Source organism: Vicia villosa, linkage group LG7, assembly GCF_029867415.1.
Source record: "Vicia villosa cultivar HV-30 ecotype Madison, WI linkage group LG7, Vvil1.0, whole genome shotgun sequence".
NCBI lineage: Eukaryota > Viridiplantae > Streptophyta > Magnoliopsida > Fabales > Fabaceae > Vicia > Vicia villosa.
This window is the reverse complement of record NC_081186.1, coordinates 114,448,774-114,512,251: the sequence shown is the minus strand read 5'-3', so window position 1 is coordinate 114,512,251 and position 63,478 is coordinate 114,448,774. Positions and strand designations below refer to the sequence as shown.

The following is a 63,478-nucleotide window of genomic DNA, read 5'->3' as shown; positions in this document are numbered from 1 at the left end:
ATATTTTTCTATTTTGTTTGTTTTATTATCGAGTTTTTTGTTAAGAAATTTGTTATGTAGTATGAGATTTAAATTTGATATTAATTGGTGTTCTAATATATATATATATATATATATATATATATATATATATATATATATATATATATATATATATTTGTGTCATATACGAGGCATTTACAAGTTTAAAAATATATGTATGTCATATATGTGTCACATACAGGTTTTTGAGAGCCATTTTTAATTTTCCATAAACTCGTACGAGTTTACGAGTCGAGTCTGCGAGTCGAGTCTATAGACCCTTTGCGAGTCTGAGTAGACTCGCGAGTTTGACAACCTTGGTCGGAAGGCCTTGCATAGTTGATGCATTAAGGATCCATGAAATTCGTCAGATCGTCATATTCGAAAGATCCTCTTTCAAACAGTTGGTTACCCATGCCCTCAAAGTTTGGTCGTATTGGTTGGGGATGGGGTTCTATGGGTGGTCGATAACACTGGTCGTATGAAAACAGGGGTCTAAAGGAAATGAATCTTGTGGAGTTTGGTACTATGATTGTTGGGTGTATTGAAATTGAGGTTGTTGATCGTAACTTGGGTTGGTTGGTGAATATTCTTCAGGTAGGCTAATGTTTGGGCTAGGGTGAGATGATGAGGGGCCCACATCAGGATGATAGATGTATTCTTGGTACTGTGATTGGGTGTGAGGCATATGGGTGTATTGGTATTGAGGTTGTGATTGGGGTTGGTTGTGGGTCATACGTGTGTATTGGTATTGAGGTTGTGATTCGGGCTGGGTGTTTGTGTACTTATGCTTATGCTCTTTTCTTTTTGTCCACTTGGACCATACTTTAATTTATGCCTAAAACACTAATAATCAAACTTGAATCCTTAAAAGACTTAATGTGGACTTGGACTTTGGTTACCATACCCTAAGCTTGGAGGATGAACCTATGGACTTAGAATTAGGATCTTGAACTTAGCACTTTGGAGATTCATCCGAGTTCTTGTTATTGTGATTATATTTTGTTTGTCTGGAAGTCCTTGGAGTTTACTCCAAGGCATTAGGTTATTTATCTTTGTGTATGCAGGTGATTCTTTGAAAGTCCTTGATGGTTAATTCCAAGGTATTGTGCAAGTTGTATATGAATATATCAAGTTCATCTGGATCCCTGATTGGTATTGTGCTTGTTGGGTTATGGTTTAAATCCAAAGGATGGGAAATCTACATTGACTCTTAATGTCAAGTGTTGACTTCTTGTTTGGTTAGATCGTTCTTTTCCTTAGCTTTTACTTTATGCTATAGGATACTCCCTTCATCTCCTCCCCCTTCTTAGATTTTCAAAATCTTCTCCCTTTTTCCAAGATGTAACTGAGGAGGTATGTAAGCACAAGATGTAATGTCTTGTCGAGCATATTTTAAAATCAAACAAACTCTTTCTTTCGCACACAACTCTTTTTTAACACAGATTTTCAAAAAGGTTTCTGTGGAGTACCACAAATATGAGGGGTGCTAACACCTTTCCCTTGTATAATCAACACCCGTACCTAAGATCTCTCTTTTTGTTGTTTTTGTTTTAAAAACTTTTTTTTTGGGTTTATTTCGCTCTTTTTCCATTTTCTTTGGAAACAATAAAGCGTGGTGGCGACTTTCACTGAAATAATGAGTCATGTCAATCCAATGGTTTTGATCTCAATTTTTCCCCGTTACATACGTATGCTCATCAAGATGCATTACTACTTCTATCTCCCATTTACAAGGTAGGGAATTTGATCAACATATACAACAATGATTTTCCAGTGGTAGCAAAACTGAATTATTGGCCTGCGTATGAAGGGGAAATAGTTTGACACAACGATCAAATGCGAAGGAATAAAACGGGTCGTCCCAAAAGCAAGTGTATCACAACTCAAATGGACTCCCTTGACAAGCTAGAAAGAAAGTGAGGTTTATGCCGTCAGGTAGGACACAACCGAAAAAAATTTCCCACTCGTGCTACTAGCTCGACAACATAAAAATTGTAGTTACAATATCTGCACTTTTTTGTTATCTCAACAAAATGTTTTTCATTACGAACATTTATTACAACTTACCAAACGCAAACAAGACATTAAATGTCATAAAGACTAAAACTAGAACACAAACACCAGATAAACGAACAACACATACGCCACATAAAAATAACATCAACAACAGAGCTAAGAAATTACAACCGTGAAAACAATTTCATCGGATTTGTGCATCATCGAGATTATGTCTCTGTCTGTTTTGACTTCCTCCAACCAACAAAGAGGTTTTCTAGTTGCAAGTGAAGTGGTTGTTCTTCTTCTCTGGATCCGTCTAATTTGTTCATCATCTTCGATGTCTCTGTCTAACCATCACATCAATTCTCTCTTTAGACGGTCCATGGAATGAATGTGTCAAAATTTCATTTTCATCGGAGGTTTGGTGGTCGAGAAAATAACGTATCCATCTCTCGTAAAAATTATGGGAGATTTCATGACGCAAAATAAGAAGAGAATGAGAAGAGAATGTGAGAAAGTGTGAACAATGTTGGAGAAATAGGTGTTTTATTTATAGAAAACACGATTGCACCTAGGAGTCATCTCAATTGGCGCTTCCTCCCAAAACTATATAGTAGGCGCCATCTTACATGGCTAATTCAAAATCACATGCACTTAGGAGCCATTTCATTTGGCGCCTCCTTTAAAAAATTAAAAGGTGTTGTCATCTCATTTGACTTCTCCATATCAACGTTTTCTATAACATGATTATTTGCATAACTTTTTCCGAAACGTGATAATTTGTGTATTTTTTTTAATACTTGGTTATTAAAAAAAAAATTTACCGAAGATTTACATATTTAAATAGTTATTGTCGTATTAATTAATATTTAATTTATTTTATTCTAATTTTAAACTCATAATAATAATTAAATAAAAAAAACTAAAATTGTCGTCTCTCCCTCAAAAGCCCTAATTGCCTCCTTCACAACAAACTGAATTGAGAACTCGAGCAGAAAACAACTCGATTCATCAAATTCACCATCTTCCTGATCTCAACCGGCGCATCTCCTTCCTCTGTTAGGTAACTTAGGGTTGTTATTCTTAGCTTGTTTCTCTGATTTTATTTTGAAATTTGTTATTCTTGAACGTTAATTATTCAATCTTCATTTTAGGTTAGATTGATTTTCCCTCTTCACTCCAATAACTTCCTCAGGATTAGAAACACTCTCTGACACATAAGCTGTTTTTCAGCTTATTTACACAATAGCGTTTGAAAACAGATTTTAGCTTATACAGAAAACAAGTTTAACAGTATTTCATCTTTTGTTATCGAAATAGCTTATACATAAGTGCTTATGCTATTTAAGTTGCAATTAAGCTGTTTATGCTTACAATTACATTGTTATGTTTTGATGTATTGCAGGTAGTATTCTTGAAGAGATATAATTTTATTAATTGAGAATAAATGGCACTGGTTGTAATCTGTGGTCAACCATGCAGTGGAAAATCAAAAGCTGCATTAAGTCTAGCTGAATCCCTTAAACAATCACCAGAATTGAAGCATCAAGTGAGAATCATCGATGAAGCTTGTTTTCATCTTGATCGGAATCAGAGTTACGCGAATATGCCATCGGAGAAGAATTTAAGAGGGGTTCTTAGGTCAGAAGTGGATAGGTCTCTGTCGAAAGATACTGTTATTATTGTTGATTCTTTGAATAGCATTAAGGGTTATCGATATGAGCTATGGTGTTTGGCTCGTGCTGCAGGGATTAGATACTGTGTTGTTTATTGTGATGTTGAAGATAGTGATTGTAGAAAATGGAATCAAGAGCGTAGGGAGAATGGTGAGGATGGTTACGATGATGTAATATTTGAAGATTTGGTGAGGAGGTTTGAGAAACCGGAGAGAAGAAACCGGTGGGATTCGCCTTTGTTTGAGTTGAGATCTTCTGATTTTGGTTCTATTGTAGATGAGGTTGTTTCCTATATTACCAAAAAAGTGGACTCGAAAACACGTGATGTGAAGATATTGCAACCAACAATTGCTACTCAAACCGCACGTTCTTCTGATGCTAATTCTCTCTATGAGCTGGATAAAGCAACACAAGAGGTTACTAATGCTATAGCAGAAGCGCAATCGCGTGATCTTGGTATGTTACCGGCTAATGGTATTTCTATAGGGAAAGATTTGCCTCCGATCAATCTTTCGAGATCGGTTGGGTTGCCGGAGCTTCGTAGGTTGCGACGTACATTCATGAAGTTAACAGGGCAAACGAGTTTGAGTGGGAGAGCTCCTCCTTCTGATTCTGATAGTGCTAAAAGGATGTTTATTGATTACTTGAATAGGGAGCTTGGAACTTCATGAAGAAAAGTATGTTGTAGTAATCTTATAACTGAGTTTATATGTGTGCTTGTTTTACCAAATATGAGATGTTTCATATTTAATTGGAGCATTGTTGTTGAATAAACTGATTTTTCTCCCTATAGTTTTCATATTGTACTATCGATTGTTGAAAAAACCGAAGTACTATCTATTGTTTTCATATTGTTCTACCAATTGTCTCATTTTTTGCATAGAGTGTGTTGTTTGCCAAGACCAAGTACTCTCAAGCTAGGGTGATCTTTAAGGTCCTTCATTAGTTTTGTGGATCTTGTGGATGGGCATCAACAAGGAGTCACAACCCTTTAATTCCAGTTCCAGGGGTGTAACTTGCAGGGAAGAGGCCAATACTCTATACATATAGAAGGGATTTGCTTCACAGATAAGCTGGAAAAGTATTTATTGCTTCACATTGATATATGAGAGCATAAGAATGATGAATTTAATGAGATTTTTTTGTTGTTTTTCTTGCAACTTGGCATAGAAGGGTAGGTTTCTTAACAAGGCATGATCACAATAGTGAGCTAGTTCCCTCAGTAAGCTTGTGACTCAATTGACAAGAGTGTTAGAAGGTTTATCTAGAAAGGTAGCTCCCTCAATGTACTGGCGGGGGAATTGTTTACAAATTTTTAACTAGAAATTGTTTGGTGAGACTAATATGTTGATTTGTGGTAATATGAAAAGAAATTGTTCTTTGTGTCACAATATGATTTGTCTGCAACCCTGGGAATTGATCAGACAAGAATAGTCAAATGACATGGACTTGACGGAGATCCAATAATATGAAGTAGCTTCAAATTAGTACATTAGAGCATCTCCAATGGTAGTATTTTTCAATGAGTTCTCCAACTAGACATCAATATAATAATTAAATATTGAATCAATTTGTCATGTCATAGTAGAGTTGCATTGCAATGCAACTATTAAAAAATTGTGGTACCCAATCAAATTACTTTATGAGGTAAAGTTGTGGGACCCATTTGAATTACACCAATAAAATAAATATTAAATAAATTATTTTGAGATGATATGGCTGATGGGACTCATAAAGAACTCAAAAATGGGTTGCACCATTGGAGATGGCCTTATGCTAAAACAGACAGAGAATGCTCCTTACAAAGTTAAAAAAGAAAAACAACAAATAAGTAATCAATTTAGAGTTTGGACATTTATTCCTTAATAAAATCATAAATTATTATTTTATCAACTTCTAATCTTTTTCTCCCCGAGGCAAATGAAACAAATGGAAATAAATCTTGGTTTGAAAGGATGAAATAAGATTATATTTATATAAGTGGAAATTTCATTTCTTACTAATAAAGAGAAAAAATATTATTGGATTGTACTCCTCATCCAATTTTCATTCTAAGTAAAAAAATTTAATAAAAAACCATAGTCTTTTGCTCAACAATTTTATCTTGCTTAGAAGTGATGGAAAAAGAAAATACATAACTGATATTTTAAGAATCAGAAAATTCAAAGAATTTTGCATTCTCAAACTCTTTGTCATGGTCACTCTTAACTTTGACAATCACACTATTTTGCTCCTTTTGAATACTTTGACAGAGATCTTTGAAGACTTAAAAGGTGTCTGATTTTTCTCTAAGAAAGTTCACCCATGCAAATTTAAAAAATCATCTATAACCACATAGACATACCTCTTTCCACCCAAGCTCTCTATCTGCATTGGTCCCATTAAATTCATATGAAGAAGTTTCAGCACTTTGGAAGTGGTCTGATGTTGTAATATTTGATGTGACATCTCGGTTTGCTTCCTAAACTCACATTCACTACAAACTTTCCTTTTCTCAATCTTGAGTTCTGGCATTCCTCTAGTAGCTCGTTCAGATATGGCTTCCTTCATTCTTCTGGGATGAAGGTGTCCAAGCTTCTAGTACCATAACTTCATTTCATCCTCCTTGGTTATTAAACATGTTAAAGATTAAGCATTTATTTGAGGTTTCCACAAATAACAATTGTCTTTAGACCTTATACCCTTCATCAGAATAGCCTCCTTATCATCTTTGACTAAACATTCTGACTTTGAGAAATTTATTAATAGTCCTTGGTCACACAACTAACTAATGTTGATAAGATTAGCAGTTAATCCTTTCACAAGAAGAACATCTTTTAGACTAGAAGAGCCAGCACACACCAATTTTCCCACTCCTTTAATTTCACATTTAGATCCATCACCAAATCTAACAGAACCTGTGGGTTGAGATGTGATATCCACCAACAACTTTTAAGCCCCTATCATATGTCTAGAGCATTCATTGTCAAAGTATCAATCTTCTCTAGTTGAAGCTCTCAAAGACGTATGAGCTATAAGGTTAACATCCCTATCTTTAACACTTCTCTTTTTACTCACTTGATTAGCCTTGGAATGGTCTGAAGATTTTGAATTCCATACAATTTGTAACAAAAAGGCTTTATATGGTCATACTTACCATAGTAATGATATCTCCAAGTTGAGGATTGAAATTTGGTAGAAGCTACATCATGTCTGCCAGGATGTTGTAACATGTGGTTGGACATGGTGATCATTTTCTTCTTTTCAGAAGGAAAGAACTTCTCTATAGACATTTTCCTTTGTTTATTATCAAATTGATAATTAACTCTTGTATCTCTAGCCTCTTTCATCAAATCAACTTCATCTTTCATCCTTTTCAAAGAATTTGTCATGTTATTAAGCTTGGAATTTAAAAGATTTATCTAATTTTGTTGATGAGAAACAGTACATAGAAGTTCCTTCTTCTCATTCTCTAATTTAGCTATGATCTTTCTCTGATTTTCCTCTATCTTAAGACTTTCTTCACACCTGTCACAAGTTTTCTTGTAGGACACATCCAGATTTTCCTAGAGGACATTTTCATCATAGGATTCTACTTCATCTACCCATCTACCAGTGAGAGCAGTCACAAGTTTGACAGTCTCAGTGTTATGCTCCTTTTCTAACTCATCACCATCAGACCAAGACATAGAAAAACCCTTATTTTGTTTCTTGAAGAAGGTGGGACATTCAGACTTAATGTGACAAAAGCCTTCACATTCAAAACACTGAATACCTCTATCTTGATATGACTTCTCTTCAGTTCTGTTTCTTTCCTGAAAGTCATAGGTCTTATTGATGTTAGGTGAGATATTCTTGACATCAGGTCTTGCCCTTCTGTTTATTCTCTTCAGCACCTTGTTAAATTGCCTCCCAAGTAACACAATGGAATTTGACATATCTTCCTCAGTATTAAGGTCAGTCTGACTCTCTTCATCTTCAGTATCGGATACAAAATTTATGCTTTTGTTCTTTTTGTCAGACTTGTCACTAATATCCAATTCAAAGTTTGAAGTGATCCAACAAGTTCATCAACTCTTATGCTACTGATGTCTTGAGCTTCTTCAGTAGTTGTTACCTTCATGTCAAATTTTCTAGGTAGGAACCTAAGAATCTTCCTAACAAGCTTCTCTTCTGACGTCTTCTCCCCCAAGGCACTGGATGCATTTTCTATTTCCAGAACATTCATATGAAAGTCCTGAATTCTCTCATCATCTTTCATTTTTATATTCTAAAATTTGATAGTGGGAAGCTGAAGTCTTGACATCTTCACTTTAGATGTACCTTCATGAGTTGCTCTAATGATTTCCCAAGCATCTTTAGCAACAGTATAAGTATTAATTGACCTGAAAAACATTTTTTTCCACTCCATTGAATAGACCATTCAAGACTTTGTAATTTCCAAGAGCTAATTCATCATCCTCTTTGGATCAGACTTCTTTTGGCTTCAAAGACTCGTTATCATCTTTGTCCTTCACAACAGAAGGATTCCATCCTTTCAAAACAGCCTTCCAAGATTTGTTGTCCATGGATTTCAAAAAGGCTATCATTCTAACCTTCCAATAGTCATAGTTTTCACCATCGAACAGAGGTCGTTTGTTATTGTATCGCCCTTCCTTATCCATAGTACTAGGAAGTATTTTCCCTGTAGCTCACCCAAAAACAGAACAGGGTGTCTGCTCTGATGCCAATTGAAATTCTGGAACTTTCGAATAGATGTCAACACTGATGTTCCAACACCAAAAACACAATGTCAAGGCAGATGTTAACACATCATCTCCTGACATAATACTTTTACCAAACCAATAAATTATGCAAAAGTAAATAGCAGAAGGTAAAAGACACATTCAATTGTTAACCTAGTTCGGTGCAACGTCACCTACTTTGGAGGCATCCAAGCCAGGGAGACAATCTACTATGATAGTATTAGTTCAAATCTAAACAACCCTAGTTTACAATTTATCACCTAATCACTACCTTGTGTAACTTCTACCTAGGACACTCCTAGATATGAGATCCCCCTCTCACTTCCCACAATCACACACGTGTGATTGTTAACAATAATAACAATTGACAGAAGAACACACTTCCAATAAAATAGATTGCACTATTGCTTAAAAGCTCATGAGTAAATTACAATGAATAATGAACAATCAATTAAAATCTATGTATCAACATGATACATGAGTGACATACACAAACACAGTACTCTAAAAAGACTCCCAAATCCCTAAGACTTTTGCAGCAATAACTTCTTATTTTTCAAGCTTTGTTATCTTCTTAGATTTAAATTTCTCCTTTTATAAGCTAGTGCAGCGCTTGAGCTTGGATATTCAATCTGGCTATAACCTTCTGCAAATCAAATCATATCTAATCAAATATTCAAATGCAGGGCAAAAGGTTTTGACATCCAATCAAGCAAATCAAATATTTTTGTTATCTCTTCAGCTTTGAAACAAATCTTCAGAGAATCCAATCTTCAGTGCGATGCTTGATCCACAAAACAAATCTTTTTGAATAGTAGAAACAGACCTTCCAGAAATAGAAACAACACAAGTTGTAATGTCGTAGCAACAAGTCACGATATCTTGTCCAACATCTTGTTGAACTTATTGTTTTATAAAAATGCAGACAACAAACCAAAACCTAACAGATGTGATATATGATAGATTTTTGAAAGTCGATGACAATATCAAACTCCACATCAAAGAGAAATTGAGGAAGATTGTATATCCTAAAACCACAAAATTGAAACCACCATATCAATCGATAAACAAATGTGCTCCTAATAAGGTCTAACCTACACCAAGTGACAATTCAGCAATGCGGTCTCCCTCATATTTTGAACATGCTGACAAACTTTTTTTGGATTCACTAACTCCAAAATCTCAAAAACGTGTTTTCAAAGGAGCTCGCATTAGAAAACCACCTTATTCACTGCCTCCACCCAAAAATCTCATTCATTGAAAAGATGTCGATTTTTATGCACAAATACATTGAATGGGTCGTAAATGTAGAGGGAGATGGTAAATGTGAATTTCGATAAAGGAGAAGAGGATCACATACTTGTTCGCCATCAACTTATCCAAAAGTTAAGGGGAAACAAAGAATCATACACATGGATATATGGCAAAAAATATATTTTTGAAGCAATTTATCACTTTCTTGTTCCTTGCATAAGTGAACCTACACCGGAGAATAAATGGATGTGCTTCTCTAAAAAAGGTCATCTCATTGCAAGTGCATTAGATATAGTGTGTATTGATCTTACAAGATACGACTTATCGGGAAAAAATTTCCACTGCGCATTACACTATCTCAAAATCCAAATGATCGTATTATGTGTGTTCGTAGATTTCAAATCTACGACATTTTGTTCAAGTTTATTTGAAAATGGGATGCCTTATACCACTTACATCATCAGAGTGGACAACTTATTCAACAACCAAAGTCGAGACGTACCCGGACTATTTTGTTGAAAGGATACAAGAATTCACCAAATTGAGCGAGATTGAAATAGAATTTAATAAACAAAAATTAAAAGGGGTGTCACTCATAGTTATAGATTTAGTCGTCGACAAGTATTTTGGTTCATTTTAGTTTTTCTTTATCAATTTATTGTATGTAACATTTTATTAATGTTTATGGTGTCTAATATATACATTTTGAAGTTTACTAAAAAAATTGCATTTATTACATGTTTCGTTTTTGTCTGAAACAAAATTTTACTTTGTTCTGAGTAGTACAGGAAATACATCTCTGAGTTTAGATAACATGGAGATACCATAGATGCATTTTTGGAACATCCCCTAGTATAAGATAGAATTTATAAAGTCCATATGGGGTCCTTGTCTCATTGTTTCATAACAAAAATAAATATCATAATGAACATCATTTGGTATTTACAAATGTCTACTTTAACTATGTGACACCCTAAATTGAATTTAAGATCAATGAGTACACACCCTATTGAAGATCTTGAATACATACTGCAGAATCTCCTACCATACAACGACAATAAAAAAATTAGGAAAATTGAATATCGTTCATCGTTCGTTGACAACGAAGGGAAGATCAAGCTCAGCAACTTTGAGCTGAAGATGGGTGCAGTTTTAAGGGCTATGAGGAATAATTTTTCCATTTAGAATCAAAAGTTTTGATCGAGCTGGATGCGACGATTTCGAGATCGATTGAAGATATTATAAAGATGTTGCAATGTCCAACTGGATATTGAAATATAATGTTTGATCTATGTTAACATCACCTATGTAATTCTTTTTATATGTTATTAATGGAATTTTTATTTTGTTAACTTACACCTTTCTGGTTTTTCTGCTTTACTGCTTCTAGTATAATACGGAAATGCAACTTTGTATTGTTTATGGAGATGCATTTCCGGATTCAACATAACTACAAACCAAGGGCATTTTTCAAACTTAGCTTGGATAGTATGTTTTTGTGTTCGTCCAGAGATGCATCTCTAAAAATTGGGGGCATTATTGTATTTTCACATGGTGTGCCAGTAATGCATAAGATACATTAAAAAATTCCCTAAGTTTTTGAAGTGCTCTTCCTATCCTTAGTGGTGAAGATCCATCTTTTTAAAACCCAAAATTATTCTTTATGAATTCGGAAGTATACTTTCATATGCACCCTAAATACACCACAACTATTCCTAAGTGAGTCACCCACCTCATTTTGCAAAAAATTAATCTGAAAGTGTATCTTCGTAATGGGGGAAGGGTGGGTATCTATTTGCACTTCTGTAATAATCCTTAGACACATTTTAAACTCATGGTAGTGTGTTTATTTCACAACTCAGAATAATTCATAAGTATACTTTTGTAATAACCCTAAGACAATAGGTTTGTTATAAATTTGACATATTTTAAGAAACCTTATATTTTAGGTCATTTATACTAAGTATACATAGTTGTTATTCAATTAAACCATGCATTGATGTAATTCAATTAAAATTCCATAAAATTCATAATCAAAATCAATGTTGACAAATTACAAACCATAATGTAAATATTATCAAAATACAAGGAAAAGTGAACTATGGGGTATACTTGACCTCTCGATTCCTTCTATGCCTCCTGTACTACAAGATATTATGTGTCAAAATTAGAAGGACCTCTATAGTGGCCCTCATAGGAGTGCCTTCGCTGACATGCAGGTAACATATCAACAGAATGATCTGCCCTAACTTGTTCCTCCTCTAACATCTATTGATAAGCTGGTCTAGTCGATTCTCCTTGAGCATCTGATATTAAGTAAGAATATGACACTCTAAAATACTATTGAATGTAGGAGAATGCACTACTCTGAGGTTAAGGAGATGGCACACTCTGTGCTTCCTATGGTACTAGGTGATTATAGAAACATCAAACATCATATCAACATCTCTGCGAATGACAGTGGGAGGAGCAGACACAACGGGGTCTCTTGGAATACCCTAAAAACCTGAACTATCACATGACTCACTCAGAAAAATGTGGATAAATCAGGTGTCTGACAGTGGTCGTTGTACGGTGTATATTGTATATCGTCTATTGCAATGCAATTAATAAAAACTCAAAACAGTTTGATCTCCTGATTCCCTCTGAGCGGGATGAATGCGCAAGCATGTATTCTAACCTCATTGTATTCCTCCTCATAGAACTGGTCAGAGATGCGTAAAAAGTGAGATAAGATCCATGTTTCAAAATGGTTCAAATAAAATATCAGTAACGATGTAGCATAAGTGTTATGAAGTATTAGTAACAGTAAAGGTGAAAATATATTACTGTAAATAGTGTGTTACTTTATGTCATCTATTTAGTCTTCCAAAATCAAGTGTCGCATAACTTCAAGTACAGTTAAACCAGACAAACAGTCTGTAAGTTTTACTCATGAATTTGCTCGAAGTGAATGAAGTATCTAAGGTAAATCGCATCGATATAATAATAATTTTTGTCCACAAATATGGGTGTGCCAACCAAATACATGAGGTATGAACTCACTACACATGTTCTATGATGCAAAACATATGCATCATTTCCATCGGCCTCCACTCTGCAGTCAGGTGGTATCTGTACAGATTTTCCAAAAATGAAAATCTAACATGACGCCCTATTGTCTCATCCATCTCCTTTTAGGCATCACTTGGGTCAGCATCCAAATATCATCATCTTTAGTGCTTCTGGTCTACTGCATTTGGAGCGTTTCAATAATCTCCCCCTAATCGAGAGATGTAGCAAGGATGAGACATCATCAAGTGTGATGGACATCTCACCAATCAAAAGATGAAAAGATAATGTCTTTGAGTGTCATCTCTCTCTAAAAGCTGACAACATACCATGGTTAATAAAGTATAATTAGTCATGCATAAATCTTGCACGCTAGATAGATGTGTGACATCTAAAACCATTGCTCTTCAAGCTGATGCAGCTTTGCGATCTTCCTATCGTGGTTGATGCATTTTAAAGCATCACGGTACTATAAAAAAATACATCATTGTTATAAATTTCAAATATTATAGCACATATGTTTCAAAGAATAAATACGCTTTATCCCACACCTGTCTAGCAGTATGATTTGCATACAGAGATGGTAGTAAAGTGTCTAGAAGCAGGCTGATCAAAATGGACTTTGGAGACAAAAGCATGTTACTTGGGCCTCCGAGAAGACAAAGCGGGAGACACCTCAACACTGAAAGTGGACACTTCCACATCAAATAAACTGGCACCAATCAATGATCGCGAGGGTCTAACACTCTCTCTACGTGCATATGCATGTTGGGACATTCTACTGTGTCTCAATCTATCTTAGTTGTCAATCACTTTATCGATAATTTAACCCAAAAAAGGTATCATAATCAAAGAACTCAAACCCTGATGACAGACGCACAAAATCAAACAACAAAACAAAATACAAAAGTGCACTTTTGTAACTCAGGAAAGTCAAATTCAGACAAAATATAGAAGTGCACTTTTGTATTTTCTTGAAACACATAAATGACATAAAACGCATAAACTAACATGCCTTATGCTCTAAACATAAAAAAATAGCAATGCATGCCTCAATAGAATGTGTATTCTGAGTGTAACTAAAACCTAATGTACCTTAAACAACCTATTTAATAATGCATGCATCACAAATGTGAGAATTTGAAGCTCCTGGATTGAATGGATTGGAGTAGATAATGAAAAGCTCTTGAATTAGGCACAATCCAGTAGAAAATGTATGAAAGGTTTAAAACTGGTAAAAATGGAGTTTCTCACTAACACTTTTTTTAAGTGTAGAATAAACTCTGATGGAAATAAGAAAGGGGGAAGGTTTGGCGCGATAATATCACTCAAAATACATCTGGAGTTGTATTTCTGTGGTTTTTACGGAGACACTTATGTACTAATTTATAGTAATATGGAGGGGGTTTTCTTACAAAGTGCAATGGTGTAGACTTTTGATGCGTTCGAAAGCGCATCTTAATATTCGAGGAGTATTTATGATTTTTCACAGAGGTGTATGAGTATCACTAAGAGCATTCACGCTCATGCCATTCAAATTGGTGGTATAAATGGATTCCACTTAATTAATTATATTTCTTTACACTTTTCAATTATTTAAACTATTTCACTACATTTTCCAAACATCCATACCACTCACTAAAAACTCTAAATTGGGTCTCATTAGTCTCAAAATATACTCCAACACAATACATTATTGGATAAAATAGAAAAAAATTCACATGTCCCACAAAACCACGATGCTCTGCATAGCACCTCTACACAATTTTTCATCTCCTTGCACAATGTTTTTTCTGAAAATTTTAATACAGTATTATTGATATTTGTGTGGAACCCGCCGATGTGAGTGCTCTAAGGGGGCAATAAACAACCTCGTAAATTCTAAACCCTTAAATTTGGAGATCATAGAAATTAGTGCCCCATTTTCAAACCTCTAAATTGACAGCTCTAGAGATGCGTAGTGAGAAATCGTGATAAAAAAGTTTAGGAATATTCTTTCCACTCTTATATGTTTTCCCACACCATCATAAAAAGTCAAATACCTCTAAAATTTAAAAATATATCTCCGAACACACCTACAATCACATCAACACTGACATTGCAAGTGAGACACCCTTTATTTTGTCCGAAAAATGTCCAAAGATGCATCTATGTAAAGTGATGTGTTCCATTGATATAGTAGTTTAATTAGTCAGTATCTTGGTGCAACTATTTGGAGAAAGGGAGACACCAGAAAAAAGAGGAAAAAAAAAAGAAAATTGTTTGCATTGATTTACAGTTTTTCTTTTTGTATACACGTAATTTATTTAGAGAAAAACAGTTATTTCATTTTCTTGAGGAAATGATGGACGAAGGAAGTGTTGGAAAAAAAAGTGAAAGTATGACCTCAGTGCAAAGAAGTTGGACATCATTCGGAACACTTCTTAAACCATTACAACTCAAACAATTTCCTTGATATTTTACGCAGATGCATCTCTAGAATTATTTCGTAGATGCATTTTCAGACATTTTGTTTAGGTAAAATAGGAGTGTTTTGCTTGAATCGTCTTTGTTAGTGTGATTTTATGTACGTCCGAAAATACACCTCCATACACATAAAGGACATTTTCAGATTTTCAAGGTTGTTGGAAGCACAACAGTAAAAAAAAATGCATTCCCAAATATTTTAACTGCAAAATAACTTCAAATGTACACATACAAAAAAAAAAACAAATTTAAACCCTCGAAAAGTGCATTTTCAAACAAAACAAAAAAAAATGTCATAAGGTATACTTCAAAAAGTTTGTGATCTATTTAAAACATGATGGAAAAATGTTCTCCTTTTCAAAAATTACAAACATCTTGACATTGCTCACATGATCAAATTTTATGCTTATGCTAACAACACCAAGGTCCCATTTACTTTTGAAATACATGGTCTGTTTTCACTTTTTAACTTCAATAGAGATGGAAATTTCTAGATTTATTTTCAAAAATTATAGAAAACAAAATACAGTACATATATCATATATGTAATCAAAACTAAATAATTTCCCTTGCTAATCATGCATATATATAACTCTTTTCCTGATAAAACTCAGGCAGAAATGACACTATCACTGGACTTTCCAGGAAATAATTGAATGCTACAATTCAAGCCGATGCTCGTCCATATCAACTACATAACTTCAACAATAATCTAAATGTATAAAAAGAAACCTGTGTGCATGTGCCCCTAAAAGATACATACACAGTTAGCACACAAGTGTGCATGGATGATACAGCTACATACCACTTTAACATATATTACTCTAACCAATTGGTGAGTAAAACATTCATCCCTATATATACAACAAACATTCCAAACTGTGCCATAAACTGCACAATCCAGAGGGGGTGTGATCAACAAGTTAATGGTCAGCCATACTAGAATCATAAGGCGAGCTGTGATGACATTGTATCGTCTTTTAAACAACAAAGAACTCGTCCCTTCACCCGTCTTTCAAAACAGTGCCTCTCAGCTTCCCTTCAACACGACAAGACCGAGGTCAAAATGGCTTTTTTTTTCATCCGTCAAAAAATGCACTTGCTAATCAGCTGCTGAGGTTTGCGCATTCCAATCCAAAACCAATAAAAAAAATATTGTTAATCAATCAGCTGCCATCGTCTATGGCTCCGACATATGTAAGGTCTGTCCTTCTCACCCTTACAGCTCCTTTAAGCCAGCTCGCAGCTTTAAGATTAGCATGGTCACCGCCTCCTATGCTAGCAGTATTACTTGTAGAAGGGCAAGATCCAGCGCCGTCTTCTAAAAGCGTCCAAGGATCAATTTCTGATTCACTTTCCTGTTGTTTTAACTTCGCGGGTGCATTACCTGCAACCCTGGATAGAACCGGGTTTCTAAGAGAGGTAGCTGAGCTACTTGAGTTAAGGCCAGGAACTGTATTGCAGGCTTGAAGAGAAACAAGTGCAGAGGTTGGAACAGGTGGAGCTTGGCAGGAGAAAGAGGACCGCTTGGAGGGAAAAAGCACCGGCATTGCAGCTTGGATACGCCACCGGATAGTTTCAGGCAGATGCATACGGTCCAAGTCATTCTGCATCAATAATTAGATCATTAGACAAATCAGGCAAAGAAGAATCGGCGAATGGCTAAGTTTTAACACAACCAAGATAGACATTTTAGACACTCGATGCTTTCTATAATGGATCTTTTACTTGCTCAACAAGTTTGTGAAGGTAACTTAGATTATGTTGAATTAAAAGTCAAATTAGTCTAAAATGCCTTCTTATCAGACACAAAGGATTAGTGACTCGGCCCAAAAGATCGAACCTGCATATTCTCCAATAATTCTCGGTCAAATGCAGAAAATTCCTTTGTAGGTTCATTGATAGACTTTGAACCAGGTTTTGGCCTAAGCCAACTTGGAGGATAACTACTTAACAGAACATGTAAGACCAACAACAAACGATCAAATAGACCCTCGGCAGAAAAGTCTACAAATGCAGCAGAAGCATCTTCAGAAGATGACTCTGAATCCTTCTTAGAATGCATGGCATTCACCGAAATATATGCATCCTCATACACAACCCGGCTGCCTAGGAGACGAAGAATCACGGGGGCCAGAAAATGTCTCATGTTCCGCACAGATGGCTCCCTGCAAAATAGAACACATAAAACTGATAAACTGCCTCCATATTCTAGTATGCAAGAGTTCAATCACAGACATAAAAATTAAAGAAAATTGTTTTCATAGCACAAACAACCATAGTTCATTTATGATCTAATTGATTTCCAGCACCCAATATCTAGTTTTTTTACATACCTTTCAATGCAAAGAATGGGAAGAAATCTCAGGAGTAACTGCAAACGAAGTGACAATGAAACGCGTAGGGCTGCAGGAGATGGTGGAGAAGAATCAATTGCAACTGCTGGTCGCCTAGCTAACCCAGGGCTGCTGCCACCTCTTATATTTTTCCTGGTATTTGTTTTAGCTGTCTGGCCTTCAACTCCAGGAGAAGTACCTCCCGCTGGCTTACTTCCACCTGTAACAGCATTTATCTGTAGCTCAATATTACCGAACTGTTTCATCAAATCATTCGCAAAGGAATTGCGGGATTCAGTAGAGCTTTGGTCTAAGCAAGGACGAAGCAACTCAATAAGAGCCCTCTCAGTCAGATGTTGCTGGTTTACTCTTGAGCTTTCAGAGTCAAACACTTGAGAGAGCCCTTTTAGGCTCTTTTTCAGATCCACCCCCTCATCAACGACTTCTCCTTCTTCAAGTGATGTGGCATCAAACTTCTTCTTTTCCCCTTTGACAGCCACCGGATCGGTACACGGACTACACCAACCCCACGGCTCCCAATGCTGGGCCTTAGCAGAAAGCCTTTTACTCTCAGCTATGTTATGTAGCCTTTGTTTAATGGTCTTCCGACCAAAGAGGACGTCTTGGCCTACAAGGAACCACTTAGCTTGCATCAACATTGAATCCTGTAGAGACCTACCAAAGAGATGAACCAATTCCGAAAAAAGAGGTGCCGCATCAGGTCTAACCAGTAACCTAGTGAGAAGTATTTGAATGAAATTGTTCTCATTCTCGGAAGCAGCAGCAGCCTTCTCTGGACTAGGTGAGGACAACTGTATAGCATTAGATAAAGACATATCATGTGCCTCCAGTTTTTCGATGAGAGCTTGTTCATTTAAAATCAGCCTGAGAGCAACCCACTGCCAATGAAATCTGGCAGGCTGCAAGGTGTCCAAAATATGCACGAGCTTATCCTGAAGCTTAGAATCACCATTTGCAAACTTAATCTTAGATTCACCGGGTCCAGAAACACGGTTCACATCATCCTTTGTAAAAATAGATGGTGGCATCTTACACTCAATCATGGCATTCAGAAAAAGCCTAGAACGAAGAGGAACAAAAGCCATGGATTTTAAATGCATATCAGAGCTATTCAACTCTAGCAGGGATGCAAATTCAGCATCACTTTCATCTGCAGCCATAAGATCATAAAGCCCTTGACAGTCTCTAAAACATACATCACGAAAAGGCGAATGTTTTATAGCATCAGCTATGGCTATTGTTAAAGACTGATAAAGTTGATTTGTGTCTTCACGAACTGTGACATTAGCATTCAGAATGAACGGCCGCCATCTAACAAATGTAAATATTGAATACGCGGGAGGAAAAACCAAACTTAGAGGAAGCATATGTTGCATCCTTGAAAGAGCTGAAATAGATGGTTCACCCAAGAGGTCCACCACTAATCCTTCACAGAGGGCTCTGCAGTTCCCAACCAGCAATCTAAACCAATGGACATGAACTTCAACTGAATTATCTGCCTTAAAAGCCCCAACAGAACGGGCATTTCCATTTGAATTGGATCTTGTGGTTCTTATAAACTGTATCACATCTAGCCCCTCCTTTAACCTAAGAATGGTAACCATTCTTTCCAGGCTGGTAACACCATATATAACTGCACCAACAACAAGCGCAGAAACAGCAGCAGCATTTTTTGTTGCTTTTGTAACCACGGTTTTAATAGAGTTGTTTCCCATGTCATTTGAATTAGTGGCACTAGTATCATGGACTTCAGCAGAAGATATTTGAAACTGAGCTCGAGATGCTTTACTGGGAGCAAAAACACCAGCAAAAACATTAGAAGCTTCGGTTGCAAGAGCAATATCAAACACACGGCTTTGGCGTTCCCCCAGGGCTTCCTTAAGCAGGCGCAGACAGGTTATAAACATTCGCAGAATGCATCTGGCATAGTTCAAAGACACTATACTCGAAGGATTATTGCCAGAAGAAAAATCAGGCATTTTGGCTAAAGTTGGACCCACACAGCCAACAATTGCAGAAACCGCAGACAAGACCAAAGAGGGATCCCCTTCTTGAGCAGCACCGCCAGTCTGCCTTATGCTTTCGATCAAACTCATAACTATTTGTTGAGCGATTTGATATCCATTGTCCCATTTTTCTAAAGAAGGACCTTTTGCTGTACCAGCAGCATAGAGCTTTCTATCTTTTCCAAAAAGATATTGGAACGCCTCTTCAATGTTGCGCAGCACTATGTCTCTCATTCCTGCACCTACTCTGGATGGTAACCGGCTACCACTTATCTTCTGACGGAAAAAATCATCAGGGTCCTCAACTCCTGTAGGAACTCCAAAGGGCAACCCTAACTCTCCATCCCCTGACCTAATAGACTCAAATTCAGCGGAGAGTCTTGCATCACATGTAGACTTAAAAGTTTTCTCCCATTCAACGACACTAGCAACATTACTGTATTTTTTCAATAAATACCGCGTAAAAGCAGTGGCTCCTGAATTTGACATCCTTCCACTAGATGCAATAATAGTGGCCGCACGATTCATTGCAAATGACAAAGCCTCAGGAACAAGGTCTGCTGCAACAAGAATGTTCTCATACCTGCACCATATGGAATACATAAGTCAGGATTTAATAAAATCTTTCGTGACCATAAAAAACTATAAAAAAACTGTCCAAAAGAATCATAAAGAATAAAAAGTATAGACAACTCATAAATCATTGTTAGAATGAGAAAATGAGAAAGATTTTAGAATTGAATAGGCATTGATGTCATCTTAGAATTTGAGTTGGGTCTAACACAACTTTCCAAAACCGACTTGTAAGGCAGGACTGGACTACCCCACTTACAAACATATGTTTAGACCATATCTCATCTAATGTGGGACTCTTAATAAGAAATATTATGTTTTATTAACTTGTAAGTATATGATTTTGTTTAGGAATTTATGATTAGATAAGAGCAAAGCAAATCTAATTTGATACCAGATAACAAAAACAAAGAATCATAAGAAACACTCGGATGCAGTAGTTTACCAGGTACATCCCACATTTGAAAGGTACTAAGCTAGCTATTAAAAAAGCCGCTAATACCACATAAATTAGAAGGGAAAGTTGAATGAAGGGAAGAGCAAACCTTCTAAGTGATGATAGCAAAAAAGCCTCTCCCACGTCACAAACTTGGTTTTCCACATTTCTTGGTAGCATCAGAATATTCCTCCCACTATGAATTGTAGAATTGGGGCTACTAAGAACCTTTGGCATCAACCATAGGAGAAACTTGACACCAGATACCAAATCATCAGTGATGTCTATCAAATAAAGTATTCCAGAAAGTTCATCTTCGCCGAGTTTCCACCGTATTGAGCTTCTATCATCCACCATAGAATAAGCCCTGCCATATTGTCCAACTTTACCAATACTTTTTTCAGTCTCTTCAATCACCTGCTTAACAACAGTTAAAAGCCAGGCTGCTACAAGCCTTTTCTCAACAAAACGAAGTCGCTTCAGCACTTTGCCAACGAAAACAATATCTCTAGAGTTGCTTGTCCTTATGCTATCCACAGACTTTGGAGCATCTCCGTCTACAGCATTTCTATGGTAAGGGCAGCTTACCTTATTATCACACACATGACTAGTTGATGCCCCTTGACTACCCTCAATTCTAGAAGCTGCCAGTTGAGCAAGACTCATTTTCCGCACATTCTTCTGACGATTCTTAGTAACCTGCTTGGTTGTCTTTTGTGGCTGGTCAACTTTGAGAGGTTCTGAGGATTTCAAACCCTTCTTCACCCACCATGTATCATCATCACCTGGAACAAATGAGCTTCTTTCCTCACTTAACTTTTGTCTCTTTGCTCTTCTACATTCTTCACACCCAGGTGTGCTCTCCACTGGTTCAATCTTGTTGTAATTAGGCCGGATAGGTCTTCTAACACTGCCTTCAGATTCATCACATCCTGTAGAGTTTAAATTAGATACACTATTAGGTAGTTGTAACAATACTGAGATTGATTCTTTAATTTCTTCAATGCTAGCACCATCCTTTTCACTTTTAGAAGATACTGGAGCTTGAACAGTTTTCCACTGATCGGTTGACACTAGAGAAGTCCCATCCTTTGAAGAAGCTGGATATCGTTTTCGCTTCGAAACAGAGACTTTGGCACTGCTAGCATCGTCATTGAGCTCACTCAGAGAACCACGAAGTATGAGGCGCCGCTCAGTCAAGTAAATTTGCAAGGCCTCGTCGAGGTGAGGCCCATCAGCAATCCCGGATTCTGCCAAAGCATCACGCACAAAGTGCCCAGGCAACTGCTTTAAGATGTGATAGTGTCTCTTTCGCCGCTCCACGTCATCAGAACTCACATCCAAATCCATGATCCCACTCACAATCAACTGGCGTACATATGCCAAGGGGTAAAACATGCCTGCCTGTATTAGTTCAACTATAAATAAATGTAGGCGCTTGAGACCTTCCCCTTTATGCACCACATGCTGATCAATCCAACAAACTATAATATCATGGAGAGGACCTGGGCTTTCAGATATAACTGAAGAACCAGTATCTAAGTCACTGTGATTATGCCTCTGACTTGTATGTTTTGCAACATGATTAGCTTTGTGAATGCTTCGATTAGTTCGTTTCAATGAAGTTTTCAAATCCCTCAGTTTCATTTTCAAAAGTCTAACTGCTATTTGCACTTGAGAAAGATCTTTCCTACCTGTGAACTTTATGTCACTAGGAGGGGTAGTAGAAAAATCCCTGAAATCACATGTTGCCCACTCGCTGAGGAAAAACACTGAATATATAAGAGATGTATGTACAGTCCCAAACCATTTCAGAGATAACCTTAAGCAAGGGCTCACTTTAGCAACCCAAGTGTCGGATACAGTTTCATCACAAAAATCTTCAAAAAGTAACTTGTATGCTTCATGTAAATCACCAAGTATAAGGGATTTATCCAAGGCTTTTGCTACCTTAGCTAGACAATGACCTGGATTGCCAGGGCTTGCAGCCTTGGCAAGATCTTCTGCACGTTTCTGAATACATGAAACAATCCGAGCAAAATCCTCTGAACTATTCTTTATCTTCCCTGCAGCCTCGGTTGAGTTTAGTATGAAACTGCCATCATTCATTGTATGCGAGACTACGGTGGATGGTAAAGGAAAGCAATTCAAAGCAACAAAGGTATCAGGCACTGTAAGTATTAAATATTGGAGCATCTCGATCAGAGCATATGTTGTATATGCCCTTCTGGAATTATCTACTAGATCTGATCCACCTGGAGCAGGATCACGAATGGCGCGAAGAGTTAATCCAGAAAGAGTGCGTACATAGGTTTGAGACAGAACAAGAATTTCTAGGAAGCCATATATAATAGGCAACAACAGCTGCCAAACCTCAAGCAGATCTTTTTCCTGAAAGAAACAGAAATCATAACTTGACATAAGATTATGCAATGCAACACGTTAAATACAAATGATGTATAAAAGGTAAATACCTGAAGTTGATTCAAAACCCAATCAATAATAAGAGAAGGAAGAATCAGCCCTTCAGCATTATGCCATTGCAAAAGCCGAGTGATATACCACCATCTAAAATGTAAAGATGGCTCTTCACCAGCAGAAAAGGATGGTAACGGATCACTTTTGTGCAGCAGATTTCCAGCATAAGGCATTTGTGGTGACCGCTCTCGGTTATGAAGAGTAGAATGAGAAGTATTTTTAGATAAAAACTCATCAAGAAGAATTTGCATGTAATGGATAACATCTTTGGTCCAAATCTCTGTACGAGACAGCTGAATTTTGTCAGCAGTCCCAGAAGAAATGCCAACAGAAGCTGGTCGAACCTAAAAAGGGCAACCATAATCTAACTTCAGATATTGAGACTATAAAGTAACTCGGCATAATTGGTATAAGCCAACATTGAAGCATCCCTACCTGATTCAGGTATGTAACCTTTACATACCAAGTGGCCCTTAGCAATGGAACATTATTCTTGATAAGAACCTCCAAAAGTGATGACCTTTTATAACCATGTGGAACATGGTCAGCCAAAGTGCGTAACCGCTTGTGCGGTTGAGATAAACCCTATAATACAATTTTAACTTGGTTAACTTACTAAAATTACTAGCTACCCAATGAAGAAAGCAGAAGGAACAAGACATAAGTATACCTCAATCCATTTCTTCCGGAAGTCCTCACTGCACGGCTTTAGTTCAGGGAAAACACCAGGCTTGGCAAGTTGTAATCCCGAAAGAGGCACACCATATACTTGACCAGCCTGTCAAAGCAAAACATTGACATCAAATATCTTCATAAAAAACTAAGACAAGTAGATTGCCCTAATTCCAAATAGGCCAGACGAAAAACACAGAAATATGGGTATGTTATAGAAGCAGAATATTTTGGAAGGATAAATAGATAATAAGACATAATAAAGATCATCACCTTCCTCTTTTGAGCTCGAGATTCATTGATGGCCCTTAGACGTTTTTTAATAGCCTAGGAAGAAAAAATAACAAGTCAAGCTATGTCCGTGTAGTCTGACGAGGAATATAATATAAATTGGATAATGTGCAGCAAATCCAAAGTATGACTAAAGAAACAAATAAATAAAGTGAACTCGGGCATCTCAGAAAGACATGAGACAAGAAAATCACCTCTTTGCAATTATGAACAATTGTCTTGTTAAAATGAGGAACCTGAGTCAGTGAAATTTCTCTAGCTTCCTGAGTGATAAAAGAAGCAAGGCAATGTAAGAAGATAAAGGTTGAGAAACAAAAGCGCAGATATTGATTGTTGGACGTACTTTATTTCTAAAGAACGTATAAGTTTATTTTAATGTCAGAATAAGAATTTCAATTGATAGCATTACGGAAAAGTTGCAAAAGAGATAAAAGCTAAATATGGAGAATGAAAGTGTTTCGTATATACAATACAACCTATTTCCTTTTCAGACGAGTGACGAATTTCATTAAAAGAAAAAGCAAGATACCAAAATTAAGCAAGAAGGTACCGGGAAAAAAGTTACAACATGTAATGGCTAAACATGAAATACTCAAGCTTTAATATAAAATTTAATTGGTTGAGTATTTCATTCATCAGCTAAGCAGGCAGTAGCTACTTTACAACATCTGATTTGGTATAAGCGCGAGAAAAATTTAATGACATACCTCAAGTCCCTCAACTGTATCCCTATATCCAGTTTGCAAATATTCTCTGGTCAAAGTTTCCTCAGGGCAATTTGGTGTTTGGGAAACAAAATCTGGAGCCCCGAGCCTGAGATTAAAATAATAGCATTTAACAGTTAAATATACAAGTTAATAATAAGAGAACGAACTGGGGAATACAAAGAGGAGACAGAATGAATGATCCAACAAAACGCTTATGATAGGAATTTGGATGTTATGGAGCGCATAAGTCCCACATGTAGTATGGAATACTCGACACGGTATTTAAGTGGCATGTAATTATGAACAGAAAGTACCTAGAGTTCAAATGTTCTTTATCACACTTCAACTTGTATGGGCTTATGTTCAACGGTGGTTGTCGCCTGCAAAAACAAAACCATTGGGTTGAAAATTATTAACGGCATCAGATTTCTGATTTCGCGCAATAGAAAAAAAAAAAATCACTTCATTACTAACTATCCCTTTTTAAAAACAATTTGAGGATTAAGAATAAAAGGAAAAAATCCTACGTCCCTAATTATAAAGTACCCTTTAAGAAAAAGTTTGTCTCTAATTTAGTAATATTGTCTCTAATTTCTAAAGATATCCCTAATTATTACTACTAATTTGTCTTAGAATATGAAAAGTCAAAATTAATTACATAGATGCACAGGATAATTTAGTAATAGTTATGCACAAAGTATACACATTATTCATACTATCTATCAACTTTTTTTAATAATGTGAAATATATAATAGGTGCTTATAAAAGGGGCCAATTGTGAAAATGATATTTTAACAAAATGTTTAAATAAATATAAACAATATCTCAAAGGCAAGTAAATATGAAAGATTGAGTCACAAGATAGTGGTCAACACATACTCAAATAACCACACACGCGGGAAGGAGGGAATGTAGAGACCAGGGATTGAACCCAGGCACCAGCACAAAATGTTCTCACAGTCAAACAATTAAGTTGTAAGAACGAGGACCAATTTATTACTTGAATAAACAAACCCTGGATTTGAACTAAGTTGTAATAATGTGATTTTTTTTTTTTTGTCTCAATAAATTTCTTCATCTATCAAAATCATATCTAGGATAGTAGATCAAACAATAAATACTAGCTAAATTTTCAGAATTTAAACATAATTACAATTAAGGAAAAAAAAACTAGCATTAAGATTTACCGCATAATAGGAAAACGCTTTGGTTGTCCTTTAATATTTTGTTTACTTCTTGAGCCCATGGTTATCAAATCGAGATTCGATTTATCAATTGGAAGACCTATTTTCAAATCGTGAATCGAATCTTCTTCTGAATCGTAAGACATGATCAATAATAAAAATATGACATTTTTAGTCGAAAATGAGTAACATAAGTATAAAAAAAAACATGAACCAATATATCATATATGAACTTCAAAATAATTCAAGATTCAATTCAAGTCAGAAATAAATAAATCAAGTATCAACTAATACGACATTATTATACTTTAGAAGACCAAAATAGGATGCAAATCAAAACGATACACTAATATGACACAAAATAGGATGCAAACTTAACCATTATACACAAAGAACATAATCGAAGTAGAAAAAACTTTTAGAACCTGCATTTACTAATTATTTTAGATGCAATATTATCTATCATTGTTAGTTGTGGGGATGGATATGAGGTTTCATATTTCTGACCTAACGTACCATCTAAGCACAGGATCAAAACTATATATAGGATAGTAGATCAAACAATAAATACTCGCTAAATTTTCAGAATTTAAAAATCGCTACAATTAAGAAGGAAAAAACTAGCATTAAAATTTACCGCATAATAGCATAGACCAAAATAGGATGCATATCAATACGACACACTAATATGGCACAAAGTAGCATGCAAACTTAACCATTATACAGAAAGAACATAATCAATGTAGTAAAAACATTTAAAACCTGCATTAACTAATTTTGTAAAGCAGAAGGAAAAATAATGTGTGATTGGTTGTAAGTATAGGATACTCATCATGAACTTCTTGAGCAATCAATTTCAAAAATTGAAAATCAAGCTAAACAATTTGATTGCTCAAGAAACAAATGAACCCCGCTGAGGTAGGTTTAGAATTTTCAAAATGATGTTAATCAAATAAAAAAAAATTATCTATAAACTACTATCTAACAAAGAAAAAAATACTAGAGCAAAAACAATTATGCCACCACAACCATAATTTTTTGGAATTCGCAACACTTCACATATGCTATAGTCATTAATACTGTGAAGAAAGAATAAGTCGGCAATAAGGAACAGTGACAGAGGGAAGGTTCTTGTACCTTGAATTTAAAGGAAAGTGGGCTGGAAAAGAAGAATCAGATCTTCCAGTATCCCTAGAAGACGGCCCGCCTACGGTACTGTTATTAACTGCACTAGTGCAGCTGCCAGCACGATACCCGTGCATTTCCTCCAACTATAACCGGCATATTTCCCTAAGCCTCATACCACTATAAGTAGCTTCAATAGCTAAACTGTATGATCAAAAGTATCACCAAGTCTTTTAAAGTCAAGCGGCGTCAACTACACGAACAAAAAATAAAAGGTGAACAAAGTTTCGAAAAAATCGAGCAATCGGCTAAGAATTATTTGACTTCACTTCTCAAACATTGAAGGCAAAATTTTAGTATGCTGAATTACAAGTATACAAATACAAATGGATAACAAAGGACATAATCTAGTTACTGAAACTAATCACAATATCAATTCCAGACAGCAGTCGGCTTATAAAACGCAAACATAAAGCATATACAAAACCCCGAACTTAAGTCCATACTGCTTTCCTAGGGTGTTATAGTTCACGTAGCCGACACAACCATATCAGTGTTTTATGGATTTTCTCCATATAAGTCCAGACCACCATAGACAGGTAATTTATAATATATCTTACAAAGAGGGTTATCCTATCATTTTCTATAATAATCTTAAAACAAACTGTGCGGTAAGCTTCATACTTTTAGTTGGACCAAACATATTTCAATGTGATACTTAGGGCATCATATGTTTTCCTGTTTTCACCTCTATTTGTGCCTTCCTAGTTAAACTTGCATTCCATAAAATTATGTTCATAAGACTAAATTGACCTTCATACCAAAATCAATGTACGAATGGAAAATGGCAGATTATAATAGGCATTGCAGTCTATGCAAATATAATGGCGTTGCAGCCTACGGATAAATAAACGACAATACTGACCTAAATATATAAATCTCTTTGTGGCACTTCTGCAAATCTGTAAAAGCAAACAAAACCAAAAATGTAAAAAAATATTAAATGTAAACCCTCAAAAACATTTTCCCTGCAAGGCTGCTTCGCCAAGAAGGCAACAAAAATGACATTAATTAGCAATTGAGACTTTATATATTGAGATAAAGTGCAACAATCTAAACTGTAATCATTTCATTAAAAGTTTTCTGGTGCTTAATTCCAAGAGAAATGTATCTATCTACATGAAGTGCCAACTGTTCTAACAATCTAATCAGAGTATAATCTTGCAACAGATCATTCTGCAAAATCATCACAATCAATATATGAAGTAATAAACAACAAAATCCAACAGCAAAGTTACCAAATTCAATCAAATCACTCGTGATCCATAACTAAGTCAAAACTCAAAGCTCAAAAGCTAACAATAATGAACAATTAAACACCCTTTTAATTGCAACATTTTTCCCTCTCAATTCAAAACACCTACTAGCTCATATCAGTACCCTCTGAACTAACTAAGCATCATATAGAACTTTTCCAAATGCAATAAACAAACTTGAACTTAATTACCAGCAAAAACTCAGTTCAACATCAAATCCAACTTACACAAACACAAGGCCAAACATACAATTGCAAAAACATAAAAACCAAACCTAATGTAAGAAAAAGCACCAAAATTCAAACTCCAAAGCAAGATCCAAAACTAGGGTTTTACAAAAGGGGCAAAAATTAAAAAACCAAACTTTCAAATTTATTTTTCATTTTCCCCCCAAATTCACAATCCAATTGAAAAGCTACAAAAACCAACTCTCCCCAGCTAGGTTTCCAGATTCAAAACACCCAAAAAATGATTTTTTTACAAAAAATATCAAAAGGGGTTGAAGATTATGAAAAAATTAGTTGAAGACATACCTGAGTAGCAAAAAAAAATCAAAACTTTGAGGAAGAGAGTTGAAGATAAAGCAACAAAATCAGCGCAGAAGAAGGGTATGAAAGTGTGTGAATCAGTTTGACTCAGAGAGTTTTGTGGGTGGTGATGACGACGACGATGCCGTTGTTGCTTCCTCTGGTATGAATAAAGGGTGAAGGTGAAGGATCCACTAATTTTTATTTAATTAAAATAATATTAAAATAATATTATATTTTTTTTATTTTTGAGAAATTTTTATGACTTTACTTTATAAAATATTTTACTATGATTTTTTTCTTATTTAACATTTTTATTTCTATATAGTCAAATATATTTTATTATTATTACTTTTTTAAAATATTTTTATTATATTTTTTTGACTATATTATAAGAAAAATAGTATTTTCATGATTATTTTCTACATAAAATTTTTATTCCTTTTATCCTTTTTCTTTTTCTATTTTGATCTTATATTATAATAGTTATTTTGTGTGTTCAATGAATTGAGACGGTTTAATAAGGGTAATTTGGTCAAATTAATTTGAAAAGGTTTATCTATTTAGTTAATTACCAAATCTAAAAAATTTATTCTAGATATTATCATTTTTACAAAGATATGTATATTTTTTTATATAAATAAATTATAATTTTTTTACAATAATATTTATTTTTGTTAAATTCGTGAAGAAATGTTTATGTTTAAGAGAATATTATAGTAATAAAGAATAATTACTAAAAATTGAAGTTAACTAAAACTAGAAAAATATATATATTTGATTTTATCACTAAAAACAAGTTTTGTTAGCATCATGATTTGTTTATAGTTCAAAAATTTTATAGGTTTGTTCTAAGTTAAAAGTATATAATGATGTTTTTTTTAAGACAAGTGATGTAACATACAAGTTGCATGTTTGAAAAGTAGTTTTTTTTTTCGTACAAACTTATAATCATGAAAGATAGAAGAAAAAAATACATTTCTTGTGCTGACCAAATTTTTAAATTTTAATTCATCCAAATCTCGCTTGAGATCTTGTGGATCCGTTTGTTACTTTTTTTCCTTTAAAAGAAATTAAATATTGTATTTTTTTATTATTAATTAAATTGTCTAAAAGTTTAAACATTGTTATTTTACTTTATTTATAAAATGACATTAATTAATTTTATTTTATTAAAATTTATGTCTTAATTTAAGTAAAGTCAAATTATTACTTAAAAATAGGTTAAATTAATTAATAAAACCATCTAAAAACAACGGCGTAAAAATTATGTCTTATCTAAATTATGAAAAATACAAAAAATAAAAGAGCTACCATTTTCTTCTTATAAAAAGTTTATAAACAAAAAAAAATTTATATTAATGATTTGACATAAAAAAATATTGCTTTATAAAAAATATTTTTTATTTAAAATGTTAATTTTTAACTATTTATTTGTTAGAATATACAGATCATTTTAAAAACTATTTATTAGTCAATATTATATTATAAAATTTAATATTGTTTTTTATTAATTATATTCTTAAAGAATTTTAGAGTATTGAAAATTGAATAAAAAGATGAATATTTTTATAGGTTTTAAAATATTTGTGAATCTAGTAAGGAGTGGAATATGGATTCAGGTTGCATTTGGCACATGACTCCAAACAAAGACTTGTTCGAGGAATTATGTGATCAAGATGATGGGTCTGTATTGCTGGGAAACAACAAAGCTTGCAAGATTGCAGGTGTTGGAACTGTGAGATTCAAGTTCCATGATGAGTCAATAAGGTTGTTGACTGAAGTCAGGTATGTTCCTTATTTGAAGAGAAATTTGATTTCTCTTGGTGAATTCGACAAGAAAGGATATGTTTTCCAAGGAGAGAAAATTATCCTAAGAGTCATGAAGGGATCGAAGGAAGTCTTGAGATGCGTGAAGAAACAAGGCTTGTACACCCTTGAGGCTGAAGTTGTAAGTGATTCGACAAATATTGCATCCACAAAACCTTTATCGAAGACAGAAATCTGGCACATGAGATTTGGCCATGTCAGTGAAAGGGGTCTGGTCGAATTAGGGAAACAAAATCTACTTGGTGGAGACAAAGCCGAAGTTTTATGAACCCTGTGTACTAGGAAAATCTTGCAGAGTGAAGTTCAACAAAGGCAAACAAATAACACATGGATCCCTTGATTATGATCATGCTGATCTTTAGGGGCCTGCAAGGTGTCCATCACATTCAGGAGCAAGGTATTTTCTATCCATAGTAGATGATTATTCCAAAAAATCATGGGTTTTCATCCAGAAGACTAAGGATGAAACTTTTGAGAATTTCAAAAGTTGGAAGACTCTGGTCGAAAATCAGACTGGAAAAAAGGTCAAGAGGTTGAGAATTGATAATGGCCTTGAGTTTTGCAATGATGCGTTCGACAGTTTTTGTGTTGCCTCGGGTATTGCAAGGCATAGAACTACTACAGGAACTCCACAGCAAAATGGTTTGGCTGAAAGGTTTATTCAAAGTATTTTGGAGAGAGTTAGATGCATGTTGACTAGTGTTGGGTTAAAGAAGGAGTTATAGGCTGAGGCTGTTTCGACAGCAACATATCTGATAAACAGATGTCCTTCGACAATGTTAGATATGAAGACACCTGAAGAAGTTTGGTCGGAACATCCACCAGATCTCGACAGACTGAGAGTATTTGGTTGCGTAGCCTATGCTCACATTAGGCAAGACAATATCGAATCTAGAGCTCTGAAATGCATGTTCATGAGATACCCAGAAGGAGTCAAAGCTTATAGGCTATGGTGCCTAAAGTCATGTCACAAGAAGAGTATCACCAGTCCATATGTAGTTTTTAATGAAGCTGAAATGGCTTTTAAGAAAATTAATGATATTGGTTGAAATACATAAACATCTGACGAAGAGCTGGAACAGGTAGAGATTCCTGTTGAGGTGGAGCATGTTGATGTTGAATTGCATATCCCCCATGAAGTCGAAGAAGAAGCAGAAGATGTTGAGGAAGTTGAGGAAACTGTCGATGACTACCTATTGTCAAGAGATAGGTTGAGAAAAGTCGTCAAGTCACCTCAGAGACTTAGCTATGCTGATCTTATAGCTTATGCCTTAATCTCTGCAAGTGAGGTTTTAGACGAAGAACCTAGAGACTACAAGAAAGTTATGAGGAGTCGAAATAAAACTGAATGGCTGAAGGCCATGAATGATGAGATGAAATCTCTTCATGATAGTCACACTTGGGAACTGATCAAGCAACCTGCTAGAGCAAGGTTAGTCAGTTGTAAATGGATTTTCAAATTTAAGGAAGGAATCGAAAGAGTGACGTCAAAGAGATATAAGGCAAGGTTGGTCACAAGGGGTTTCACTCAGAAAGAAGGTGTCGACTTCAATGATGTGTTTTCTCCTGTTGTGAAGCATAAATCCATTTGAATGTTGCTTGCCACGGTGGCACAGTTCAATCTTGAATTGGAACAAATGGATGTGAAGACTGCGTTCTTGTATGGTGATCTAGATGAAATGATCATGATGAGGCAACTTGAAGGGTATATCGAAAAAGGGAAGGAAGATTATGTGTACAAGCTAAAGAGATCTTTATATGGGCTGAAACAATCTCCTCGACAGTGAAATAGGAGATTCGACAAGTTCATGGCACGCGTAAGTGTTATTAGAAGTCAGTTCGACCATTGCGTGTACTTCCGATTTCGACCTGGTAATTCATTTGTTATTTTGTTTCTTTATGTTGATGATATTCTCATAGCAAGCAACAATGTCGAAGATGTAATGAGAGTGAAGGGTGAACTCAATAAAGAGTTCGATATGAAGGATCTGGGAGCTGCATCTAGGATTCTTAGAATTGACATTCGAAGAGATAGGAAGTAGTCGAAATTATGCTTATCTCAAAAGGCATACCTATGGAAGATTCTCGACAAGTTTGGTATGTCGAACTCAAAGCCTGTTGTGACTCCAACAAATCCTCAATTCAAGTTGGGTATTGATCAGTGTCCCAGTACTGATGTCAAAAGAGCCTATATAAATAGCATCCTATATGCTAATATAGTTGGTTCTTTGATGTATATTATGGTTTGTACTAGACCCGATATAGCATATGCAGTAAGTCTTGTAAGCAGGTACACGACGAATCCTAGAAAGGCTCACTGGCAAGCATTGAAGTGGATTTTAAGGTACATAAATGGGTCTCTGAATATGGTCCTAATTTATGGTGGAGCCTTGGATGAAGATAGTAAAGTAGTAATCGAAGGATATGTCGACTCTGATTATGCAGGTTGTATGGATTCTAGAAAATCTATTTCGGGATATGTTTTCACTATGTTTGGCACAATAATTAGTTGGAAAGCAACACTTCAGAAGGTTGTTGCTCTATCAACCACGGAAGCGGAATATATTGCCTTAACTGAAGTTGTGAAAGAAGCATTGTGGCTTGAAAGTTTTGCAAAGGAGATGAAACTTCAAGGTCGAGGTATCACTGTTACATGTGATAATCAAAGTGCAATACACATGTCGAAGAACTCGACATATCATGAGCGAACTAAGCACATCGATATGAGGTTACATTTTGTTAGAGGAGTAATTGAGCGTGGAGAAGTCTAAGTGCTGAAGGTTTCAACAGATCACAATGCTGCTGATATGATCACCAAGACATTGTTGAGTTGTAAGTTTTTTCACTGTATGCAGTTGATAAAGATGCATGAAGAAAGCTAGTTTGTTCTTTGATGTTATAGAGTTTGTTCCAAGGTGGAGATTTGTGATAATTGTATCGAACTCTAGTGTGTCGAAGGGTGGCTTCTGGTTCGACAGAGATTGTGTCGAAGACCTACATATTGTAGTCGAAGTGTGTTATAGTATGTGAGTGTTGAAATGCTAGGGTTGTTAGTATTTCGAATTGGGTATGTTTGTTATGTCTAATTGTTTAAGTTAGCTTGTACCCTAAGTTGGCTTGTAATGGGTATTTGTGAAAAACCCCATTAGTTTATTATATTAGGTTTTATTATAAATAACATACTAGTCTCTCATCATTGCATACTGCAAATCCTAATTTAGGGTGAGAGGGTTATTTATTATTCTTGTAACTTGTAATCTTGTTTTGAAGAGAAAGTAAAAGAATAACAGTTATAACCAATCATTGTTGTTCTTCTTGTCTTCCCTAATTTCCCGTTATACTTTGTTTTTTACATCGTTTTTCACAAGAATTAATAATAGTCATGTTTTCCTTTAAATAAATTTTAAATATTACTTCATCCATTCCTTATTATAAGCAAAATTTTACTTTTTAGATACATTGAATAATTAATGTATTTAGACTATATATAATCCTAATACATTAATTATTCAATGTATCTAAAAAGTGGAACTTTGCTTATAAATAATGTTTTAGATCAAAATTCAAGATGTTATATTTGAAAGCGAGAAAAACATAAGGAAAAGATATTTGGATTGTGTTGATGGATTAAAAAAATTTATTGTTTTTTAATTGAAATTCAAATCAATCATAAATATTAAACGATAGAAAAATAAGGGAAGAGATATTAAGACATGAAGTTTATTTTAATTCACTCATTTAACTTGAGGTTACGTTTAGTCCCCTTCGTACTTAGAGATTTTCACTATAATCAAATAAATTACTAGATAACTAAGATATTGTACTTGCAAAAAAATACATCCTATGTAAGGGTGGAAGTAGGGGTGGCAAAACAGGCGATGGCCTGTCGGGCGGGCCCGCGCACCCGCCAAAAAATGGCGGGTTGGATTGAAATTTTGGGTCCGCCGTCCACCAAAGCCCGCTCCGCCAAAACCCGTCGTCCGCCTAAGCTCGCCCCGCTAAAGCCCGCCTCACCTATTTGTTAAGCTCATCTCGCCTTAAGTCCGCCCCTTTTTAGTTAATTATAGTAATTCAAATTCTTGATGGTTTTATTCTATTCATTTATTTGTAAATATATGCACTATTTTTTTAGATAAAATTTATTTTAAAGATGTTTTATAAAAAATTGTTCTAAAAAAATAAGTGAAAGATTTAATTGAAAGGTAAAAAGAGACTATTAATCTATGCAAAAAATGAAAGAAAAATAAATTAAAAAAATAGGCGGCCAAACCCGCCGCCTGCCAACCCGCCACCTCTGTGGGGCGGGCGTGATTTTTATGCCCATTTTACTTGGAGGACTTGCCCGCCCCGCTCGCTTTTTTGTAGGCGCGGGCGGTCCGTTTTGCCACCCCTAGGTGGAAGTGTGTTAGGTCAACTAATAGAGACTTACAGTATAGCCTACACATACTTAAATAAATCAACATTTTTTCAAATAGAAAAGACTTGGGCTTTTTTATAAGTATATTTAGTTAAAAAGGTTATGAGTTTGTTTGGTAAAAATAGTGATTGGCTGATAAGCTAGCTGATACCTTATAACTTATAGTTGATGATTGATAGCTTATAGCTTATGGCTGATGGTTGAGACTAAAGTGTTTGTTAAAATTAGCGGCTCAAGTAATTTATACATGTTTGATGACATAAAAGATATTTAATACATAATTATTTTATTTCAAATTAAAATAAATTACAAAAGATAAAAGTGAGTTTATACTAAAATAATAAGGATAAAAAAGGAAGAAAAAATTATAACCTATAAGTTATAAGCTAAAAATAAGCTATAAGCTCAAAATTGTGTCTTACTAAATAGAGTCTATGTCTTGCGCCATAAAAAAAGTCTTTCAAGTCAATTAGACTGATATATTTAAATAAATATGAATAAATTTATTATTATTGTATTGTATTTTATTATTTGAATCAAAATACAAAAATAAAACTTAGCTATCTTGAAGAACTTATGAAAATAGGCTAAACCAACTTATGAACTATTTCATGAGTTGTTTTCATAAGTTTTCCTCAACAAATAGTCTCGCAAAACTAATACTTTGATATTTTTAGCCGACCATGATTAGGCTATGTAAAGCATAGTTCGGCTCAGTCTCAGGCCTAAGAATAATTCTATGATAACTTACAGACCAGACTTATGCTTTGATATTTTTAGAAGACCATGATTAGGCTTGGTAAAGTCTATCTCGTCTATTACATCTGTATGTATACATACTTGAGTCTCTTAACTATCTTTTAAAGATTACGGATGTTAATGGCAATTAATGGCATTGTCTTTTTATCTGAGTATGGCTATGATGTTAGCATTGCCATTAATTTACAATTAAATGTTTTGTCTGCATGGTATCATTGCCATATACAATTGTTTTAATATTACAACATAAAATGTATAAAATGAAATCAATTGTTTAATTCATTCTTGACATTCGGTAAATATTTACAGACCTAAGATTAGGCTTGTAAAGCATAGTTCGGCTCAGTCTCAGGTCTAAGAATAATTCCATGACAACTTACAGACCAGACTTATGCTTTGATATTTTTAGAATACCATGATTAGACTTGGTAAAGTTTAGCTCGTCCATTACATATGTGTGTATACATACTTGAGTCTTTTAACTCTCTTTTAAAGATTACCGATGTTAATGGTAATTAATGACATTGTCTTTTTATCTGAGTGTGGATATGATGTTATCATTGCCATTAACTTGCAATTAACTGTTTTGTCTGGATGTTATTGTAACACCCATTTTCTAACCCAAAAGAAATACATAAATACATATATTCATAGAGTAATAACATGCATATAATTAAAATACAATACATATTTATAACACAATTTGAAAACTTCATATTTCATCAATATGCATATCGCAATGCAATAATAGTTTCTCGACAATTTCAATGATTATATCTCATACTATAATCATCTACCAAATCATAATAACATAATCATCTCATAAACATGTTATATGAATTCAACCATAAGCAACATGGCCATAAACATACTATATCCAAAGTATCATGTCGAATACAATAAAATAACAATAATACAAGCATCCAAAACATGAGTTCAAATATCCCTAGTGTTACATGATCAGAGTATTGACTCACTACCTAATTCAAAATGAAATAACTGATAAGCTCCTCAGCTAAATCCTCTTCCAAGCACGCTACTCATTGGAACCTGCGCGATGTCACGATGAACATCATTCAAACAGAAGGGTGAGAATTCAAATCATTCTGAGTAAATATAATACGACAATGAATATAGTATACCATAGCATAATCATCCATCACACTTCATAATTTGAACAAGTTCCACAAGTAATGCACCAAATACAATTTCCAATTATTACACAAGTAAACACATCAATTCAAACAATCACATAACACACAATGTGACTCGAAATTCAATTAGTGTGACTCATGCATGTGGTACCATGTGAGTGTTAAGTTCACTGCTCCCGATTCCATACTTAAGAACCAGAGCCACGCTTCCGGTCCAGATAAGACCAAAACCCTCAAAATATGAATATATAGTTCACCGCTTCCAAATCCACAAGGAACAAAGCCACACCTCTATTTCCACACAAGGATCAAAGTTAACCGGAGTTCCAAATCCCCATGAATGCATGTGCAACAATATTCACAACATATGCAATTAAGATTATCACACAACCTTAATTATCCAAACATATCACAATAATTTGCACAATTCGAATTATCCACCAAAACATTGCACAACATGCATACATCATCAATAGATCATTCACATAACATTTATCAATCACAAATAACATATGGAATACAAGACAATCAATGTCATTCTCAACAGCCACCAAAACAACATATACATTTGCTAAATTTAAGCATCATGTATGCATACGATTGCAAAACATGTGTAATTTAAGAATTATTCATATAATCTTCACATTTAAACATATCACCATAATTCAACATATTGAATTATCCACCAATTGTACAAACACATTCATCATATAACAATATACCATATATCACAATTAGCATATGGTGCACGACACCAATACATGTTATTTCCAAATAACATTAATCCAGGACATACACATATACAATTACATGTCATCTACACAACCACATTTATTCATCAACAAGGCATACACATAGCATTTATTGATTACACATAACATATAACCCTTAAGCCAATTCATGTTATCCACACAATTCACCAAATTCACATTATATATAACCAAAACACAAGTTTCATGTATAAGTTCATTTTCAATTCAAAACCTATCCAAACACCACTGAATAAATTATTAAAATTCATGGAAATCCATCTTAAATCATAAGCATGTAAGATCCAAAGTCAAATCATCATCGCAAAATTTCAAAATTCCATAACAGGTCGCGGCGCGTCCTTTCTTCGCGGCGCAAACCAAGTCAGTATATTCTACGCGGCACCACCAGACCTTCGCGGCGCGTCCTGTGCGAATTTGGAAAAAAACTCATTTTTGACAGCACTTCGAGAAAACGTTTCATTCAAGCAAAAACTCACCAAACAGCCAATAAACACATACACAAGGGTTCGTAAACATGTTTCTACCATGGGTTATCAATTATAACAACACAATCATGGTTTAATCACACAACTTCATGAAATCAACACAAACCTAACAATTGAAATTATGAGAAAATGAAGAGATTAAACAACCTAGCATACTACTACCAGGGCCGGTCCTTTGAATTTGGGTGCCTTGGGCGAATCAAAAGAGTGGTGCCCCTATAATTTTTTTAAACAATAAATACATAAGGATAAAAGAAATAATTGAATAAAAAACACATTTTCATTTGACATTGTGCAAAAAGATCACAAGTATGGATCTTTAAATCAATGTTTATACTACATCAAAACATAAACCACTATAAAGAGACTTCTGCTTCTTATTTAAATATCATCCTCTTATCATTTTTCTTTTTGCAAAATCATTAGTACTTTGTTCATAATCAAGGTTCTTCAAAAAAATATTTTCAATTCAAATCAATGCAAGACTATTTAATCTATCTTGTGACATAGTAGATCTCAAATAAGATTTTAATAATTTTAATTTAGAAAAACTTCTCTCACCAGATGCAACACTGATATGAATAGTTAATATTATTCTATAAGCTATGCATGCATCAGGAAAACAATTAAAAGTCTTTAAAGAACTCGATATCATATAGCTTGATTTTGATTCAAGTGTTAAAACTTCTCTAATAACTTTCAAATCTTCAAACAAAATTTCACCATCAAGATCAAGAGAATCGTCATGTTTAAACAAGTTTCAAGATGTTTATAACATGCTTTCAAGTCCCTATCAAATAATGATCTAAGCCTTTCAATACTAAATAAGAATTCAAAAATATTTTCACATGTGTTATATTGCTCAAATCTTCTATTAAGTGAGCTAATTGTTTAATCTACAACATATAAGAAATAGTGATTTCAAAAAGACTCTTCAGTAGACTCAAGATTCAGTTGTGTGGGTTAAGATAGATTTTCATCATTGTGTTGTTTTCTACGAATTTAACATTTTTGAATAAACACACATTTAATCTCCATTTCATTCTCAATCTTTTCAGCACTAGTCTTAGCATTCACAAATTCATATTCTCTATATTCCTTTATTAGTTTTGACTTTGTAGTGCCCCTATATATTTGTTAGCCCGTATTTTTCAAAAAAATAAATTTTAGCAAATAGGGCCCTGCGAGCCCATGCTCAGGGCCACCTCTGACTACTACCCATATCATATATATCAACCCACAATAATAAGGATTTTCCCCTTACCTTAGGTTCAAAATCCCTATTCTTCTATTTCCCTCTAATTTCTCCCTTCTTTCTCTTATTTCTTCTCTTCTCTTTCTCTCTAGCCTCTTTTCTTTCTTTTCTCTTCTCACTTAGGTTTCTCACATAACCCCTCTTACTATCTTTATTTTTGTTGGGCTTAACCCACCTAATTCCACATTCTAATTAATTTGGCCCAATAGCTAATATCTCATCATTCTACTATTAGTACAATTAACCCCCATTAGCATAATAACACAAAATTAAATAATTATCACACCAAATAATAATTAAATAATTATACTAATAAAAAATAACTATTAAATAAATGAAAATAGAAAAACCGGAATGTTACAGTTTTCATTGCCAAATACAATTATTTTAATATTACAACAGAAAACGTATAAAATAAAACCAATTGTTTAATTTATTCTTGACATTCAGTAAATATTATTTTATAGACATTCTTCTTTTGAAAATTCATTTACTTTTCTTCTCAAGTTGATTCTCAAAAGCTTATACGCAAAGTTGTTTCAATATTGTACAATGTGATAGTTGATTTGTTGAATAAAACAATGAGAAGTTTAATATTTATTTATCTCCTTTTTCTATGACTATTGAATAGTATTTATCTAGTGAGAAGGAATCTTTGAGATATTTTACTATTTCATCATGTTACTTTGTGTGCTCAGCACTCGTCGTAAGTCTTGTCGAACAAGATGTCGTACCTTCTGTCTTGTAAAGCTTGTACCATTTGTACTTTTTATAGTGCTGCTAATTTTTTTTTTAATTCAAAAATGTAAGAGGAAAAACAACTAAGTTATTATTTTAAAGAATATACTTCGTTGATGGTCGCCAAAGTAACACTCATAGAAAGTACCAACTTGGTATTCTACCAGAGGATCAAAAATATTGAATTTAAAGTTTAACTTGATCGGAGAAACATGACAATGCTTAAGTACTTGTGACTATAAGATAATATTGATAGCTTCTACTATAAGGTACCATTGTGATTTGTAAGTCAGCATGAATCGCTCCCAAATAAAATTTCAACAGTGCAATACCAAGATGCTTTTATGATCAAGATATTAGATAAAATCTTCCTGATTCATCTATTAGACAAGATGTTTTTATGTTATTTTATAGAATTTCATTACTCTTTCTAGATAGTAGATAATATATTACAATAAATATTATTTAAAAAATTACACATGTAACAAATGTTAGACGATAAGATTGTTTTATTACATTGTGTTATCGTCAAAATCCAAGTATAAAACATTGTTCTTCAAACTATTTTTGATTGAAAAAACTCATAGTTTTTTATAACAAACAATTGTATTTTGATGAATAGTTTTACCTTTTTAATAGATGATAAAAAAAACATCACAAAGGATCGGGACAACAACCTCCTCCCTTAAGACCATGTCAATTAATTAAATTAAAATGATAAGTTTCAAAAACATTTTCCAAAGTATTACTTAGTGGAAATCCCTTAAAAAATATGTTTTAATATGGACGATTAAAAAATGTATTTAATAATTCTTAGGGTAAATTATCTCTCATTTTCATCGAATATTCTTTTCTTTTTTTTTCATCAGACAAAAAGTGTTTAAAAGAGATTTGAGAAAGTTTCATGGTGTGAACAAGATGTTCATAATCTATCTTAGTTTAGTTTTGATGAAGACAAAAGTCTATCAAAGAAGATATATGAAAGAAGAAAAACTTTGGAATCAAGAATCAAGAATGCATAAACTTATGGATATTTTGGAGGAAAAAGAATTGATCATGAAATAAAGTATAATGAGAATTTATTATGTATAAAATTTAGATGCTCAAAAAAACTCTCATACACTCATCTCTAAGGTTTCTAAAACATTCATGTATCAAATCATTCAATGCCAAGTCTTTTAAAAAAAATTGTGAATTGTGGAATTTGAAATCTCCATATTCACTTTTCAAAAACCGCCATAATTTCGAATGCACATTTCAAGCAATTGATTGCTTGTTTGCCACTGCCTATCAAAATTGGAAATTTTGGAAGGGCCAATCGATTGATCCTAGGTGACAATTGATTGTGGGGTTTTTTTTCTTTGAAAATTTGATCCATCGATCGATTAATCAAGTTAAGCAATCTATTGCTTCTTTGAATTTTGTTAAATTTTTTAACATTGCACATACGACAGTCGAGTGATCGAAGAGTGCAACCGATTGCTTCCAAAATTATTGTGAAAAATTTGAATCATTTTGATGCTTTTACATTGCAATTGTTCATGAATCTTTTCCATTATGTTGCATCAAATCATAGAGGCATTGTGAGACATTTAAACCAAATTTTATCAGATTTTCCATTCACCTCTTTCATACAAAAATTTGCATACAATTCAAATAATTTTTAAAGTGTTCATACATCATAAAACAATGAAACTTTATGTATATACTTTTATATCATTAAAAAGTTTCATTCAAATTTTTGAGCACTTAAGGTTCATATATTATTCAGTTGTGCATTGAAAGAGAAGATCAATTATTTATTGAAATTGATTCAAGAATAATTTCATATATTCAATTTATTCAAGTATTGTAATTGATCACCAAGTGTGCGGCGACTTAATTTGTAAAGAAAATGTGTGTACTTTCTATAAGTGTATGCAAATAGAAAATAGTATATTTTCTATTTCTATGTTATAAAAGGTTCTTTGATTTGGGGAGATTCAAAGTCCACAATAGTGTTGGTGTTTGTGAAAAGGTCATTTGAATTGGGTTGATTCAAATGCCACCATAGCAACTTCTGACAAGTTAAGCAAGCATAAACAAACTCAACAACATCTTTCTTCATACCCGACCACCAAAATAATCTCTTCAAGTCTTGATACATCTTCGTAGCACCTGGAGGAATACTTAAACCACTTATGTGTTCTTCAAGAATACTTTTCTTAAGTCTCAGAACATCTGGAATACACACTCTATTTCAATATCTCATCACACCTTTCTCATCAAGTCAGAATTCACCTCCTTTACCTTGGTTAATCAGTGTCAATTGCTCAACCAATTTCAAGTCGAATTTCTGTCCTTCTCGAATTTTGTCAAGAATACTACTCGTCAATTTCAACATTCCCTACTTCACACTATTAGAGTCGTTTCACACACTAAACTCATGTCTCAAAATTGCTCGACTAATTCCAATTAATGCACCATCATCATCATCGACATATGTAGAGATTTCCTACTCAACGAATCAACCACCACATTTGCTTTACCGGGATGGTCACTCAATTTCAAGATAGTAATCCTTCAATAACTCAAGCCATCACTAAACACTTCAAATTTATAGCCAAAAAGATAATGTCTACAAATTTTCAAAACAAACACCACAACGGCCAATTCTAAGTCATGCGTAGGATAATTCCTCTCATGAACTTTAAGTTGTCTAGAAGCATACGCAACAACTTGTCCATTTTGCATTAGCACACCATCAAGTCCCATCTTAGATGCATCACAATTTACCACAAAAGATTCGTTCCGGTTAGGCAAAACTAACACCGGAGCGGTCGTTAACTTCTTCTCCAATTCTACAAAACTTTCTTCGCATGCAACATCCCACACATAAGCTTGACCCTTTCACGTCAATTGCGTCAATGGCAACGCCAACTTGGAAAATTCTTCAATGAATCTCCAATAGTAACCGGCTAACCCAAGAAAACTTAGAATCTCAATCGCAGACTTCAGAGTCTTCCATTGCTACACAATATCAACTTTATAAGGATCTACGATAGTCCCACCACTAGAAATCACATGGCCAATGAAACTCACTTCCTTCAACCAAAACTCACACTTCGACAACTTCGCGTACAACTTCTTCTCTTTCAACACAATTCACAAATGCTCATAATGCTCTTCTTCTGATTTGGAGTAAATTAAAATATCATCAATGAACACCACCACAAACTTATCTAAATATGAATCGAAAGTTTGATTCATATATTCCATGAAAACACCTGGAGCATTTGACACACCAAACTGCATGACAGTATATTCATAATGACCATACCTTATCCGAAAAGCCATCTTCGGAATATCACCTGGTTTAAGTCGAATCCGATGATACCCCGACCTCATATCAATCTTACTAAAAACATTAGCAACCACCAAATGATCCATTAAGTCATCAATCCTTGGGAATGGATACTTATTCTTGATAGTTACTTTATTCAACTGCCTGTAGTCCACACACAATCTCATACTCTCATCTTTCTTCTTAATTAGCAATATAGGCGCACCCCACGGAGAAACACTCGGTCGAACAAAATTCTTCTTGAGCATCTCTTCCAATTGCTTCTTCAATTCATTCAGCTTGGAAGCTGACATCCTCTAAAGAGCGTAAATCATTTTGAATACAGTCTTCGAAATATCTCCAACCTTCACATGAATCTGATGATACCCTGACCTCAAATAAATCTTACTTAAGACACATGCACCCACTAAATGATCTATCAAATCATCAATTCTTGGAAGTAGATACTTGTTCTTGATAGTGGCTTTATTCAACTGTCGATAGTTAACACACAACCGGACATTATTGTCTTTCTTCGCCAATAACACTGATGCACCCCACGATGAAACACTTGGACGAATGAACTCCTTCTCAAGCAAACCTGCTAGTTGCTTCTTCAACTTTATAGTAGACATCTGATACAGGGCCATTGACATTGAACTCGTACCTATTACTAAGTTGATGGCAAATTCCACTTCACGCTCTAGCGACAAATCACTTCTGTCTTCAGGAAACACTTCTAGAAATTCAAAGACGACAGGTTACTCACTAATTATTTCCTTGCCCTTGGCATCCAAAGAAGCTAACACCATAAACACCATCAAACCATCTTTCACCGACTACATGAAGGAGTGAAAAACACTTAGAAAGAGGGGATTGAATAAGGGTTCTTTCTCAAAAATGGTAGATAAAAATAAATAACACAATTATTTTTATCGTGGTTCGTTGTTAACCAAACTACTCCAGTCCACCCCTGACAAAGTGATTTACCTCAACTGAGGGTTTAATCCACTAATCAATCTGATTACAATGGTTCTCCACTTAGATACCCTCTGAGTCTTCTAGAGTATTCTGATCACACCTTGATCACTCTAGGAAATCCTTTTACAATCAATGTAAAATAAATATTACAAGAGATTCAAATGCTTCTAAATAAGCTATAATCACAAAGTGATTTTTCTCTTAAGTTTAAGTTCTAACACTCATTAAGATATTACAAAGTTGTGAGGTTGAAGATGAAGTTCTTCTAAGAATTTGTTTGATTTCAGTTTGACAGCGTTTTGGTTCTTTTGCGCAAGAGTTGTGTACTGCTTCTGAATCAGAACTTCTATATATAGGCGCTGAGGAAAAATGACCGTTGGGAGCATTTAATGAATTACGTGAACAGTACACTGCTGCATTTAATGTTTCACACTTTTGTCAACTACCTCGAGCCATGCTTTCACTGCTTTTACTGAATTTGCCTTTTGTAGCTTCTAACGTTTCTTTTGTCAGTCAGAGATTTGACGTTATAGGCTTTTCATTCTAATACTTGCTTCTGAACTCAGAATATGTAGAATAGACGTTTGAATATCAGAGTCTTCAGCTTTGGTGCAGATGCAACTTCTGTCTTCAGACTTCAGAAGTGCTTTGAGCGTGATACCATCAGAACTTCAGAGCTTTCCTTCTGACTGCCATCTTCTGATGCTTTACAGTTCATGTTTTGATTCTGCAGGACCATCTTCTGATGCCTTGCCAGACCATGTTCTGATGAAGCACTCCAGAACTTTTGGATCAGAGCCTCTGAGCGCTGATTTTGTGCATACTTTTTTATACTTTTCCTGAAATGGAAAACGTGAATAATTAGAGTACCATATTCTCTTATACAAAATTCATACATAATGTTATCATCAAAACTAAGAATATTGATTAGAACATTTCTTGTTCTAACACTACATATTCTTCTCCTCCACAAGCTTTAAGAACGACATTGTCTTGTCGAAACAGTTAATAAGGACATGGTTGAACTCCAACCAATTCATACCATGGATAACGTTTAGTTTTCTCAACAGTAAACATACTAGATCCATTCCAAAATTCTTACCAAAGATAGATAAAGGAAAATTCAAGCTAACCCACAACGTCATTACTGATCCTATAGCCGGAGTATCAACAATCATACTCATATTCATAGAAGTCAATTTGAGGTTCAACCTCTTAGCACAATCCTTAGAAATAAACAAATTCGTCGCACCCGTGTCAATAATAGCAATCGAGGATATACTATTAATAAAACACATACCTCGAATTAGTCTGTCTTCACTGGTAGTCTCTGAACCAGACAAAGCAAAAACCTTTCATCCAGAATGGACCTTCTTTGGATTCTAAGAATTAGTGCTGATATGTCCCTGCTCTCCACAATTATAACAAGTTATCCCATTACTCTTACAATCAGCAGCCTTATGGCCTGTCGTCCCACACTTGAAGCACTTTTTTCTGGAACTCATTATCATGATATCCCATAATACCACACTTATATCACTTGATAGGAGCGAGAGCTCATCCCCCCACTTGGCTTCTCCTCATCACAAGTTTTCTGCTTCTTCTTGTCAACAAAAGTCACATACGGATTCCCTCGAAACTATCTTTTCCCTTTCTTCTCAATAAGACTCTTGTAGTGAGTAGATCAGGCTATAGTATCCTCATAATAAATCCTACACTTAATCACCGATATAGGAAATTGGCGAGTCTCCTAGTATCCAATACCTGCTTAATCTCTAGACGTAAGTCGTTCTCGAACTTAATGCACTTAGACCTTTCAGTTGCCGTACTATTATAATGTGGACAAGGAAAGTTCATGCATTTTCATTTTTATTGTGCAAGAAATGTTGCTTGAGGACAAGCAACATTCTAAAGTGTGTGGGAGTTTAATAATATGCATTTTTCACTATGTATTTAGTTCGATTTTTGCATATTTTAGCTTCATTCGTGTTACTTTTATTGTGCTATACTGGTTTTGTACTTTGGATTTTAGGTATTGATCAATCAAAAACGTCTGCAATGAAAAATGATGAAAAACAGCAAAAAACGACACAAAATGACAAGTAAATTGTCATGACGAGTACATAAGGTGTGACGCCCGTCAACCACTTAGAAGAAAAGGAACAGTGCATGGAAGAAGTCCATGACGGGTAGACCGTCAGTTAGACTAACACCTATCATGGCTTATGGACTCATAATCTCGCCCAGTTCGTCACGACGAGCAGGTTGTCATGCATCATGATGCCCGTCATGACGAATAACATTGTGTTTGCAATTTTCCCCCACACTCCCCCACAATTATGCACAATTTGTAGTGGTTTTAGGGTGCGAAAATTTGTATAAATAGTGGATGTAACTTATGAATTGGGCATCCAAGCTTATTTACAGCATTAAAATCATTAGTTTATGTGAAGTCAAGCTTCTCCAACATTGTGTTTTGATGAAGACAACTTTAAATCTCTCAAGACCATGGACATATATCAAAGAAGAAGGAAAAAGATGCACAACTTTATTCAAGCTTTGTGATCAAGTTTCAAGGTATATGAAATCTTTAACAAATATAATCTTAGTGCTCAATCTTTTAAAATCATGCATTTATAAATTTTATATAAACCTTGGTAAAATTATTTTCAAATATTTTTACAACTGTTGGAAAATATTGTTTTGCTATTACATATATCTTAAGCATACTTTTAATGAATTATGAATTAACTTGGTTGGTTGAATGACATGTTTTAAGGAATTAAAAGGTCTCGGGTTCAAGTCTTGAGTGTGGCATTTTTTATTAAAAATATTTTCTATTTTTCAAAAGCATGCAATCAACTACATGAATGTACAATCGATTGTATAAAAATGGTGTTCAGAAATTGAAAAATCAAAGGAATTCAATAGATTAAAATAAGGTTTTAATTGATTGCAATAGGAAAAATCAAACCAATTCAATCGATTGAAATATGGCTTTAATGGATTGCAATAGTGTATTTATTCCATGCAATCCATTGCACCTGAGTTATTTTGAAAAATGTTGTAACGTAAATACCTTTTCACCAAACCATTTCATGGCACCATTTCAATTTAAACTAAATTATTTTCCCGTAATAATTTTTAACCATTGTCATGATTTTTGAATGGTTGTTTACACTCTATAAATTAATTTCAAAATTATATTTTACATAAATCTCTTTCAAAATTCTCATAAAATCTCTCTGCATTATTTTTAACAGAAACTTCATCAAGTAATACTTTTGAGTCATATTTTCATATCATATTCATGAAGTATATTGAGCACTTAAGAGAGTGTAATACGGTGAACTGACTTTATTTGAAATGTTGCGGATAGCAAGAGTCGCCACCGACTTTTATTTTATCCAATTAGGAAAGGCTAAAAGAACAGGAAAGACCTTTTGAAAGATTTTGAGTTCGGGGGGTAAGTTATACAAAGGGAAGGTGTAAGGCACCCTTTGCATCCATGGGCTGTTAATTGCTTAGCTCATTTTGAAATGTTTGAATTGTTTGAAAAGATTTTGAATAAGTTTGAATAAGAACTTTAGCTTGTAAATAAGCGTAGTCTTTTTGAATTTGATTTGAAAAGAGTGGGAAAATAGTATGGGTAAATTTTGGGGTATGACAGCTGCCCCTGTTCAATCTTCTTATACCTGAGGATGTAGATTGGCTTGTGTGCCTGACGGAATCTGAGGGTAGAAGAGGATTGAACACTAGAATACCCAGAAATTTGCCCTTGCTGAGGTAGGGACCTTTGCCGGAGACGGGCTTAAAGATGTCGTCCAAGTGTTGGAAATGATGTGAAGTGGGTTTTAAGATGCCACATGTCTTGATAAGTTTTGAGAGTTTAGAATGAGTCGTTCGTTAGACTATATCTGAACTCGAAATGTTGAGAAGTAGTTGTTGAATGTTGATCGTGACTACACCGTTTGTGATAAATGAGGTCTTGGTAGGTTGATCGTGTCAGCACCGTTCGTAGTAACTGAATTAGATCTTGAAGAGGTGGTCGTGTCTACACTGTTCGTGATGATAGAATTAGATTCTTGAAATAAAATAGGTCATACATTAGACCACATATGATAGAGGCAGTCAGAACGAGTCATGCATTAGACCATATCTGAAGGAGAACGTCAGAACGAGTCATACATTAGATCATATCTGAAGAAGGATACCAGAACGAGTCATACATTAGACCATATCGGGAAATAGGACATCAGAACGAGTTATTCATTAAACCATATCTGAAGGAGAATACCAGAACGAGTCATACATTAGACCATATCTGAGGAAGGATACCAGAACTAGTCGTACATTAGACCATATCTGGGAGTGGGACATCAGAACGAGTTATTCATTAAACCATATCTGAAGGAGAATACCAGAACGAGTCATACATTAGACTATATCTGAGGAAGGATACCAGAACGAGTTATTCATTAAACCATATATGAAGGATAATGCCAGAACGAGTCATACATTAGACCATATCTGAGGAAGGATACCAGAACTAGTCGTACATTAGACCATATCTGGGAGTGGGACATCAGAACGAGTTATTCATTAAACCATATCTGAAGGAGAATAACAGAACGAGTCATACATTAGACTATATCTGAGGAAGGATACCAGAACGAGTTATTCATTAAACCATATCTGAAGGATAATGCCATAACGAGTCATACATTAGACCATATCTTACTGAGAATACCGGAACGGGTCATACATTAGACCATATCTGATGAAGGATGTCAGAACGAGTTATTCATTAAACCATATCTGAAGGATAATGCCAGAACGAGTCATACATTAGACCATATCTTATGAGAACACCGGAACGAGTCATACATTAGACCATATCTGATAGAGAATGCTTGCTTGTTAGAGTTGATAAGTTATTTGATGAAGTTTTGGAATGTGAAAGGCTTGTCGGAATGAATCTTCAGCTCGATTATATCTGAGGGGAATGCTTGTCGAGGAGGAACCTGAAAACAAAAGTAGAAATATGCAATGTCATGATGCATGTATTATATGACGAGTCTCTCCAAATAAATGAGAAACCCGTATGTTTATCATGAAGTAATGCATGCAATGTATGAATATGTATGTGATGTATATGATGTACGACTGATGTTGTTCTGAGAAAATAAATCTCTGTATCATCGTGACTTCGATATTTGATCTTGTTTTGAAGATGTGTAGCTGGGGATTTATGATTTCTGCTTGGGGATGGAAACGATTTGAATGATTCGTCTTGATGTACCCTGACTGGGGACAAGAGAGATGAATAACCCTGTTTGGAGAAGAGCAAAGTGTCGGGGAACTGGCAGTGTCGAAGATGTAAACTCTGTTGGGGAGCCGTGTCTTTGTCGGGACGAGAGCGTTTGAATATCTCTTCTTAATGATTACTCTGTGGGGATATGATCTTGTGAACCCGACTCTATGGGGAGACATGGGTGTCTCGAAAGTTGCCCCAGTATTATAGTAACTACCATTCCTAGATGTCAAACTGGACTTGCACAGATTTGCCTCTACTAGTAGGGACTTGAAGAGATTCACCTCGCGAGGACTTTATGAAGTGTGTACTATAGGCGACATGCCCCCGGTAATCGTAAACTTAGGATGATGCCCCTGACTGTTTGGCTTTTTGAGAGATTCTTCGAATCTTGACTGGATTGCCCCAGATTGACTGGTCAAAGCATGTTGTGCCCCTTGTATTCATTGACTTCTAATCAACTGGGTCAGTTATAAGAGATGTTGTTACCGAGATGGTTTCGTCTGTCGGGGTGACTTTAAGTCATTAGTCATACCCTGCGCAGATTCTTTCTGATGCTAACACTTGAAATTATGTAGCAGAATATGTTTAATAATGAATTCATGAGATGCAATGCATATGTCCGTCTTGAGTTTTTGAAAAACATTAAAACAGGAGATGTAAAACGTGATGTTTTATAAAAACGCGATGTTTGTAAAAACAGGATATCAACTCAGTATTTTTGTAAACCTTAAGGAGTCAGGATACCTTTTGGTGACATTATGCTTTCGAACTAACCACGCTTCAGTTAGGACTTTCAAGGGTTGTAGCGTGGCTTGGTTCACGGTTTAAGAAACAAAGGATAATGGCTCAAAAATTTATTTATACCCATCCCCTTCTTCGTGATGTTCTTCGATCGTATGCTCAGTTAACTTTGCATTTAAGTTCTAGCAACGCTTGAAGTTGTGACATTGATATTTGATGATGGTTAAAGTACTAGCGGTTTATTTGGATAGGCAGTCATCCTTTTTTTGTAATTCTTTGTAATATTTTCTTTTGTCGAGGATTTTTAGCAACCTCTTTTTGACTTTGATTTTGTTATCCCTAACTTTTGCCTGAACTGTTTATTTTGAGATTACAGTCAGTGGGATGTTTTTGATAAGTCTCCTTCATAGGTTTTGACTTAATAGTTTCTTTCTTTTGATAGATGTTGACTGCCTGACTTAATGGTTACAGGAAACCATCATTATTTGTGTAAAAGCGTACTGGCATGACTGAGTTAACTGAGTAACTACCCTGCCCCAGGTTATGATTAAGGGTTTAAAATTGCACAAGAAAGAAACTTCTACTTCTTAGGCTCAAAGGGGTTGACGAGGGATTAACATCCTTATATCTCCACTGTTTAGGAATTGAAACAATGCCTATACATCGTCAGCATAGTCCGCTCAAAAGCATACTGTATGAGGTTGCGGTATCATTTTCGTCATCCTCCCTCAAAAGGCATACAACTTTTAGCAGGAGTCGAGTATCACAAAACATATGCAAAGTAAAGACATAATTTAAAAGTGAGTGATAGCGAAATAATTTATTCAAGACAAACATATGCAATGCACTGATGATGATTATTAAAACAGATAATGTCTATCATAAGTCGAATGTTTAAACAAACAGGAAAGAAATTGCAAACTGAAAGTAAAACTAATGATCTTAAAGTCCATCCTGTAGTAACCTGCCTTAAATTTGAAGGTTTAGAGTCGCCACCTATTCTGAAGGGCGAATAGGAAACCCTACGCAGATATGAGATTCAGGGTAAGATTATTATAATCAGGTTGAGGGAAGGTGTTAGGCACCCTCAACCCTTTCCTAAAGGCTAACATTGTAAAGATAAGGTTTATGACATTATAAGGTTTATAGCTAATGAATTGAAAAGGGTAAAAAAAATAAGATTTAAAATGAATTGAAATTATAGGGGGGGAGACTCGCCTTGTTACCAAGTGCCTACGTACCTCCTTATGGAGGATCAGAGTCAACGTAGTTCGGGCACAGGATTGTACGCCTTTGAATTTGATATGAATGTGTTGACAGTATTTTGAATTACCGTTTCGCAGTTTTGAAAAGGTATTTTGAATTACCTTCGTAGTTTCGCAGTATTGAAGAGATGAAAATCTGTGGTTTGTGGTTTGATGTGTTTTAGTGTTTAGGCGTACAACCTTGATTTGATATGGCACCGTTAGATGCGGTGATCAATAGATTTGATCAGTATAGCTAACGGATTAAGGGGCATTGCTGGTTACTCAGATCGATAGATTGATCGTCGCGGGCAGCAAATTAAATATATTTTAATTTTGTATATTTTTATCTCTCGTCTAATGCGACTAATAGATTTAGTCGGGTCGAGGAGAGAATTAATCGAAGGGTAATATTTTATTGTTTTACTCAGATATTTGATCAGTACGACATAGAGAGTCGACTAATTCGAAGGCGGGACGAAATAGATATTCATCCGCCATTTATCCGTTAAAGGGGAAGTTAGAGTTTATTGTTTTTATTATTGGATTTGATTAATTAAATTAATCGATTGTTAATCATTGCGACCAATAGGTTTAGTCGGAACGAGTAACAAATTAAATCCTAAAAACTTTGGCCAAGTGGCCAATGGGATTGGGCGAACCCTAATGGACGAATCGACCTTTCTAGGGTTTTTGTGATTTTTATAGTTAAAATTAACTAAATTAATTAACTCGAGTAATCGAGTAATCAAAATAATCGGGAAAATATAATTCTAAACCCTAGTCCTAATTTATTATCCTAACCCTATTTGAATGAGCTAATTAAACTAAACATAATTAATTTAATAATTAATTTAACATTTAATCTAAATATTAAAATAATAAAATAAATAACAAAATGTATACAAACCTGGGCAGGATCATGTGTTGCTGCGTTTCTGGATGTCCATGGTGAGCCTCCAGTCCTTGGGCGTTGGATCTGATTCAACGTTGAATCCAATGGCTGAAAAGTGAGGTGTATTGTGGGCATGTATGGAGAGTAGCGCGTTAGATCTCCTAAAGAACAGTCTTTAAAAAAATAAAGTGTCACGGCTGGGATTTGAACTCAAGTTTCCCAGGTTATCCTCAATCCCTTCTTACCATTCAGGCTACGCTTTTAGTCAGTAATTGTATCATTCAAAAATAATAATATACAAAACAAAACTCATGTAAGAAATTTGAAGAAAGACTAACGTGGGCCCCACGCATATGGTGATGGGCGAATCAGAGATGGAGAGAGGAGTCTGTTGGGTTGACTCTCCAATCACATTACGACACGCATGATGGGAATGGAAGAGAGAGAATTTGAGGAATTGACCCACCAATAGGGGACCAGAACCATGCCATGCGTGCACCTGAAGATGCAGGGTCGCCGGAGACGCCGGAGACGCCGGCGAACTCCTTCTTCTCCGGTGATCTCCAAGAATCAAAACCTGCAAAAAGCGCGTTAAGCAGAAAAACGACAGACCCTATCCCACTCGAAATTTTCCCCTGAATCCGAATATGCCCTTAGTTTTTCTTAAAAACGAGCGTAGCTATGGTTTCGACGCTTCCCGATCTCGGTGTCCTAACAATGGCGCACTGCGACTCCTGCGTTAGTTCTTACGTTTAAGGGACCAGAAACTCTTACAACCTCATGGTGATCATGAACAAACAGTCAAAATACATTTATAAATGCGTGCAACGTTAAAAGAGCAATTTAAAAAGAAAGTGAAACCCTTGCTCCTGTACGTCCTTTCTCTGCGCGCCCTGGGCTTCAATGAAGGTCGGAGGAAGGTCCTGGAGACTTCAAGAGGAAGATTGAACCCTTAGAATTGATCGGGAGGCCTTGGAAATTGAAATCCAATGGTGCAATTTGATTTGGAATTTTTGGTATGAAAACCCTAGTCTCCACCCCTGCAAACTCGTCCCCCTCTCCCTCTCCATGTTTAGAATATATATGGGGCCTCATTTAGGGTTGCAAGTGTGAGGAAAAATCCATCTAATGAGTGATGTGGAATTTGAAGAAGATTTTGTATAAAATCTTTCTATTTTGGACCCTATGTCTATTCCATGCATATTTTCTTCTTGATCATGGCCATTGAATGGATTTGATTGGATTAAATACTTGGAGAATTAATTCATAAAAAATTATCTCAATAAAAACTGATTTTATTTGATTTAATCCGAATTTAAATGAATAAAAGCCAAATAAGAATCACGACATAATTTTTATATGACCAATGGGCCTCACTTAAGCTTAGAATCACGTGGAGAATTGAGATTTATAGGCCCCATACTTAAAAATTGAATTTGTTCACTTAGGGTTTTATGTATCTCTTGACAATCGACCAACTTGTGCGCATTGTATCTCCCTCATTATTTGCCCTATAACCATGTTCCAAGACTTTTGGAAAGCTCAGAGAGTCCTTTAAAACCTCCTTTTGGTTTCACCTCAATTAGAGCTTACATGCTCAAGTTATGAGCTTTGACTCAAAAGGTGTCTTTTGTCCATATCTCTCAAATGGTGCATTTCTTGATCTCGGGCCCAACATCAAAGTTGTAGAGGATGAAAATTCCTTGAGAATAGGCTTTGGTTGGGAAATTTTTGATGCTCCATGTGGAAGTTATGACCAGTCAAAGTTGTGTTGACTTTCTCCTATAAAAAACCCTAGTTTGAACCTTTGAGTAGGAGAGAGTGGCTTGAGTTTAACCATTGAGCCTTGAACCCTTGAAGATGAAATAAGACGGGCAAATTTTGGGGTATGACAGCTGCCCCTGTTCAATCTTCTTAAACCTGAAGAGTTAGATAGGCACGTCTGTCTATCGTGATCTAAAGGTAGAAGATGATTGGACACTGAAATGCCCTGAAATTTGCATGGGAAGAAATTCCGTAGGAGATGGGCTTACAGATGCCATCCAAGATAAATACCCCCTCTCTTTCGAATGCGAAGCAGATGCTTTCGAAAGGAATTACTGTGTTTCGATTGTAGCACGGCCTAAAAAGGCAACCTGAATTTTATGCAATGTTATGATGCATGCAATGTATGATGCAATGAGCCTCTCAAAATAAATGAGAGTGATGCATGTATATGCACCATGTATGAATGAGGTATGTTAGTTGAATGATGCATGATTGTTAGTTATGTTAGTTGAAGTATGTTAGTAATTCTGAAAAGAAAGATAACACCTTTGATTGTTATCGATGATGTTTTGGAGAAGATCACTGCCGAGGGACTAACGTGATAAACCCAATTGAGGAACCCTTTGAAAATCTGGTTGTAAAACCCTTTGTAAAACTCCTTTGTCTTTGTGAAGTAGATCACTACCGAGGGACTAATGTGATAAACCCCATTGAAGAAACCCTTTGTAAACCCTTTTGTAAAATTACTTGTAATTTCGAAGTAGATCACTGCCGAGGGACTAACGTGATAAACCCCATTGAAGAACTCCTTATAAAACCCTTTGATCACTGCCGAGGGACTAACGTGATGGGTAAACGTAACTATCAATAGTGACGACTCGCAGTTTGTTGTAGAAGATAGTTAACTTGCTATGTCGCTAGCAAGCTTTCGTAGTTTGTGAACCCCAAAAGGATCACTTGCTATAGTTCTAGCAAGTTCACCTGCACCAATAGGATTACTTGTCATGGTTCTGACAAGCTCACCTGCACCATCTGGATCATTTGCCCTTGTTCGGACAAATTTCACCTACACCATTTGGATCATTTGCCCTGGTTCGGACAAATTTCTCCTACACCATTTGGATCATTTGCCCTGGTTCGGATGAATTTCTCCTACACCATTAGGGATTACTTGTCATAGTCCTGACAAGCTCACCTACACCATTAGGAGTCACTTGCCCTTATTCGGGCAAGCTTACCTGCACCATTAGGGATTATTTGCTATAGTTTTAGCAAACTTACCTGTATCGAAGGAGTTACCTGCCATGGTTCTGACAAGCGTACCTGCATAAGATGAACCATTTGCTATAGTTATAGCAAACTTACCTGCATGAAAGAGATTCACTTGCTATAGCGCTAGCAAGTTTATCCATGTAAAATCCTTGACGGTATCCTGTAAATGTATGAAGATGATTCTCGCGACTCGAGGGTCGGCAAGGAAACGATATGTTTAGACACTCATGACTCGAGGGTCGGAATACACACCTATCACAACACGAGAGTTGGAAACTCACGACACGTGGGTCGGAAAATAAACCAGTCACAACACGAGGGTTGGAGACTTCACGACACGTGGGTCGGAAAACACACCTATCACAACGCGAGGGTTGGAAATTCGCGACTCGAGGGTCAGAAAGCACACCTATCACAACACGAGGGTTGGAAACTGGGTTTTTTTTTTCAGTATGCGAATGCACTAGATGATATGCATATGCTAATGCGATTAGCTTGTTTATGAGGGAAATGAACAGCAAGGTCGCTATCGTCGGTAAGGTTACCGGAATACATCAATCAGGTGATTGGGGTGGATATCTCCGTAAGGTTGCTATCATCAGTAAGGTTACTGTCATTGGTGAGGTTACCGGAAGCATCAATCAGGTGATTGGAAGTACACCAACAGTAAGGTTACTGTCATCGGTAAGGTTACCGGGAAGCATCAATCAGGTGATTGGAAATACACCAATAGTAGGGTTACTGTCATCGGTAAGGTTACCGGGAAGCAAGTGGATAATATAGCTTAGCACCAGAGTTTTGAATCGGATGTCTTGATGTATGGGATAATGCTTATGCTCATGTATATGTTGATTGATGTAATGAGTGGAATGAAGCAATGTCTTCTATAAGACTACCTGAAAAGGTTTCTGGAATGGATATGAAGATTTGTCTTAAAAAAGACTACCTAAAAAGGCATGGTGTAATGTATCAACCAATGTATGTAATGCATGGTTTACATGTAATTGCATGATGCTCCAATGCCAGGTTGTTGATAACCAGAAGCATATATAGTTCGCTTGAGTTATAAGGTTGTTGGATGCTAGCGCGATTTCCTAATCCCTGTTTTTTGGACTTTGAAGATCGTAGTTAGGAGAAAGATGTTCGATGTTGTAAAGTGTGAAAACGCCGTTTCCTTTTGTTGTGCGTCTTGCCCCAGTTTGAACCTTTGAATTACTCCACACCTTTGAATTTTCGAAGTTCTCCATGTCTTTCACCTTTTGCAATTCACACCCTTAACTATTTCGAGGATCACTACACCTTTAACCTTTGGAGGTTCTCCACACCTTTAACCTCTCGAGGTTTTCCACACCTTTAACCTTCCGGGATTCTCCACACCTTTACCCTTTGAATGATTCACCTTATGTAATTCTCCACACCTTCACCTTTTTTGGAACTCTCCACCTCTTTCGAGATTCTCCATGCCTTTAACCTTTCGGGGCTCTCCACACCTTTAACCTTTGCATTGTTCACCTTATGGGTTTGATACCCATGCCCCAATGTTTAGTGGAAAAAGATGCCTATGATCTCCAAGCCATGAAGGAAGTGCCCCGATAAATAACCTTGTTGTGTGCTCCGACGTTTAGATTAAAGGGTATGCCCTTGATCTCCAGGATATGGAGGACTATCCATAGTGTTCTATCCTTTGTATTTGAATTCTTCCCATGTTTGACATGCCCCTGTTTGTTATTGCTTCGAGGTGTGCCCCTAAGTCGATTGAACCTTAGGAAGAAATGCCCCTAGTTAATAGGATGTTTGATTGCATGCCCCGGTGATCTTTGAAATTTTGCCCCTGTTTAGGAGAACCCCCTAGATGTGATTCCCCCACTCCAGAGTTTTTATTAGAAATGATCACCTTTGATTAAACCAATTTCGAGATTTCCTCGATGCTAAGTGCATATTCGTAGATGACGTTGTACCCTTTCAAAAGTAACTCCAATGCGATGCGAATGCAAGTTTTGTAATCGAAGTCCGTCATGAATTAGGACTGGATGAATGCTTGAAGAAGCGTGGTGGTTTAGAAATAGTTTTAACAAACTTTAGGAGTCAGTATAACAAATCCTGCGTAATATGCTTTCGTGGTTAACCTTGCCTCAATTAGGACTTTTAAATGTTGTAACTTGGCATGGTTCATGTTTTAAGAAACAATGGATATAAGGCTCAAAATTTTATTTAACCCACCCCTTTCTCCTTGATGTTCTCCAGATCCTAGAAATTCGCCTAATCCAATGAATGTATTTTGTTTGTAAGAAAATCAGTTCTGATGTCGAGCAGAAGCCTTTAGTAAAGACCCCAACATTGATGAAAATATTGTAGAGATCCAAGCATTGATGTGAAGCTTTGATGGTTTAGCAGTCACAAGATTATCCTTTGTATTTCGCCTTTGTTTTTATCCCTTATTTTTGCATGAACCAACTCTTTTGGGTTTGATCCATCGGGATGCCCTAAATTTTGCCTAAGTCATTTTTGTTTTCTTTTATGAAATTTTCCGTTTTGACTTAGCGGGCGCTTTTTCTCCTTTTTTCTTTTTGAATGCCCCTTTTGAAATACTGGTCTTTGGATATTGAACGTTGTGACTGCCATGTTGACTTTGATTTTGTAAGCTTCGACTTTGATATTTCCTCGATCTTGAATGATGTATTGAGGAAGAAAGTGTTTGTGAATGTTATCTCCATTGCTTCCTCAATCTTGGACGAATGCGAGGAAGAAGATATGCTCGAACCTTATGCTTGAACCTTTTGCTTGGATTGACTGATTCTCTTGACAACCAAAGTACACCATTGAATTAATCGAAATCTACCCTGCCCCTGGTTGAAATCAAGGTTTATTTGAAAAGTAGAAACAAACTCCAACTCCTGGCTCGAGGGGGTGACGATGGATTAACATCCTTATCTCTCCACTGTTTGGGAATTGAAGCAATGCCTGTACATCCTCGGCTCGGTCTTACCTTGAAAGCATATGTTTAGCTGGACTTAGTTATTTGTATTCGTCATTCTCCCTTAAATTTGTTAATAATCCTAAAAATAGAAGTGTGCGACTGGAACGTCGTAGTAGTGAGCGAATGAATTGACTCCAAAACCTGCATGGTCATCCCATTAGAATTGCTAATCTGAAGGTACAACCTTTTATCTTGAGTGACACTTAGCGATCGTGGGGATTGAAATTCTGAGCATGATAAACACCTATTGATCCTAGGGACAACCTCCTTTGTGGATCCATTGACCTTGTTTTTCTCCTTAGTCGATGAACTTGTAGAAGTGAAGGGTAACCTCGAGTTCTCCTTGGACATGTCAAACCTGTTGGGAATGTTAGCGGTGGGTTTTTGTCGTATCGGAACTTCATGAGTTTCCTTTGACTGAACCTCTTTTGCTTTTTCTAAGGATAGTGTCACACCATTCGCAATCTTCGGAGTTCGTAGATTGATGAGGAAAATCTATGACCCTTTTGCCCATTGGCGTGGAGTTAACATACGTCGCCTTTCCTCCATCGTAATTATGCATTTTTGTTCAGGATATTGCCCCATTTGGACGAACCCTTGCCTCTCAAGTTATCATAGAGCGTCCTTGTAAAATTGATGTGTTCTAAGATGGACCCCTTGATGACTAGATACATCTTGAGTGTATCTATGGGGGACTTCTTTGTTGAACTAATCCTTGCTCGATGATAACCTTTATTGTATTTACAAACCCGTTACGGAAAGGCATGGACATGCGGCTGGCGTGGTGAAAGACATCCCTTTTTTCAAAGCTCATTCCCAATGATTTACCCTCCTTTCTCCATAGTCTACGATCCTTTTTCTTTGTGAGTCTCAGGAAATCGGCTAGCGCAATATGTGTGGATAGAAATGCAAATGTAGATGCAAATGTATGACTGCATGAAAATGCGAATGCGTGGGTCTGTGAGAGACTCTTTGTATTATAACTCCGTGTATGCAATGCAGACGTGTGACGTATAATCCTAGGGATAGCCTTAAAGGCGACATTATACCCTCGTGAAATCCTTGCAAGGTAGATGTTATGACACGCCAATGGAAATCCCTTAGATTCGGGAGTATGTAGAAGGTAGCGGTTGGTGACCGTTCAAGACAGTTACCAAGTCTCATGGCCATCTAGAGGCCAATCAACGTGTGCCAATGAAGTTGTCCTTGGTGGGAAGGTTCTCTATGCGGAACACAACCCATATAAGGATGATATCTGATGAAGTGAAATCCCTACAGGCTAGGGATGAAAGATGTATAGATGGGGATCCGAACCCTACAAGTTAGAGGGTGCGCAAAAAAAAAACATGGAGTGACCGTTCAGGACAGTCACTAGATCTCATAGCCATCGAGAGGTCAATCGAACGCATGCTAATGAAGTCGTCCTTCAGGAAAGGACGCGTTATTGTGACAACACATGGATGTAAAAGAACATCCCTATAGGCTAGGGAGTACGTAGGAGTAAGCACGGGGTGACCGTTCAAGACAGTCACTAGATCGCATGGCCATCGAGAGGCCAATTGGCGTGCGTAAACGAAGATGTCCTTCGTGGGAAGGACTCACAGTCGTGAGAGTATAAAAATATAAAAAGAAACTCCCTACAGGTTAGGGATGCGTAGATGTAGGCACGGAGTGACCGTTCATGATAGTCACTAAGTCTCATGGCCATCGTGAGGCCAATCAACGTATGCTAACGAAGATGTCCTTCATACGAAGGATGCGATTTTAGAAACATAATCCCTACAGGCTAGGGAACACGTAGATGTAAGCACATGGTGACCGTTCAAGACGGTCACTAGGTCGCATGGCCATCGAGAGGCCAATTGACATGCGTAAACGAAGATGTCCTTCGAGGGAAGGACACGTAGTTGTAAGAATACAAGGATACATAAGGAAAGTCCCTACAGGCTAGGGAGTGCGTAGATACAGGCGCGGAGTGACCGTTCATGACAGTCACTAGCTCTCATGGCCATCGGGAGGCCAATCAACGTGCATAAATGTAGATGTCCTTCGTGGGAAGGACATGGTTTTGGAAATAGGGTCCCTGCAGGACAGGGAACGCGTAGATGTACCTGCAAAATTAACGCGCAAGACGTTCGCAGTATATAAATTGCAACCACATAATAAGCACATAAGCCTTAGGTTCATAGGTTCGACGTAACGGCTTAGGGTGCCTACCCTTCCCATTGGTATGTTCTAGAAGGTCTCATGGGGTCGTTCGTAGCCGCCGAGACTTTTTGTCTCTTTGGATTTTAGAACAACTCATTTTATCCATGAGGTTCGAGTTTTAGGGGTAGGTTCCCAGAGAGATCAGCCAAATACCAAGTCCAGCCCTCAACAAGGTCAAGCCTCGTATCAGACCTTCCCGGATATTCAACCCACTCTGAGTGGAATTATAATAAGACTCGTAGGCGATGTAATTCCCCTCTGGTCATTATTATAATTCCCACGCTTAGGCTTAACAGCAATATATACATATCCCAGAAAATACAGTAAAACAGGTAATAATTAAATAAACATTTAAAAATTACTGTAAAAGATAATTATTGTAAATAAAACCATAAATAAATAAAATAAATAAATTAAATTAAATATTTAAATAAAGAAAAAAAACCAAATCCTAATTCACAACCCTAGTTTTGGCAAATTAGCCAAACCCTAAAAATAATTCGCCAAACCCTAATTGATTCGCCAAAACCTAAACCCTGTCAAAACCTAAAGGAGCATAATAATTTACAGTTTTGTTATCACTAATCCCCAGCAGAGTCGCCAGCTGTAGCAACCTGCCTTAAATTTGAAGGTTTAGAGTCGCCACCTATTCTGAAGGGCGAATAGGAAACCCTACGCAGATATGAGATTCAGGGTAAGATTATTATAATCAGGTTGAGGGAAGGTGTTAGGCACCCTCAACCCTTTCCTAAAGGCTAACATTGTAAAGATAAGGTTTATGGCATTATAAGGTTTATAGCTAATGAATTGAAAAGGGTAAAAAAAATAAGATTTAAAATGAATTGAAATTATAGGGGGGAGACTCGCCTTGTTACCAAGTGCCTACGTACCTCCTTATGGAGGATCAGAGTCAACGTAGTTCGGGCACAGGATTGTACGCCTTTGAATTTGATATGAATATGTTGACGGTATTTTGAATTACCGTTTCGCAGTTTTGAAAAGGTATTTTGAATTACCTTCGTAGTTTCGCAGTATTGAAGAGATGAAAATCTGTGGTTTGTGGTTTGATGTGTTTTAGTGTTTGGGCGTACAACCCTGATTTGATATGGCACCGTTAGATGCGGTGATCAATAGATTTGATCAGTATAGCTAACGGATTAAGGGGCATTGCTGGTTACTCAGATCGATAGATTGATCGTCGCGGGCAGCAAATTAAATATATTTTAATTTTGTATATTTTTATCTCTCGTCTAATGCGACTAATAGATTTAGTCGGGTCGAGGAGAGAATTAATCGAAGGGTAATATTTTATTGTTTTACTCAGATATTTGATCAGTACGACATAGAGAGTCGACTAATTCGAAGGCGGGACGAAATAGATATTCATCCGCCATTTATCCGTTAAAGGGGAAGTTAGAGTTTATTGTTTTTATTATTGGATTTGATTAATTAAATTAATCGATTGTTAATCATTGCGACCAATAGGTTTAGTCGGAACGAGTAACAAATTAAATCCTAAAAACTTTGGCCAAGTGGCCAATGGGATTGGGCGAACCCTAATGGACGAATCGACCTTTCTAGGGTTTTTGTGATTTTTATAGTTAAAATTAACTAAATTAATTAACTCGAGTAATCGAGTAATCAAAATAATCGGGAAAATATAATTCTAAACCCTAGTCCTAATTTATTATCCTAACCCTATTTGAATGAGCTAATTAAACTAAACATAATTAATTTAATAATTAATTTAACATTTAATCTAAATATTAAAATAATAAAATAAATAACAAAATGTATACAAACCTGGGCAGGATCATGTGTTGCTGCGTTTCTGGATGTCCATGGTGAGCCTCCAGTCCTTGGGCGTTGGATCTGATTCAACGTTGAATCCAATGGCTGAAAGGTGAGGTGTATTGTGGGCATGTATGGAGAGTAGCGCGTTAGATCTCCTAAAGAACAGTCTTTAAAAAAATAAAGTGTCACGGCTGGGATTTGAACTCAAGTTTCCCAGGTTATCCTCAATCCCTTCTTACCATTCAGGCTACGCTTTTAGTCAGTAATTGTATCATTCAAAAATAATAATATACAAATCAAAACTCATGTAAGAAATTTGAAGAAAGACTAACATGGGCCCCACGCATATGGTGATGGGCGAATCAGAGATGGAGAGAGGAGTCTGTTGGGTTGACTCTCCAATCACATTACGACACGCATGATGGGAATGGAAGAGAGAGAATTTGAGGAATTGACCCACCAATAGGGGACCAGAACCATGCCATGCGTGCACCTGAAGATGCAGGGTCGCCGGAGACGCCGGAGACGCTTGCGAACTCCTTCTTCTCCGGTGATCTCCAAGAATCAAAACCTGCAAAAAACGCGTTAAGCAGAAAAACGATAGACCCTATCCCACTCGAAATTTTCCCCTGAATCCGAATATGCCCTTAGTTTTTCTTAAAAACGAGCGTAGCTATGGTTTC

At 35.7% G+C, this 63,478-nt stretch overlaps 2 protein-coding genes across 5 annotated transcripts; one reads left to right on the top strand and one right to left on the bottom strand.

Moving 5' to 3' along the window:
- Positions 1-2,949: 2,949 nt before the first annotated feature.
- LOC131618328 (protein KTI12 homolog) lies at positions 2,950-4,488 on the top strand. Its single transcript, XM_058889573.1, has 2 exons — positions 2,950-3,085; positions 3,428-4,488. Exon 2 carries the CDS (start codon positions 3,470-3,472, stop codon positions 4,367-4,369), a length of 900 nt encoding a protein of 299 aa, XP_058745556.1. The 5' UTR covers positions 2,950-3,085; positions 3,428-3,469; the 3' UTR covers positions 4,370-4,488.
- Positions 4,489-15,737: 11,249 nt separating this feature from the next.
- Positions 15,738-29,052, bottom strand: LOC131616633 (mediator of RNA polymerase II transcription subunit 12-like). 4 transcript variants are annotated; one of them, XM_058888008.1, is made up of 14 exons: positions 28,873-29,052; positions 27,949-27,985; positions 27,036-27,276; positions 25,028-25,093; positions 24,714-24,819; positions 24,201-24,269; positions 23,989-24,042; positions 23,714-23,821; positions 23,479-23,628; positions 23,040-23,387; positions 20,675-22,956; positions 17,530-20,139; positions 17,037-17,361; positions 15,738-16,800 (listed from the first exon to the last, which is right to left on the bottom strand). In XM_058888008.1, exons 3-14 carry the CDS (start codon positions 27,158-27,160, stop codon positions 16,360-16,362), a joined length of 6,684 nt encoding a protein of 2,227 aa, XP_058743991.1. In that variant the 5' UTR covers positions 27,161-27,276; positions 27,949-27,985; positions 28,873-29,052; the 3' UTR covers positions 15,738-16,359. The 4 variants fall into 4 exon arrangements, with proteins under 4 accessions (XP_058743991.1, XP_058743992.1, XP_058743993.1 ...); XM_058888009.1 differs by having other exon boundaries at positions 27,036-27,227; XM_058888010.1 differs by lacking the exons at positions 27,949-27,985; positions 28,873-29,052 and adding an exon at positions 25,902-26,028 and having other exon boundaries at positions 27,036-27,174.
- Between the last annotated feature and the right edge of the window lie 34,426 nt (positions 29,053-63,478).

Coding starts and splice junctions, on each gene's coding strand:
- LOC131616633 (XM_058888008.1), bottom strand. CDS start 27,160: ATGCACGGGTATCGTGCTGGCAGCTGCACTAGTGCAGTTAATAACAGT. Junction 24,270..24,713: donor ATACAGTTGAGGGACTTGAG/GTATGTCATTAA, acceptor TTTATCACTCAG/GAAGCTAGAGAAATTTCACT. Junction 23,388..23,478: donor AGGTTACATACCTGAATCAG/GTAGGGATGCTT, acceptor TGCCCTTTTTAG/GTTCGACCAGCTTCTGTTGG.
- LOC131618328 (XM_058889573.1), top strand. CDS start 3,470: ATGGCACTGGTTGTAATCTGTGGTCAACCATGCAGTGGAAAATCAAAA.